General features: G+C 50.1%; 2 protein-coding genes and 2 long non-coding RNA genes across 4 annotated transcripts in view; 1 reads left to right on the forward strand and 3 right to left on the reverse strand.

Moving 5' to 3' along the window:
• Positions 1-4608: 4608 nt before the first annotated feature.
• LOC135284531 (TOG array regulator of axonemal microtubules protein 2-like) lies at positions 4609-15150 on the reverse strand. Its single transcript, XM_064396085.1, has 8 exons — positions 15053-15150; positions 14384-14536; positions 13096-13213; positions 12028-12131; positions 10468-10672; positions 9077-9293; positions 5296-7992; positions 4609-4842 (listed from the first exon to the last, which is right to left on the reverse strand). Exons 1-7 carry the CDS (start codon positions 15148-15150, stop codon positions 7505-7507), a joined length of 1383 nt encoding a protein of 460 aa, XP_064252155.1. The 3' UTR covers positions 4609-4842; positions 5296-7504.
• Positions 15151-23387: 8237 nt separating this feature from the next.
• Positions 23388-25903, reverse strand: LOC135284923 (uncharacterized). The gene is made up of 3 exons (XR_010350004.1): positions 25845-25903; positions 25348-25394; positions 23388-23459 (listed from the first exon to the last, which is right to left on the reverse strand). It is a non-coding gene; the product is annotated as an uncharacterized LOC135284923 (long non-coding RNA).
• A 17-nt stretch (positions 25904-25920) lies between these two features.
• On the reverse strand, positions 25921-31908 carry LOC135284532 (uncharacterized). The gene is made up of 6 exons (XM_064396086.1): positions 31735-31908; positions 30325-30539; positions 29320-29480; positions 27959-28005; positions 27545-27756; positions 25921-25932 (listed from the first exon to the last, which is right to left on the reverse strand). The coding sequence occupies exons 1-6, from the start codon at positions 31772-31774 to the stop codon at positions 25921-25923; spliced, it is 687 nt and encodes a 228-aa protein (XP_064252156.1). The 5' UTR covers positions 31775-31908.
• Positions 31909-63583: 31675 nt separating this feature from the next.
• The window catches only part of LOC135284738 (uncharacterized), an 11620-nt gene continuing 5412 nt past the window's right edge, over positions 63584-69791 (forward strand). Inside the window, exons 1-2 of the long non-coding RNA XR_010349927.1 lie at positions 63584-63730; positions 63843-64020. This is a non-coding gene — a long non-coding RNA (uncharacterized LOC135284738). The remainder of the gene's footprint in view (positions 63731-63842; positions 64021-69791) is intronic.

The raw sequence follows: 69791 nt of genomic DNA on the forward strand, positions 1-69791 counted from the left end.
GAGAACAAAGAAATGAAAGAAAATACTTTCCTTAAGTGTTACTTTGATTATTACGTTAAACTTATTTTCTTACCTATACCTTTCAATCTTTACATATGTCAAAATTATTTTCTTGTATGTACCCCTTTCATGTTTAATCTTTCCATTAAGATTGTTTATTGTCTGAAGTTTAGCTAAAATTATCAGTTCTATAATTGTCATTTACTTGTTAATAGTGTTTCACTGTTCATTATTATGTCCCCGGGAATCCCTTTATGAGTTGTCCTAATGCCTCTAGAAGTTACCCATAAGTATGAAGGAATTTAAGTTGAAGAGTATTCTGGGGCCATAACTTAAAGATTGTTCTCCTGTTTCTAAAAGAAATAAAAAAAGGGGGAGTTGTGTAGTGCCCCCGCCCCAGGTGGCAGGGATTCTACCCAGACAGACAGCATCGGTTGAGGGGTGTGATTTAAAGAAGATTCCACCCCTCCACCCTGTGGGGCATGTCCCTGGAAGTCCGGAAAAAGGCATTCCACTCCATCTTGTCAAAGAAGGAATGGCTCCAGAATGTTCTTCGTTTCCTGTACCCCCATTGGTTTCAATTCTACTGCAATGTCCTCACCTTAGTTTTTTCCATTGGCTGTCCTCCTCGATCCACCCATTTGCAGTCCCCTGCTCCTTCTGCTATTGGACCCTGACCCTAAATGCCACCCCTAGCCTGTCTTATAAAACCCATGACTACCCCCTTGTTTCTTGTCTTGGTCGCTGGCACAATAAAGGATTGAGGCTTTTGCTAAAGCAAGAAGCATCCTGTTGCCTGCCTTTCCCTGTTGGTCATCGGTGCCTGCCTGAGGTCTGAGACTCCAGGGCCCAGGGGAGTTGTTGCACCACAGGCCCCATCCCACTCAATTTGGAATTTTAGGAGGTGGCAGGCCATGGGGGGCCACAGGACCCTGGGCTGGATGCAGATCCCTGGACACGAACGCCAGCCGTTTTTCATGGGAAACAAAACTGAGCAGGCCAGTTTGCTGATGTCCTTTCCAGGAGGTGCTTCCCACTGCCAGGGCAGCCTGAGCTTTAGGTGGTACCAGGTTGCCTCTGGGAGACATCCTGCGCCGTCTGGGATTTCAGGAGGCAGCAGACTAGTTGGGGTCACAGGCCCCTTGGCTGAATGCAGGCCATTTTCCATTGGAAACAAAACTCACCACCCCAGTTTCATGGTGTCACTTTGCAAGAGGCACTTGGCACTGCCAGGGCAGCCCGAGTTGGAGATGCTGGCAGCTTGGGTCTGGGAGACATCCTGTGGCATTTGGGATTTTAGGAGGCAGCAGCCCACTTGGGGTCACAGGCCTCTGGACATGAATGCCAGTGGAGGAAAGATATAATGTTAAAAGCATGGCCCAGGCAATGCTCCTTTGACAAGTTCTGCCCTGAGCTTTCCTCAGGAAGATCTGAAATGTTCAATGTCACCAGCAAAAGCTCCTGCAATGGCTGCTCGCCATCAGAGCAGGGCTGTCAGCTGTGAAACAAGTGCTGCCACAAGCAGCAGCTTATCCAGGGCAGCAAATCAAGAGCTAGGAAGGAGCTGATCTGAAGGCCAAACCTCCTTAGCTCCTTCTAAAAGAGCTGGAACAGTTCCTCATTCCAGTGCGGTGGAATGCTGGGCACCACAGTTCTCGGTGAGAACTGGGCACAAGTTTTCTCTCACTGAGTGCTGTGATGGTTTCTGGAGGAGCTCTGGGCTCCTGTGCGTGCTGGCCACAATGAGGAGAGAAGGAATCAAGTGCACTGACACTCCTTTGCCTTGAGCATAACCCAGCCTGGACCAAACACACTGAAAGGTTTCCCCCTGTCTCAAAATGGCAGGTCCACTGTTTGACAACTCAGGTTGATTTGGTGTCAAGGAATTTCCCTAAGAAATACTCAGTTTGTCTTCCTCTGTGCCTTTCCCTCAGCAGCCTTGGGGATGCTCCTATGTGAAGCCATCTGTCTCACAGAGTTTGAGACAACTTAAAACAGGATACTGTGCAATAAGTCGTCTCCTCTAAACTGTTGCAACAATCCCTTTCCTGCAATAGGAAATTATTACTAATAGATGAAAGTGGAAAAAAACCCCAACATTTTATTAACAAACAGATCCCCCTATGACACGTGTTACAAGGTGGAGCCGGGATCTCTATCAGGAAGAACAGGAGCTGTCATGGAGTAGTTCTAGCAGCTGATGAAAGCTCGGTGGCTTGTCTGGCATAAACTTTCTGCCAGTGGCAGAGCTCCATGGAACAGTCACAGCAGGTGAAGCAGCTGGGCTGGAGCCCCTCAGTGCCTTTTCTCCCTGGCGTGGCTCAGCTCACAGACTCTTGGGCTGGGAGCGGGGCTGCTCTGCTTCTGCCAGCACCATGTCCCTGGGCTTGGACAAACAGTTTTCTGCTAGGAGAGCCCTGCACTCTGTTCCACATCTCTTTCAAAAAGGCCCAAACCAACTCCAAACACTCAGTCTACAGCAGCTTTTCACAATGCGCTGCAGAAATCCAGGACTGTTGCAAGTGTTGGAAGGCTCTTGTCTTGTTCCTGCCAGCAGAATTCTCTGTGATTTTATGCAATTTTACTCAGATGCAACAGGAGAACTGAGGTTTTTTATTAAAATATTCCATAATGAGTAACAAGCCTCGGGAGCATGAGGTGCAGAACTGACATGTGAAAGCATGAGCATATCCTCCAAAGTGGCCAGTTTAATTGTCCATTTTATTACTCTTCTATTTACTCCACACTAATAAGGAGATGCAAGCTTTGCTTGGAGGCAAAGCAGGCATGGGATACACTAGGATCCCTCGCAGGTTCACCAGGGCTGGCAGTGACAAAGCAGACAGACTGCTTCACTGAGAACCACTACAGAGCTACATCCCTATGTGCTTTTAACTAGTATGGTATTATTAAGAGCTCCTTTTCTGCATGAGATGCAAAAAGGAGGTACCAAATGATCTTCATGCAAGCATGCAGTAAAGACCTGATCCTGCTATCCTAATGAGGCTTTTGCTTTGGCAATGACATCCTTCCCATTCATCTTTTGAGGCAGACACTTGCGGTCTTCCCATACACCCTTGCAAGGCTGGCAGTTGCTGCTTCCCATTTCCTGTTCTTCCCTAGAGACAGTACAGTGGCTGCTTTGAAACAAAAAGCCCTGAGATCTGGGTAGCTTGAAGGAGCATGAAATGCTAATTGAGTGTTCATGGTGGTAATACCCAGGTCTGCACTTCCCAGTGCTCTGAAGCAGCAGCAGGAGGACCGTGCATCATTCCTGTTGGTGGATGTTCATGTTTCTGGTGTGCAAGAGCAATGACTTGAGGAGGGACAAAAATGCCCCAATTCAAACAGTGGCTGTGCAAGGAGATGTGAAGTTTCACAGCCTTTTCTAGGACATTTTAGAAAGATCTAAGAGAATATTGTGGCATTGAATAGGTCCCTAATTTTGTCTCCAGAGAAATCCCCAAAGGCCACATTCACTCTGCTGGTGATGGCAACCCCAGCAGCTCACGGGCTAGTTTTCCCTGCAACATGCCACCCTGCCTGGGCTTTACTAGGCCAGGACTAGACCCATAGCTAAGCAAACACATGCAGCCAGGTGACATAGAATTTTTCTTTCAGAAGACCTAATTAACACAATCCCATGCCGTTTCTTCTGTAACATCAGAAGCTGGCAACCATGAGAACTTTGCTGGCAAAAGGTTACATTTTGCACTGGGCCTAGAAGTGTTTTTCCCTAAGGCAAAGCAAAGTGAAATGTGAAGTTCAAAAGCTTCAAATGCCTATAAAAGGAAACTGCGGAATAATTTCTGGAAAGGCAGCATTGTCAATGATCATGCAGCCCACCCACAGCTGGAGCTGCATCCAGAATTGCTTCTTCCAGCTGTGCAGGAATTCATTTCAGTGGCAAGCACTGTTCCATGATGAACAAATTGTCCCCTAGCTCTGGGCTGAATGGCACCCAGGCTGCAGTACAGATTTGAGGAAGCCTTGTCACTTGTTATTGGCCTCCCAGTGCACTCATCCTTCTGCAAACAAGGTGCAAACAACACAGCTGGGCTGCTGTCCTGGGTAAATATACATACAGACGGTTTTTCCAAATCAGTGCATCTTCTCCCAGTGAAAGACACGAATTCTTCTTACCTATGAAATTGTGATTGAAGACACCTGTGAGCCAGATCTGTGTGAGACTGCAAAGGAGCAAAGCTTTGAGGTTTGGGCACACTTCTCTTTGTTTCTTTTCTCCGGCCTTTTCTGAGCACAGAACACACCTATGTAGAAATCTTTTGACTATACAGGATCTTTTGGATCCATTGTCCCCCAAACAAGTCAACAGGTGGCCCTGTCGTAATGCCAAGTAGCAAAGAGCAGCACAAATGACACCAAGAAAACATGGCCAAAGAGGAAGAGGAGAGGCCCAGTGAGGAGGAAAGGATGTGGTGAGACACCGGCTCATTGAGTGAGCTGCACTCCCACCATCTCTAGGCTAGCAGGACCTGGTCTCACATTCTTCTCCTGGTTTATTTAAATTTAATTTATTTATTTACTTTTTTTTCATCATCAGTATAAAATATATACAATTAAAAATATGTAATCAAGATTTAAAGGTACAATCAAAACACATTTATTCAAAACTACATCTAAGGATCAGAACATATGTACATCTACTACAAAACCTAACATATAAATCCTATTCTTCAAACAATATTCATACAGGCAGCAGCTTCTTCCTGAACTTGGAGAAAAGAGAGCTCTTCTGTACAGCAGGCAAGGACTTTGTGGGTAAGGCACCATGGGAATTGTCCAGAGGAACCTTCTCAGTAAGACTGTAACCAGTCAGACCTGCAAAATGGAGACACAAAGTTTAACAGGGGCCACAATGCAAACCTAAAGCAGATAAAACTCCATATCTCATGGGACAGACTTCCTGCAAACTTCTAAAGAGCTGCACAGGGAAACATGCTCCTGCTGGCAGGCACTTGAGGCAGGACAAGGGAAAACCCTGACCCACTTCCACAGGGCTGCCACAGGAGCACCCTGGCCTCTGGGCTGCCCTGGGACAGCAGGGAGCCCAGAGCCCTGTGCTCTCCAGCAATGGCTCAGCTGCACATGCACCCTCCTGCTCCTCTCCCTGCCCCACAGCTGAGCAGCCCTCCAGCTCCACAGGCACTGGCAGCAGCACAGCTCATTGCAGGGGCACATGCAGGCACAGCTGTTCCCTGGCAATGTGCACAGGCTCTCTGGGCTGCCACAAGACCCTTCCTCCCACCAGAGATTGGCCCAGCTCCCCCTCACCTCTGTGTGAGGCTGAGTCATGATCAGCCTTCACCTTGTCCTCAGTCTGGAGTTGCTTCAGGCCCCCCATGCCATGACTAGGAAGGGCGATGGAGAGAGAGGGGGCAGGTGCACACCCTTCCTTAGCATTTGGTCTCTTTTGGCACAGCTAACAAGGCAGATCTGGAGGTGTCCAACTCAGCACATTGTCATCTCTCTGGAGAACATCATGCCTTCACCAGCCCAACATTTTGGAGAGGTTTTCCCGCACATGTGGAGGTTGGCTGGCAGCACATCTCTTCAGCTTGGTGCCCATCACCTTGTAGAGGGCAGAGGCAAGCTTGGTGGCCACAGTGCGGACATTGGCGCTTCGCACCGGCAGCGCCTTGTTCTCCAGGAAGGACCAGAGCACGGGCAGGGCGTCGTGCTGGACCACTTCAGGGCTCCTGGCATAAACCCACTCCACAAGCACTGCCGGGAGAGAGACACAGCTTCTCAACCACCAGCCTAATGCAAACAGGGATCTACCTCTGCATTTGCTAACTGGAAGCCTTCTGGCTAAGATCAGCAAAATAGCACAGAGCCCCATGATCCAGAAACGGGCAAAGCAGCTGATCATCCTGGAAACAGAACCACCAACCCCTCAGGACTAATTTCTCCAACCACAGCCTTGTCCCTGTGGCAGACATTGTCCCTTTACTAAATTATTGCACAATCACTTTCTGCATGAGCAATGAATGAAATGTCCAATTGCTTTTTATTTCCATTAAGAAGTTGTCTAAACCCACACTGAAGATTTGGAAATGCACCATAGAGAAGAAATGGAGGGATTTCTAATAAAAGGGATGATTCCATTTTCATAACTTTGATGTCAAGTGCCACATGTTTAATCTGGCTCTTCCCTTTGCTCAGTGGCACACTGCAAAGGGCAGGATTAGAACACACCTCAAAACTCCTGCCCACCAGAGACGGCTGCTGCTTGACAGTTGGATTGGAAACATCAGTGACTAGCTGGTGTCTTTGGCAGAATGCTTCTGGGGCTTCCAACAAGCAGCTGTTTCAAACCTCAGGGTGCCTTAGAGAATTATCCAGACCCCATTGCTGTGGCATTTGAGCATCTCCACATTTTAATGCCATTTCCCCTCCCAATGTTAATGGCATTTTTTCTTATAATGTCCACTGAAGTAGGGGCATAGAGAGAGCAAAATGCTACACAAGGGACTGAAATTCATCCAAAACACAAGTATTTTCTCATATTGTCTCTGAAAACTGCTCTCTGCTCATTTTCTGAACCAAACTATGTCACAGACAAAAATTTACTAGCAACAGGCTCCTTGCATGGCAGATTTGGCTGAAAGATCAAATCCTGAAAAGCTCTGGAGACCATTCTTATTTTCTGATCAGGCAAAATGTTATCTAGTAGCCATTTATTATTCTGTGGTGGAAGAGACTTCATTTTCTCTATGCTTTTAATCCACTGGCAGTCATCAATATTAAAACAGCTCCTGAAAGTACCCAAACCCCAATTGTGCTAAGCAGGAAAAGGGTTATGATACCCATTTTAACATGGGAATTCATTTGAGTTTAAATGCAATTAAAGACATTGGTGACTATTGAAGGTAAGGAACAGCTGTCTCTTCCTACTGAATCTCAGAGAGAACATCTACTTTTTCTAAAGTAGTCCTAATTTATGTTTCATTCCTTTATTTGAAAAAGAGATCAAAAGATCTGTAAAACTAAATTCCCTGTTGCTGGAGATCTACTTTTTTCAAAGCTCTTTAAAGGGCCTTTGACATTCCCAATTGCTGAACATGCCCTTTTGAGATTCCCAATGAAGACACAAAGTGTATTAAACCTTGCATTCAAAGATGTTGGCCTAATTAGCAGTGGCTTTAGCCCCAGTTAAAGCAAGGCTATCAATAGTCTGTTCTACTATATATTGGGATTATAATTTTCCCATTCCTTGGCTATTGCTGACATAGCAAGCACCTCTGAGGAATCAATTATCAGCTGCATTTGTAACATTTTGGACAGTGCTGACACAGGCAGACACTGTTTGCACACCCTGAAATGCTCAGTCCAGCGCCACTTTGGCAGCACAGGCAGGGAGCCTCAGCACTCTGCTTCTGCCCCTCTGCCCCCAAAGGCTGCCTTGCACTAAATCCCTGCCTCTAATACAACTGTTGAGTTTTGACCTAAGCTATGACCCCAGGCTCTGCACAGTTCAGCCTCAAAGCTTTCCAAGAGAAAAACAAGAGTTCTGTGAGGACAAAACAAACTGGTCCCCTGAAACAGCATTTGCCACCATTTTCCCGAAAAGACGACAGATGTCCCTGAGCTTCCAAGAGAGGGGCCAGCTGGGGTATTTTGAGTCCCTCCCTTTCCTGGAGCTGGGTTCTGAGATGACCCAGTGGGAGCTCAGCCCCGAGGCCGAGCTCTGCCCCCATCTCAGATGCTGCACAGCTCTGCAGCAGCCAGGGAAACCTGCCAAATACACCTGCCTTGGGCACTGGGCAGGAGGGACAAGCTCAGCACCTCCTGGTTTGGAGGAGCTACTCTGCTGTCTGTTCACAGGCATTGCCTGTAAATACTCCCTGGGAAGACCTCTTGGCTTACAAGGGGAGGCCATACCTGTGATACACTCCGTGACATCCAGCAGAGCTTGGCCACTCAGGTGATTCCACTGGTAGCTGAACTCTTTCAGCAGTGATACTTTATCTACAAGTGAAACACATGTTTCTGCTCACTTTTCTGAGACCATAGGAGAAAGGACAGTGCAGAGGGAAAGGGTAGGGGCAACCCCATTCTATAAAATAAAGTACATTTCTGCTGGTTTTTGAATCCTTTTCTTCTTTCCTTCCAGCCTGCTTGGCAGGGATTTAAATTGCAAAAGAAAAGCTCTCCTTTCACATTTGTAAATGCAAAGTTGTCTGCTGTATCAGGAGCTATGTTAAAACATTTCCTATCAGGGACCTCAAGAGTTCAGTCACATGTAAGTAGTGAAATGGTTTTGCATCCCAGAGCAAAAAGGAAGAACCCCATACTTGGGACACAGAAAGGCACCGAGTCAGGCAGTTCCTGAGTTCACAGAGCAGCTGAGGAGGAGAAAGTTGCAGCTCCCCTTGAAGACCTGCCTCTTCAACACTCCTATTTTCAGGCACATTTCCCCAGTGTGGCATTTTCGGAGCTGACATAAATCTGTGTGGCAAAGGAATTTAGAGCAGCCTTTGCCTATGTAGTTAACTGCTGTAGACATCTTGCCCCATGCAAAACAACATGTGGAACAAGGCACCATTGACAGCTGGGTTTATACCTATTTGTTATAAAGAAATGAACTTGGCAAATCCTAAGTTCCCCTTTGAAAATAGAAGACAAAGAAGAAAAGGAGAAAATAGGCAGCTAATGCCTATCATGTAGAGCATTCCCGGTGGCTGCTCTGCAGGAGCTCTGATGGGTCAGTCTCCCTTCATGCCAAGAGCAAAGCTATTCATTTGGGAAGTCAAACGGGGCCCAAGCAAACTCCAAACCCCCTTTGCCTCTGAACTGTAGCAAAGCTGTAGTCTGGGACTTGCTCTTCAGACAGGCAGAATAGAGCCAAGGGCTCCTGGGACTTTTGGGAAATGCTGATCACGTTCAAGCCTGTTGGGGGACTGGTGCATAAGGACTGCACCTGCACAGCTTCTGGGGGATGCCAGCTGGAGCTTTCCACAGACAACAGCAGCTACCAAGGCACTCAGCACTCTCTTGTGTCGGAGAGACAGAGACACAGGTGAGGAGAGTCCATGCCAGGGCTCAGCCTTACCTAAATGAGCAATGGATTCGTCCAGCGCTTTCACAGCTGCGGCACGAACCCTGGAGTCCTTGGAGTTCAGGTTCTTTGTTATTCCTTCCACCAAACCAATGATCACCAGGTTCAAGGCATCTTTCAGGACGCCTGTGATTTCAGCCAGCACATCCAGTGCCTTCTGCTTCACTTTCTTGTGGCTGTCAGATATTCTCAGGACAAAATATTCAAAAATCTGTGAAGAGAACAAAGAACATGAAAGCTGAATTCACATGTCCTTGTTTGAAGAGTGGATGTAGCAGTCAGCAATGTAAAAGATGAGAGTGATCCTTTCTGTCAGGTCAGCACTTGCTTGCACAATTTCACTCTTTTCCTGTGGGCGACTCACTGGAATGGTGGAACAACCTCATGCTGGTTGAAAGATTTTCTTCTGTTTTTAAGAGGTTTGGTTGGGGACAGAATAGTTCCTATGGCATTTCTCTCCATCTAGAAATCATTAAATCCATTCCATTTATTCATGCTAAAGACTACCTTTGCTTTAGAAGTATGGAAGCAGATGTTTACAATGCCCGGTTTTCTATACAGTTGCCTCAAGTACTGAGGGCAATTAGGATTTTGCCAAAACTATGGCTGGAGGAGATCTAAGTTTTCTTTTGTTTGTCTCAGCGGCAGTATCTGGAGAAGTGCAGGGCTCTGATCAACTCTTCCAGGATGCAGACCATTTCTCTAAGCAACAGGTAGACTTCTGGAATTTAATGAGCTGTACAGCCCTCATTAGAGCAGGTTCAGTCCCTTGACAGACACATCATCAGGCACCTTTTCTTGGAGAAAGGGGAATAGCAGCTACTGGGAGGAGATGGCAGATATGAGTCCTTAGCTGTTTTCCTCCTTTTCCAAACAGAAAAAAAGACCCCTCAAGAAGGGTGAGAACTGTCTTTACCAAGAGGAATAGGAACAAGGATGGAAATGAGAGCCAGAGTTGTGCCTGTGCAAGGCTAGATGGAGTATATGGAAGTATTCTTAAAAAAAACCCTGGGTTTAAACCAACCCAGTCTGATCTTCTCTTCCCTAGGTAAACCTATTTTTGGTCGAGAGAATAATTGCCATGCTTTCAGTGGCTGGATTGCCTTCACTTAACCCAGCTGGGAGTAGGAGAGAGCAGCAGTCACACCAGCAGAAAATTCTGTCATCATCTGATGAACAGCATCAATAGGCAGCTGCCAGACGTATACAGCTGGACTGAAATAACTTGTCCTGAAGCCTGGACCTGAATTAAATTTGCCTGGGTAAGAGGGACCAGCATGTCCCAAACAGCCAGGATGGAGTGCCAAGACACACTGAATTAACTTTACTGCTACAGGCTTAGGAAAGGAGCTAAAGGAAAGGAGCAATGAAGATACCCTACATACTTGGACAATGTTAGTGGAGATGAGCTGGGGGCTAGTTTTGCACAGGTCTTGGAGGAGTGACACTCCTTCCATGCACGTCTGAAACCCCTTGGCCTCCAGGAGATTGTAAAGCTTCTGGAGCAGCTCCGTTTCTTCCTCAACCGGAGGTAACGTGACCTGGGCTTGTGCACGGTGTAGGAGGCATCCATCAGAGGTAGATTTCACCCTGGAAAATAAAACCAAATGAGGACCTGTTGGTGATAATACCTTCAGTTAATTGTGAGCAAAACATCTTCAGTAGCTTTTCTAATGATGTGATTTCAAGCTGGAAAGTCATGAGGCTCTGAAAAACAATGTGGACCTAATGACAATCATTTTGGGAGACAATCTGCAAGGAACATTCTTGCCAGTGCTCACTCAGGAAAAGCAAGGATAAGATGCATCTGATCTATCTTCAGATGGCTGCCAAGGCACACAGGTCACATTGCTTTGTGGAGAAAGAGACACACTACTTCCAAGTTTAAATGCCTCCTCATATGGGACGTGTGTGTCTTATAATATGGAAACTCATCACTTTGGAGAAGTGTCTCTACAACCAGGCATGACAATCTGCAAAAATAGCTCAGATGCATCTGAACAGATGAACAGGGCCATATGTGAAGGATTCAGAAAACCAGTAACAGAGATAAAAACAGAAGCCAGACACCCCAGAACTATGCTCACATTTCATTTGCTTCCCTAGAGACTAGATCCACAGCTTAACAACCCCACTGGGAACAATTCTCCTGGATCAACCTGTCTCTTCCATGAGCATGGAAAGATGCTAGCTATGCTACTGAGGCATGTGGTCACTTTCCTGCCACCGTTTAGCGTGACAGAGCTAAATAAATCCCCTCTGTGATCAGAGGAGAACAGGTACAAGTAGCTCTGCAACTGCCATGAAGAGACAGCAAGGACCAAATTCCTGTCTTAATTGCTGATTGCAGCACAGGACGAAATAAACCAAACATGCTGTCTCCATCAAGCAAATCCTATGAAGGACAGGAATATCAAGACAAAAAGTCCACATTGAGACACCTGTTGCCTGAAGTTGATCAGGAATTGCTTTGCTACTTACTACTCAAACTTGATACTGTTTCAGGGTAAGAAAACCATGATTCAGCCAGGCCAAACCACATGCATGAGAACTGCATCTTTGTGGAATGGCATCCTGCTTCTAGACACCCCTGTGGAAAAGACTCCACTCAGATGAAAAAAAAAGCCCTGGTTGAATTTCCTTGTCCCAAGTCAGGCAGCAAAAACTTGGCCCTGTCACAGCCTCCATACCACTGCCCTTGCCACTGCACTGGATCGTCTGAGCTGTAACCAATGGGGTCTTCTTGTCTCCCAATTTTTGTGAAAACCCCTCCAGAGAAGTTGTGTTCAGCCTAATGCAGAAGTAGACTTTTTTTATCATAGAGCATTTGTAGGGAAAGAGAACAATCTGTGTCACTGGCCATCTCTGCCAGAAAGATTTTCCTGAGGAAGAGGCATGTGAAGCTTGTCATGTGCTTTGTCACATCTGAATAAAGTGCTCAGTACTGTTTGCTAGAAGACAATGTGGCCTGGGGCTTCTTGGAGCCATCGTTCCTCTTCTTCACCAGCTCCTTCACAGATGGGCATTCAGTCTTCTGGTTTTCCATCCCCTACAAAGACATAGAGAAACACCATCAATCTTTAGAGAATAAAATAGGAAATTCCCTGCTTAAAACACAAGTTAGAACCAGGATCACTGCTACCAAGGCTTAGGGAAACATTTCCTAACTTACAGATGGAAACAGGCCAGGGATTCAGTGATGCCAACTCTTTGTTTTCAATAGCCCAAGGCAGGCTATGGGTGCTACCAGACTGAGCAGCAGTCTAAAATCCCAAATTCATTAGTCTTGAGCATAAATGGGAATAATGCAAACTGGCAGGCAACGAGTGTTCGTAAACAACAGAAGCAACAGAAAAATCTGGACTCTTTGGGGGTTGGACCATTGTGTTGGAAGGATTTGGTTCAACACTCACTCTCCCTCTGCCTGAACAAAGGCATGCTCCCTTCTGTAATGTCGATAAAAAAAAATAAATCCCTCCTCCAAAAAAAAAAAAACCCAAAGGAGTTTCCACTGGATGCTGCTGAATTCACCAAGTTTCTTCCAGTTCCACAGGGCTTGACAGCAGGGCACTATCCCAAAAGACTGTAATTGTAGTAACTAGGATTGATTTGGCCATCTTTTGTAAATTTGGAAATTTTTAGTACTACTATTTCCAGTATCTTTTGCAAAGACTCTGTTCTTTTCAGAAGCACTATTCTCACTTAATTGCTTTACTGGGGACAGAATAGGGAGAGCATGGTGGGGGCTTACACTTAAATGTAAACCCATTTGCTCTCTTTCCCTTTCTTCTTTGTGAATGATATTGAAAATATTCCAAACCCCACTTTTTCCCTAATAACATCAATTTCTTTGTGGTCTGCAGATGAACAGGCTGAGGATTAACAGCTCATTCCCAGGAGAAAAATTATTCAGTAGAAGAGGAATGAGATCAAGACAGATTGGGGATGTTTGATCTCATATTAGCAGTGGCAATACTTGTACAAAGGAGTCATTTCTCCTGCGAAACACTTACTTTCTTCTTCATTCTTGTCAGAATATCTTCCAGGTCACTGGTGGAAAGAGATCGCTCCAAAAGCATTTTAAATTTTTGATGATTGAGCAACATCTTCACCATCTCCTGTCCATAATGCCTAAGGAAGGAAGGGAGGGAGGGAGGAAAGGAAAGAAAAGAAAAGTGAACAAAGAAAGGAAGAGTGTGAACAGAAGAGGCTTATACCTTAAACTCATCATGTGCAATCCTTGCACAGGAAGGCATTACCTACTCAGCAAAGAGGGAGATTTGCCTCCACTTGACACTGCACCATGCTGTCAGGTGAACACAGGAGGCAAAAGGAGAATGTGGGCAACAGAAAAATACCATTTCACTCTGAAACTGTGGGTGTGCTCCTGTGGGATCAAAGGATCCCAGAGAACAAGCAAAACACATCTGCTTTGTTGTCAGAGCCTATTAGCAGTGTCTTGCTGCCATTGCACAATAATTTGCCTTTCTTTAACTGGCAGGGAAGCCAGGACAAAACACCTCCTGCATCCTATTGATTATTCTATACTATATGTATGCACAGGGGCAGCTAGTTGCTCTGGTGTTGTTGGCAGCTATTAATGGGAATTTCATCATCAGAGTAAGGGAACTTTGGTGGTTTGGGTTGATTTTGCCACTAGGAAGCCACAGTTTTCTTCAAGAAGAAATTTGGAGGTCACTGAGCCACAGATAACAGCATTCTAGAAATCTGCAGACCAAGTTCAGAAAGACTGAATATGTTGGCTAAAGACCCCTGAAATATTTATAGGAATGTATTAAATTAATGAAAAACAAATGTTTGGGATCCTTCAGTAATGAATATTAGCCAACACTTTGGCTTTGTGTTGTGCACCTAAAGACAATGAAAACTGTTGGACTGGCTCATCTGAGCTCTTTTGATCTCAGTAAAGAATCCTTCAAGCCACAGGAAGTTGGCAATGCTCATTTCTGCTGGCCAACCTCAGGTTACCCAGTACAGTCATTTGCCCAGGCAAGCCAGAGCAATGGTCACAGCACCAAGGCTGACAGAGCTCCAGAAGCCTTTGGACAATGCTCTCAAGCACATGCAGTGACTCCTGGGGTCACTGCATATGGCCAGGAGTGTGACTGGATGACCCTGATGGGTCCCTTCCAACTCAGCATATTCCATGCTTCTATGAGCCTTATTCACACAGTGAGGGAACTTCATATTTCCTTTAGTTTCCACTCTTGTGGGGTTTTACCTTTATAGCCAGGCACAAAAGGCTTTTCCTGTTTTAGGAGGTGAAATGAAGATCATTACCTTGTGTCCTTGTGACAGTCCTGAGCAAGCTTCCCTGCCACGTGTGCCAGCCTCTCAGCCCTGGCTGTGCCTGCCAGCTTTGTGACTCCAATTCTCTCCATCAGGGACAGGAGGAGCTCGGCCCCACACTTCCGCACCTGGGCGTGGCGGCTCCTGGGAAGGAGAGAGCAAACCCTGGGGCACAGGGAGAAGCAGCAGCAGCAGCACAGGCCTTGGCCAGAGCCTGCTCCCTGTCCTTACTGGGGGAAGGAGGCCTGGCTTCTCCCTGCAACTTTAGACACCGCTAGAAGGTTCTGAACTCAGGTAAACACAAAGCTAGCATTGTACAGAAGGACTGCCTGCAAGGCAGAGGGAGGAATTCAGTCTCCCTGCACTCTCTGATACCCAGCTCCTTTCACAGTATTTACTCTGAGAAAGATTAAGGAAATAGATTACACATTAATGATTTAGAAATTAAAGACACTTCATGCTGACCCATCAGAGGGCACCCAGTACACAGAGCTGCAGCGGGAGTGAGGCACTTTCCACCCATGATCCCCAAATCTGCAGACCTTTGGAAAAAAACAAATGCAGGGAAAACATGTTGTGGGCCATGAAGTTGCAGAATATCCAGCAATGCAGCCTGTTTCTTCTGTGAGGCTTGGCAATGGATACATCTGAATGTTTTACCCTATTCCAAAGCTGAGGAAAGGAGGGACAGGCACTTTAGCCAGGTTGTCCTGTTCTAGAGAGTGTCTCTTGGGAACTACCAGGCCCAGCACCAACATTTAAGGCAGCATGTGCTTCAACTGTCCCATGGCAGTCAGGCTGTGAAGGTGCCTTTAAAGTGATTCATCATCCCAAGGCTAACATGAAACATGAGTTTGAATAGAAAGTAGAGTTCTATGGCCAGGACAGTCATACAAGACTCCTTTTGGCAGGAGCTGCACCTGCTGTGCAGGCTGTGCCACACCCAGCAGATTGTCCCCCGTGTGCTCCACGCCCCAGCAAGTACCCTCCTCCTTTCTCAAGCTAATGGCATCATGAGGAGACATGGCTTTCCCAGGGCCCCTGTGGTTAGTGCTGTGAAATACCAAACACCACTCACAGCTGCAATTGCAATTGTCCCTCTTGCCACAAAAGCACAAGGCTCTATCCTCAGCCTTTGCAGGCACTTTCACTTCCCCACCAGTCACCACAGCTAGGAAAATCTGACAGCCTGGGAGAACTCCAGGAAGCAGCAGGAAGCTGAGTCAGAGGACCTTTCATTTGGGTATCAGGAAAAAGGTTTTTCACCCTGAGGGTGGTTGGGCACTGGAACAGGCTCCCAGGGCAGTGGTCACAGCACCAAGCCTGACAGAGTTGAAGAAACATTTGGACAACAATCTCAGGCACTTGGTGTGACCCTTGGGCTGTTCTGTGCAAGGCCAGGAGTGGACTCAATGGTCCTGATGGGCCCCTTCCAACTCCCCATATTCTAAAGTTCTGGGATTCTGAGAACTAATAGGCTGCAGGAGGGCAGAAACAGGTGACAAGAAGAGAGAAATGATGTTGATTGGAGAATGAAGTCACTGAGTTCACAGAAGATGCAGCATACAGGACCCTTCCCTCCCACCATTCCCATTCTCTGTCTCATCCCTTCTCCCTCCCACACACTAGAAGGTGAAGAATGTCACTAAAAGAAGAACAACCTACTTGACTCCCATGTCCATGAGAGCAGTCATTGCTCGTGCAGGAGTCACATTCTCCACCATGATCCCCAGGGTCTGACTGGCTGCTTTCTGAACAAATTCTGGGGAGTTGGACACCATCTGCAGAAGGACCCGAGCAACCTCATCCACCTCAGAGTCCATGTTCTTCTTCAAGGTCACAAAGAGCTCTCCCAGAGTGACAATTGCAGAGTAGGACACCTTGGAACGGAGGTTGGCCACCTGGACAAGTAATGAGGGGAAACATAAGAATCACCTTGAAAAGAAAACCAGTTGCCTTCAACAGAAGTCCCAGAAAATGACAACACATCCCACTGTGTCCAGAGAAACATCAAAGTACAGTAAGAGCAGGAGAGCACAAGCACAGAAAGGCTTTTACTCTGGCACCAATTTCTGGTCTCAGACTTGCTTACTACAGGCCTAAAAAAAAAATTTCATTAAAGTGTTCTACTTAACCCTTCTAAAATGTTCATAGCTTTGATTTTAAGCCCTTTGACTAGAAAACTGAAGCAAGGGCTGCTTTCAAATCATAAAAGCACAAATAATAAAGATAGAAGAGTCAGGTGCTCCTGTTCAAAAAACAACACCAGCAGCTGAAGCACTCAGCCAGGGAACAGAAAACACAGGCACACACCCAGAGACCAATTTGCAGTGTTGAATTACAGCTTGGGCAGAGACTGGGACTCTGGCAAATAACCTCATTAGTGTCTCAGTTTCTGCATTTGCACATTGCATTATAAATGCACCACACTCAAAGACAAGTGTCAGATACCCAACTTACCAGTAAATACAGCTACATGTACCCACAGATCCTACAGATAGCTGACAGAAATTAGAAATAGAAGGTCTAAAAGCAGAAATGAAGGCAGACCCTGAGCACACATGGAGATGAACAAGCACATACCTACTCTACACACCATGTATGAAGTATGTGGGACAATTCAGAACAATGTTCTCACCTTGTTGGTAACTGCCAAGCAAATGTCATGAAGTCTACACAGCAGGACCTCTGAATGGGACCCAGCCAGGTGTTTGATGTTGTAGAGTCCCTCCTCCTTCAGCTCCCTGAAAGGCAGAAGATTATTTTTTTCTCTCCACCAAGGCAGCACCTGCTGAGATTATCAGGCTGGCAGCTCAGTCAAACAATGGGAGGTGCTTTTCAAGGAGTACTTAATTTAGTTATGGAAAAGGTTGCCACAGGATGATGTGGCTGTCAAAAGCCTACAGAAATCCAAGAGGTGAATAGAGGGGTTTCAGAGTGGCCATTTAAGCAGACAGCCTTTCTGAAATCTCTGGCACATGATGCCCCCCTGGCACTGCTTCCTAGAAGCTGTAGACCAGACCAAGCTGCTGTTTCTTGTCACCTCCCTGTGCCTGTCCCTGAGACACAGTCCCACCGAGCTGTTATTGGGGCATTTTCCTTTTTTGTCAGCCCCAGCAGGCAGTTCAGCACTGAGAGTCTGCACTGGCACTCTGGAGCTGAGTTTCCCCTCTGCCATCTAGGCCTCTCTGTCACCCGCTCCACTCCACCTCACACATTCCTCAAAAAAGCAGCAGGATGTCCCAGAAGATTCCACCCCTGAGCAAGAACTGTTGAAACTCTGGCTTTTCCCAAAACCCCCTACCTAAAACAACCCCCACAACAGCAACATGTTATTTAAAAGGTGCAAACAACTCTGTCTCTCAGCACTTTGTGCAGGGCCTCAGCTACAGGCAGGAATGTGAGGCATCAGGGCTGCAGCACAGGGCTGGCGACTGATCCCACAGGCACCCCTGAGCATCATCTGGATCCCCCACACCTGCAGAAGCTCTCTGCACCTCACAGGGCACCCATGAGAAATGGGGAAGAGAAAGCAGAAGAGAAAGGACAAAACAAAGGTGACTGCACAAGGAGATGCATTGTGGCAGATTTTTCATGCTCATCCCAGTGTGTATGGAGTCCTTACCCCTGTGTGAATGAAGCATCTACCAGGGAGAGATCAAAAGGACATTAAAAAGGAAACCAATATCACCTAACATTTGTAGGGTTATCACCTCTGGGCCTCCTTCTGCCTGTGTATAATTTTGGGACACATGGTGAGTGTTGACAAAACATCTCAGGCCCATATGAAGCAGTAAGAAGGAAAAAGTTGAATTCCAAAAGTGCAAGATTCCTAGAGGATTTCATTTCTTTTTCCTTCTCTTCTGCCATGAGCCCTTCAGGAGTAATGGCAGGCTGAGGGACTGGACAGCACAAGTCCCTGGAGGAACTCCCTGGAGCTGCTTCTGGGACTCCCATGCAGGAGGTCACAGGGAGACGCTGTCACCTGCCATTGCTGTCAGCAGTGGGGGCAGAGAGGAATCTTACTCAGTCCCACTGGGCCAGTGGCCCAAGGCACCCAAATCTCTACACTCAAAACTTCTGCCATCCCCTCAAGGTTTCCTTTGCAGCTCCATGGAGCAACAGGCAAAGCAAGGAAACAGCACGGAGCTGCTGCAGCTGGAGCAGTGCTGCAGAGCAAGGCCAAGAAAAGGCTGCTCTCAAATCTTTATCCTCTCACTGCTCTGGAGTGCCCTTTGTCCACTCTGGGCTCTCAGGGGCTCAGAGGCACTAGCAAGACACAATTCTAACCTACCTTAATGCCAAGAGGGACACAGAGTGAACAAGGCCTTTCTTACCAGTCATCGCTGCCGAGCAAGGAGAGTGCCTCCAGCAAGGAGTGCTGTGGGTCTGGAGAGGCTCTGTCCTTCTGCCCATGCCCACGGAGTGGCTCCTCTCGGCGCTGGGCACCAGTGGCCGTCTGCGAGGTCACTGCAAGGAGAGGGTCGGCCATGGGCGCTGCGGCCCGGGCAAGGCACCCCGCCATGGAGCGGCCTGCAGCCCCATCTCCCAGCCAGGGTTCCCTGTGGTGCCAGCTGGCACTGGCTCAGAGACTTCCCTGCTCTCTGGCTCCTGGGGCTCCTTGCTTTCTCCCAGCCCCCCAGCTGGGCACAGCTCCAGGCTAAACCTGACAATTGCCCCGCAGCCCCAGCTCCCCAGGGCCACAGGTGCCACGGCCAGCGGCAGGTTCCTGCGGCCGCAGAGCTCCCGCTCCCTGCCAGACAGCGCTGAGCAGCAGCACTCGCTGCCCAGGAGGGAACCCCTCAGTGCCCCTCTTGTCTCAGCACCCTGATTTCCCCAGCCCTGAGGACAGGGGCCCTCTGCAGCTCCCTGAGGAGAGACCTGCAGCTGCCTGGAGACAGCACCAAGCCAAGCCTGAACAGGCCAGCCCTGCTGGGCCCGGCTCAATCCCCACGGAGCAGCTACCAGGGAACAGCCATACCTGACCCTTCCCACCTGACAGCGCCTCTGTTCCCACGGACTGCAAATATTCTAGACAGCAGGCAGCTGAGTGCACATACATTTTAGTATCCCTACTATTGGGAAGGGAGTACTTTATGGATGTTGTTCTTTCCAAACATCATCAATCTGTACTCTTTCAGAGGTGCACACTGCCTGTATTTCAAAGATGCTGAGGTGAAATTGGTCATCTAATGGGTGTGTTTGCAAACTCAGTAGGTTCTAAGCTTTCTCTGGTGGAAAAATGTAATTTCCAGACTAGACAGTTGATTAAAAAGGTTTCCAAATGCACTCTGAGGATAAAAATATGCAAATGCAGATCCACGTTGTTGGCAGACACACTCTCTTGTTGATCAGTTGACCTGGGTTTGCCTTAATTAAATTTTATGGTAAGGAAAAAAACTTACAGGGTATGAAGAAAATCAGATGATAAATGCATTTCTTATGAAACCCATTTGTCATCAAAAGCACTGTCAATCAAAAATTTCATGTTGTGCACTAAAAAGCTCATTTTCTAATGTGTAGATGAAAACATTTCAGCTGTCTACAATGATGGATTATAAATATTGCACAGAATCTTGATGAACTGCCCTAGACTTTAGAGGGTTTTTGTGCTACCTTGCATATTCTCACCAAGTATGGAGGAACCATAACAAGAAAAATATTCAGACAGGAGCTAATCTGGATGTCACTGAGGTACCCCAGCCACTGACACCAGTGATGTCACTGGAGAAGTATGTAGGCATACACATCTGGATTCAGTATGAATGGAGAGCCACCTCGGCCTAGCTCTGGTCAATTCTGAACATGGAAGTAGTATCACTAGAAAAGAGCATTGAAGTATCACTCCTAGCTGCCATCTTCTTATCTCACCCTGCTTGGGATCACAGCACAGGCAGGCTGCCCACAAAGGAGAGACAAGAGCCACTAGGGACTGTCTGCTGTGTATTTCCTGCAGGCAGCAAACAGCCTGGGAGCAGCAGGCAGCCCCTCCTGGTGTCATCGGCTGCACATGGCTGCTGTATTTGCTGGGTGACACAGGAGGCACTGCTTGTTCCCTCTTGGCACTGCAGGCTGTGGGATGGCAGCAGCGAGGAGCCTTCGGGCACTTCTGGGAGCAGCAGCAGCACGACTGCACCAAACTGCTGACTGCCCTGCAGAGACAGCCCTTGCTGGGATAGCAGAAAAGCTGGCTGCAGAACTGGACAGCAGCACAGGCAGAGGGCCAGATGGTGAGTGAGCAACTGATGGTGGTGGTTCTCGCAGGTGCACGGTGAGCACACCCTGGCAGACTGCCCTGCAGCTCACCCTGCAGCCACCAGTGCTGTCTCCTGGCACCAGTGCTGTAGTTTGGACTATCAGGATGGGCAAAAGCCAGAGCTCAGGCCTTTACACTACTTGATTCAGCTCAACTTTCCAACAGAGCTCTAAGAACCACTGCTCCAGCACTCCCAAGCTGGAGTAACTCAAAAGTAGATTTGCTGTTCATTCTCAGGACAGACTACGGACCCAAGATCCCAGCTGTGCTGGCTGAGGCAGGAGGCAGTTTGTACTCCTTGTGCAAGGGAAACCCTGTGTGGAGAAAGCTGCCATGGAGCAGGCTTACCTGAGGAGCTGCGTGGGAAGCTGCCATCCCCATGGATGATGGGCCTATTGGGCAGTAGGGACACATTGTCCTGCTTCCTCAAGACCTTCTTCTTCAAGGCACTACCAGGCTGTTTTCTCTGCACTCTAGAAGCTGTGCCATCAACAGGTGGTAGGCTAAAGCCTGCAGGGACCAAAGAGGAGCTTCTAAGTGCAAGGCACTAGACAGGGTGATGATGGAAAGGGCGAGAAAACTTGCCAGAGCTGGGTAACATCTCTTTGTTATCCCAAAGAACTTCACATATAACAATGGCACACTAATATGGGAAAAAGAATCACAGATTCCTAGAAGAGTTTGGGTTGGAAGGCACCTTTAGGCACCATCTAGTCCAACCCCTGTGAGCAGGGACATCTTCATCCTGATCCGGTTCCCCAGGGCCCCATGTAAGCTGGCCTTGAACACCTTCAAGGATGGACCAACAACAGCTTCTCTGGGCAAACCCTTCCAGCTTTTAATCCCCTTCCTTTAAAAAAAATATCTCTAATATCTACTTTAAATCTACTCTCTTCTAGCTTCAAACCAAATTGCAGCAATGCTTCCCCTAAGAAACAAGGAAACCCAGTACTGCTTTGTTTTTGTTTTCCTGTTCCAGAGGCTGGCAGGGGAAGTTACCAGAGAAAGTGCAGATAACCTTGCGTGCTGCCCTGGGGCTGAGTGCTGCCTCCTGAGGGCCCTGCTGCCGCCCTCGGGCAGCGCTCACAGCCCTGCAGGCAGAGCCCCTCGGCCAGGATTCAGTCGGGAACGCTGCTTGCTCCCAGGGCTACAGCAGAAGCACTGCCTGGGGGCTTCAGCACAGCTCTACAGCACCAGCTCCTCAGCAGGGAGTGGCAGGAGAAGGATCTCTGGTGCCTTCATGAGAAGGAGTTGCATTTTGTTTTTTCCCGGTTGCACACTGGTTGAAAAGCATTCTTTTGGACTCACCTTGCCTGGAGGCTGCTCTCCAGGAGAGAGTCTGAAGCTCTAGTGTGCTTTGCAAGACAGAATTTTCTACTCTGAAAGACTTCAGAGGTGAAGGGGGGAAACTAATATTCTGTTACTGACTCACTGAGGCCATAAGCAAGACACTTCATGCCCCTGTATTTTTCTTTCAGAAACAGAATTAAATCCCAAGCAAGCTTCCACTCAAATGCAAGTGGAACGGTCCCCCAGTCTGATTGCAACACTGTGCAAAGGGCAAGCAAGTGGTCAAAAAGGACCACCACAAGTGTAGCCACCACTTACTTGCTTCAGCTTCATCCCCGGGCTCAACTGTCTCCAGAATGGGCTGCAAGGATGTTTTCCTTTGCCTCCTTTTCTTCATCTCTCTCTCCAAAAGCTCTGCGTCCTTCCGCTCTAAGTTCTTTTGAGCCAACATGCACAATGCAGCACGGATCTAGGTGCAATGGAAATGCATCATAGACTGTAAGGAGAGATACATCAACCAGACACAACATCTCCTCAGGAGCACAGAGTCCACAGAGTGCCATAGGTTTCAATGCAGCTCCATATCCATTCCAAAAGTTTCAGAGGAATGTCTCCCGTCCTCACCTTGGCAATTACACACAGCCAGGTGGAACACTTCCGTGCCACAACCTTACACTGCTCCAACTGCAGCCTATGTCAGGAAGCCCTGCTTGAAGCATGAAGGTCATAGGAGTGCTCCAAGACAGAGGAAGAGCTGACACGGCCGGTGAGCAGGCAGTTCAGTTCCTACAGGCCATGGCAGGAGAATGAAAACCATGTGCAATATCCAGCAAGGAGGGGTAATTAGCTGTTGCTTAACACTCATGGCCAGGAATTGCAGCTGTTTCTCACTTCCTGGCTTCTGAAGGACTCAGCTCTGAAGGACTCTGAAGGACTTGGTCTCTGACATCAGTAGACCAAAACGAGGAATCATATGAAAACAAGCTGCAGAAACACTGATATTAATGAGCAGAAAACTTGAGAATGAGAGGGCTGTGACATACAGCCAGAACGGTAACCAGGAAAAATCAAACTCTCCCATTTTCTTTTGCAGACTTGCTTACACACAACATTAGAATCTTTGCTTCTCTGCTTCCGAGGATGCACTTTGCTCACTTTCACTGATGTGTAGCTTGTTCTGTCATTCAGAACTTCTCTAAAACAGCCTTTGCACATAAAGAATGCTTCTGGCATGACCTTAGCACCATCTGCAAACGAAGCACCTTGGCACCACTGGAAATAGCCAAGCAATTGCTCTCTAGTTGTCAAATATATTCCCAAGAGAATCCACATTGCCCAGGAGAGGATGATTATGATTTTCAGTGACATTTTGGGCCAAGCACTAAACAGCCACTGGAAAGGAAATCTGCTCATCTCTGTCCTTCTCTCTTACCTTTCCAAAACCTTCCCTCAGGTCTGTGTCACTCGTAAGACCAGGATTGGTGTGATGATCCATCTCCTTGGCCTGGCTCAGTGGGAGGCCTGGAAATGAAAGCAAAGGTTTGTGTAAATCTCTGGCAGATGTCAAGCCCCCAAAACCACAATGCTGGGCAACAGGCAAGACAGGTTCCAGATTGCAGAGCCCTCAGAAGACACAGAGACTGTGACTGAGAGCAGCAAGGTACAATGCCTAGAGCCTCTCCCAAGGGATGGGCTACTGGCAGCAGACATGACATTACTCTGCTGGCCAGCAGACTGAAACCTGCTGCATGATGAAGGCCCCAGCCCCTGGATGCTGGAGAGCCTCTGTGTCTGACAGAGAGGGGCAGAGATGGAGATTGCTCTTGACAGCAATTCTTATCTGCTCTTATTCATGCTGATATTAGTAAGCATCTTCTTTTGGTTCCTAAAAGTCCCAGGTTCTAATACCTGGATGCATTTAGATCAACATTTTCTTCTCTTTGTTGGAATATTTTAGAGGACATTCAAAGAAAACTTGGCATTGTAGGAGTGTTACCCAAACATGAACTGTGTTCTTGACACCAGATAATTAATTTTCCCCAAGGGTTTCCTTCTGAACTGTATGAGACTGGGCCAGTTTTGGGCCAGCCTGACTAAAGGCTGGTTTTCTAATTGCAAGAAGAACAATGGAGCTCATTCTGAAATACTCTCCAACAGAGCTGTTGGAGCTAAGAGAACTAATTCTTTACATGGTTTCACAGAGGGTAAATTCATACAGCAGCCAAGCAGTTTGAGAGGAATCCCTGTCCTAAAATGGGATTCCTTCACCCTGTAGAATGCTTCAGTCAGTAATAAAAGTGAGACAGCTAAGGATTAATGTCATAAGTCATTTCTAGGCCAGAATGAGTCCAGAAAAAAAGTCACCTTCCTTACTGAGCAATACTTCCCCCTAGCTGCATTAAGCATTCCAGCTGCACATCAGCAATTAAGGAGTCACTCCAAAAGGGCTGTACCCAGGATTTGCCAGAACTAACCCTGAGCAAAGGGACCAGGTCATCTGACCCCTTTTTCTGCATCAGCAGAATTATTTCTTCAAGTCTTATCTGTCCCATCATGACACAGCCAGAGATGGCAGAGGAACAACAACAGTGTCATTGGGGCTTTCAACTTGAAAGCATTGGCTGAGCCAGATGCACCAGAGACCGCATTTTGTCTGGCACAATTCCACTTGTCAGGGATCAGGCAAGGCAGGGAGGGAGGACAAGGCAGAAGGCATCTCCTCCCCCAGCCTCAGCCTGCAACACTGACACAGGCAGAGAGAGCCAGGGAAGAGATTTGTCATGATGAACCTGCCATAGGTGGCTTTGGGCTTGTGCTGTCACAGGATGACAAACTCAGACCCTGCATAGCATGCATCCATTTGGAAGGCTCCTTCTCCCTGACAGGAAAATTTATAGGGACATTCTGTCAGAGGAGGTTTCTCTATTTCTGCCAATACAAAATCAGGCAATGTCCATTAATGTCCATCACGTCTCAAAGGGTTCAGCTCAGAAAGTGCCCCAAGGAAAGGTTTTCTGCTACAAAAGCAGGAGGAAGAAGTGGGAAAATTTCTCATTTTGTGCTAAATGCCTTGTTTTCCTTACTAATTGTGACATTAGGAAGGCTGCAGGGAGATAAAAGGCATGTGCAGAATGGAGAGGAATATTTCCTTTTCCTGCACTGCATTTCCAGGGCCACAAGGTACCACTCCAGCTCCTGCCACTCAACACTTCAGACTGCAGGAATTTTCACTGCACTGCCAGAGAACATTCCCAGTGACTGGACTCTGAGAGAGTCCACTGAGCCCGTCAAGCAATTGAATGCATTTAAAGAAATTTAAAAAAGAATGAGTTTTAATCAAGCTTTCCAAATGTCACCTCTGAGTCAAGACCACAATGGTCATTTTAGGACAGATATGCCCTGTACCTACCTGCATGTTCAGAGTTCTCCTCCTTGCTTCTGCTGCTGGATCTTGGCCTGCAGAAAATGGAGGACAATGAACATGTGAGGAAGTAGAAAGAGAAAGGAGGGAATGGCTGTACCATGAAAGAAGGAAAACCGCCATAAGATGGGCACTCTGATGAAGGAGGAAATGCAGCACAGAAACACACCAGGATGCAAAAATGATTAATTGTCCTTAAGCTTTCCATTGCGGGAATCACAGAGAGCTGGCCAAGCTCTGTGTGAAACAATAGCCAAGTGCAGCAGAGGACTCATCTTGAGGTGCTTTGAAGCCCTGCCTCCTCTTCCCCACCACCACCTCTGCTCTTGGCACATTGGTGCTGGCTTTGACATTGTGCTGGATCATCACAGATGAGCAAAATGCCTAAATACATGGGACACCTGGCTGTGCAAAATAACCACACTTTGGGATGGGAACACACAGGTGAACAGCACACTGCAGCAGCAGCAGACACCTTGGCTTACCTCATCTCCTGGGACTCCTGGGATTGCAGCTGCGGAGAGCTTTGCAGACATCCCGCAGCACTGCCAAGAGAGGGACTTACTGCCTTGCCTATGGGGGGGATCAGAGGTGGTCCCAATGACCCCTTCATATCCCCTCCACTGGAATACAGCAAGGAAGCTTGCAAAGAGTAGAACACAGTGCTCAGATCAAGCATGCAGCCTTGTCCCCATTCATGCCTCAAGACATTTAGGAATGCATTTAACTGGGACCTGGCAGGAAAAGTCAAGGAAAACTGATGGAGCAGCTTGGCCCAGGATGGGGAATGTTGACCTAGGAAAGGGAAGTGGTGAGGGAGATCCCAGGGCACACATTTTGCACCTCTCCCCTTGCGCTCAGTTTTCTACATTCCCAGCTGGCATTCACATATTTGACATCAAAATGTTCTGAGGTGCCACTGCCTCCACCTGGAGTATAGGGTGTCATGGGAATGGGTTTAGATCACTATTCTCTCCCTGCCCCTAAGGTACCTCACAGCCAGTGCTGATCTCCATTCATGTCCCCACAAAGCTATTCTGCAGGAGGCCAAAACCTGCTCTTCTCAAGCCCCTCATTTCTTCTGCTGCTGCCCTTCCCTCCTACACTTCCCCAGCAGCCTTTGAGCCCAGATGCTGCTGCTGAGCTCGCAGGATGCTCACTGTTCTCCAACCCCAACACATCCACCATCTCAGCCTCACTGGCTTTCAGGATGTTCAGCAGAGCTCCCTGCCCTGCTGCTCTCTGCAAGGTCTCTGCCTGCCCAAGTTCCTCCAGGGCCCCCATGCCATGGCCAGGAATGGGAATGGAGGCAGCAGGGGCAGATGCACACTCTTTGTTTGTATCCCATCATTTTTGGGCCAGCTAAAGAACCAAATCAAGACCTGTTCAGCTTCAGTGAGAGGGACAGTTCCTGTCAGGGAGACACTGGACCTTTCTCAGCAAGGCTGAAATCAAGTATCCAAGCCTTTGATTGGACATTTTGTCTACCAAAACTCCTGTTCATCTGCCTCCTCCTGCACCCCATGGCAAACCCAAAACAACTGCAGCTCCTGGTCCTGCTGCCAAGGCAATTGTGTGCCTGGGCTCTGGGCTGCTCTCCCCATGGCCACCTCCCATCCCTTCCCTCTGGACAAAGCCATGCCACAGCACACAGCTGCCCAGAAGCTGATGAAGTCTAGAAATAGCAGCAGAGACAACTGTGCAGAGGGCATGGCTGTACAAGTCAAAAGCTGAGACAACCTGGAACTGACTTTGCAGGACTGCCTGCTCCAGCAAAGACCTTGTTCCATCCCAACCAGACACAGCTGACAAAAAACACCACCAAGACATAGACATGGCTCACAGATACCCATAGGTTACTAAATCTAGAAGGACAGCTTCTCCAGATTGGACAACTTTAGCTGCTCTGACTGCTTGTTGGTGTTTTCTCAGCCATGAGACAGAGGAGGAACCACAACAGAGCCCAGAAACCATTCAAAGACCTCTCCTGTTATTACACATGCTGAGGATATGAAGTCTGCACTCCACAGCCACTGCAGAGACAGCCTGAAGCACAGTGTCCAGCTGAGCTCTTCTTTGGCTCAGCTGCTTCCCTGAGGTCACACCACAGGAAAAGATCTCCAATCTCTGCCTCCATCACATAAACTGAAAATCTACTGCACAGGACATAGTTTGGTCTCCTTACCTTATAACATTTTTCTTCTGAACTCTGCTCCTGGTGTTTTCTACTGTCATTATCATAGCCAGTGCCACTTTGCTTGTTCTCTTTCTCCATGCTGTACATTTTATTGTTGTTAGAAGCAGGAGAGCTGATCCTGATGGGAGGCAATGGCTTTGAGGGAAGGAGCGAAGAGGGACATGGCCGGAAAGACTTGGAGAAAATGAACCTAGTCACGCCTGCAAAGTGGAGGAATTTTCACTGCACCACCAGAGAACACTCCCAGTGACTGGGCTCTGGGATAGTCCACTGAGCCCATCAAAAAACTGAAATGCATTTAAAGAAATTTTTAAAAGAATGGGTTTTAATAAAGTGTTCCAAATGTCACCTCTGAGTCAAGACCACAATGGTCATTTTAGGACAGACATGCCCTGTACCTACCTGCATGTTCAGAGTTCTCCTCCTTGCTTCTGCTGCTGGATCTTGGCCTGCAGAAAATGGAGGACAATGAACACGTGAGGAGGTAGAAAGAGAAAGGAGGGAATGCCTGTACCATGAAAGGATGTAAACATTCTTAGCGTGGGCACTCTGATGAATGAGGAAATGCAGCACAGAAACACACCAGGATGCAAAGCTGATTAATTTTCCTTAAGCTTTCCATTGCGGGAGTCACAGAGAGCTGGCCAAGCTCTCTGTGAAACAATAGCCAAGTCCAGCAGAAGACTCATCTTGAGGTGCTTTGAAGCCCTGCCTCCTCTTCCTCACCACCATCAGTCATTCCTCAACTTGCATCCTAACTCCCCAATTCTGCTGTCTCTCCTTTTGGAGCCAAGTGGCTCCTACAGCCACACTGAAGCAGCAAGAGCTGCTCAGCTGAGACATGAGACTGTATGGAGGGCAGCTACTTTTGTACAGGTGCCAAAGCTTGACTTTGCCTGCTCGTGCCTAAACCTGGTGACAGTCTCATGCTACATGTGGTCAGAGCACTGCTGTCTCCCGAGAATGCTATGACACCTCCTGGCTCTTTCAAGAACAGAAAGGCTTTTTCCAACTCAGCTGCTAGGGGAGGATATTCAGATTGCACTTTAAAAGCCCTCCCAAAGATTTCCAATTCAAATGATACTTCTGTGTCTCCTTCTTTATTGTTATCACTCGGATAAGCTTGACAGCTACCTTTTCTCTCACATATCCAAGCCAATATCTTTCCATCAGGTACGGTCCTATAACTCTTGTCTACCACCTTGCCCTCTTTGATCTTAAGCCCAGATCAAAATATTAAACATTGATCAGATTATACATCTATACCCCAAAACTTCTCTGGCATCTCATTTCACAGTGGAGGCCCAGGCACAGAGAAATTATTCCTGATGTTTACAGAAGCAGCACCTGAATTTGCAGACCCCTCTCCAGTAGCCAGTATTGGCCCATACATAATCTCATGGGTGCAGAAGTTAACAGTCAAGAATGACAGCATTCAAATATCTGCAGGACCCAGACCCATGCAATTCACTTCCCAAAAAAGAGCACAACCATTACAAAGGGAATCAATAGCCAAGTCCAGCAGAGGACCCATCTTGAGGTGCTTTGAAGCCCTGCCTCCTCTTCCCCACCACCACCTCTGCTCTTGGCACATTGGTGCTGGCTTTGACATTGTGCTGGGTCATCATAGATGGGCAAAATGGGGAATACACAGAGGTTTGCCTAAATACATGGGACATCTGGCTGTGCAAAATAACCACACTTTGGGATGGGAACACAGAGATGAACAGCACACTGCAGCAGCAGCAGACACCTTGGCTTACCTCATCTCCTGGGACTCCTGGGATTCCAGCAGTGGAGAGCTTTGCAGAGAGTCCGCAGCACTGCCAAGAGAGGGACTTACTGCCTTGCCTATGGGGGGGATCAGAGGTGGTCCCAATGACCCCTTCTTCATATCCCCTCCACTGGAATACAGCAAGAAAGCCTGCAAAGAGTAGAACACAGTGCTCAGATCAAGCATGCAGCCTTGTCCCCATTCATGCCTCAAGACATTTAGATGTGCATTTAACTGTGTCCTGGCAGGAAAAGTCAAGGCAAACTGATGGAGCAGCTTGGCCCAGGATGGGGAATGGAAAGGGAGATGATGAGGGAGAGACCATGGCACACATTTGCCACCTCTCTCCTTGTGCTCACTCTTCTCGAAGAGTGGCTACATTCCCAGCTGGTATTCACATATTTGACATCAAGGTGTTCTGAGGTGTCACTGCCTCCACGGGCATTTTGGATGTCATGGGAGAGGCTTTATAACTCCCTGCCTCTAAGGTACCTCACAGCCAGTGCTGATCTCCAGTCATGTCCCCACAAAGCCATTCTGCAGGAGGCCAAAACCTGCTCTTCCCAAGTCCCTCATTTCTTCTGCTGCTGCCCTTCCCTCCTACACTTCCCCAGCAGCCTTTGAGACCAGATGCTGCTGCTGAGCTCTCAGGATGCTCGCTGCTCTCCAGCCCCCACACATCCACCATCTCAGCCTCACTGGCTTTTAGGATGTTCAGCAGAGCTCCCTGCCCTGCTGCTCTCTGCAAGGTCTCTGCCTGCCCAAGTTCCTCCAGGGCCCCCATGCCATGGCTAGGAATGGGAATGGAGGCAGCAGGGGCAGATGCACACTCTTTGTTTGTATCCCATCATTTCTGGGCCAGCTAAAGAACCAAATCAGGACCTGTTCAGCTTCAGTGAAAGGAACAGTTCCAGCCAGGGAAAAGGTCTGAGAGCTCTGCTGACAGCACAGAAACTGGAAATTGACCACACTGCACTTAGCTTGGTCTCCTTACCTTATGTCCTTGTCCCTCTGAACTCAGCTCCTCTTCTTTTCTCCTGCCCTCAGCATAGCCAATGCCATCTTTCCCATTCTCCTGCTCTCCGCTGCATATCAGGCTTGGCTTGGTAGAACGAGAGCTCTTCTGGATGGGAGGCAATGGCTTGGAGGGAAGGAGCATAGAGGGACTTGCCAGGAAAAACCTCTTGGCAAGAGGGTAGCCAGACAGGCCTGCAAAGTGGAGACACAAAATATAAGTGAAACCAAAATGCAAACCCAAAGCATCTGAAGCTCCATATCTCATGGGATACATTCCCTGCAAACTTCTAAACAGCTGCACAGGGAAACATTCCCTTGCTGGCCGACACTGGAGGCAGGACAAGGGAAAACCCTGACCCACTTCCACAGAGCCACCACAGGAACACCCTGGCCTCTGGGCTGCCCTGGGACAGCAGGGAGCCCAGAGCCCTGTGCTCTCCAGCAATGGCTCAGCTGCACATGCACCCTCCTGCTCCTCTCCCTGCCCCACAGCTGAGCAGCCCTCCAGCTCCACAGGCACTGGCAGCAGCACAGCTCATTGCAGGGCCACATGCAGGGCACAGCTGTTCCCTGGCAATGTGCACAGGCTCTCTGGGCTGCCACAAGACCCTCCCTCCCAACAGAGATTGGCCCAGCTCCTCCTCACCTCTGTGTGAGGCTGAGCCATGCTCATAAGGGAAGAAGTGAGTTAGGTCAATTCCCACCTTTATCATTAACACATCTAATGGGTGTGGCACTCAAGGGGAAGAATTTTTAATTGTAGAGAAAATTTATTTGGGTTCATTTTTCATGGAACTAGCCTGCATTTAATTCCTATGAACAGTATGGAGCTGGCAAGTCTGAAGGGAAAAGGCGAAGGTTCCAATGATAAGAGGAGAAAATATTCCTTCTTCAGTCTGGCCTGTGAATCCACAGGAAAAACCCACACAGCTGTTACTGCTATTTCTGTAAACCACCAAGTCCTGTCAGCAACAGGCAGGCCTTATTGGTGTTTCTGTAGCACTGTAATACCATCCTCAGGGTTGGACCTGACCAGCAAGCAGAGGAAGAATGGGAAATTTATCTGTAGTGAGACCTGACATGGATGGCAAGGAAAGCAACAGGACTTGCGTCTCATGACCATGTCCAGTCTGTGCTCAGCTGTGGCCACAGTCCCTGTCCTGGATGACAGTATGAGTGATTTGGCTGCTGTCAAAAAGGAGAAAGCAGAGTAAACTAATGACAGAATGTTGTGATGCCATGGGCGTCCTTGCAGGATGATCTGTATCTGTCAGCCACCTACTCTGACCCAGAGCCAGCACTGACCAGCATGGAGCAGTTTTTCCTGAAATATGGTGGGATTGTTTTTCCATTTGGCTTCAGCCTTTCAGCTCCTTCCTATGCTCACCTTTTCCTTCAGAGGTTTTTCCTTTTCCAGTAAACTCCATCTTTGAACCCGTGCTTCTGCCTGGCAGAAGGATCTGGGTTTGAATTTGGGAGCACTCTCAGTGTAGCCAGCGACAGGAGCTTGGTGCCCAGCCTCAGAACAAGGCCGGGTGACTCCGATCGCCAGTGCTCGGCACAGAGAGGCAGAGCCAGACGCGTCTGCTGCCGCTGCGGCTGTGCCAGCCACAACCTTCACAGCCTTCACAGCCCCAGCGTGGGGCTGCCCCTTTGTGACACAACAGCCCATGGGGCTGCCCCTTTGTGATGCAATAGCCCGTGGTTCTCTCATTTCCATGGCTGCAAAACCCCACCCCAACTCCATCCCTTTCCCTTCCCTTCCCAAGGGCAGCCAGCCTTAAGCCCAGCCTGGCCACGCCTGAGGGTTTCACACTGTCTAGGAAGTAAACCCTCTCCAAAGCTACTTTTCAAGTCCTTTATTTCTGGAATTCCCACTCAGTTCTGGGTTGCAGCTGGTTGGTGTGGGAATTGGTTAATTTCTCTTCACATCAAACAAAGTGCTGGGACACAAACAATGGCACCATGCTGTGGAAGTTAAAGCAGCTCTGCACTCCCCAGTAGATGAGCCCACAATTCAGCTGGCCGATAGCTTTAGGGAACAAATTGACCATCCAAACATTCCACTTTTGCTCTGCTTCATTGTTCCAGTGGTTTATTTCCTGCTTTCTTGATTGCAGAGAAACCCAAACCCAACATAAACATCATCTTCCTCAAAACATTTCTGACCCTGGCAGCTCCTGACAATTCAAAATTTTCTTCATAGAAATAGCACTTGGCAGGTCATTCTAAAATACTCTCCAACAGAGCAGATAAAACTAATCATCCTTGATTTGGCAGAACTAAGCCTAACCCACGGGACACGTGGGTCTGATCCCTTCTTCAGCGTCTGCAAAATTATTCTTCAAGTCTCATCTCTCTTATCTATTCAAAGATCTCTGCATTAGATGCCCCCAGTGTTCAGTGGGCTGACATGATCAGTGTATCTGTAGGGTGTAATTGGCCATGCAAAACTCTCCATTGTTGTGCAAGGGGTTTATTCCTGCTTTCTTTCCTGCAGACACACCCAAATCCAACATTACAACACCTGCCTCAAAACAATTCTCATTTGGACTGTCCCTGAAAATTCAAACCTATACTCAGAGTGTTTCCCTGTCCCCAGGGACAGGCTCCAAGGCTGGGCTCTCTCCTGCATGGAATGAAGAAGAGCTGCTGCCCTTGCCAGTGGCTCCGGGGTCTGGTGATTAGGGCTTTGAATGCAGCTTTTGTACACACACTGCCTCTCTGGGCCAAGCAGCATTCCTGGACATTGGCACCACCTCTGCAGGCCAACATCCTCCAGGCACAGCTGCAGGAACGAGATTGCAGCAAGTGCTGGCTGAAGGAGTCTCCAGGCTGCAGCAGCCCTTCACCTGCAGCAGAATCATCTTGTGCTGCCGTGGGAGAAAGCAAAGGGGGTGACGGGCTCTTTGCAGATGAGGGTCTCCTCCATGTGCTGCTGCTCGCTGGGCTGATACAGCTACTGGTGCCCTCCCCTGCAGATGTACCAGGAGCCTGTCTGGAAAAATAACACTGCCAGTGCCAGTGCCAGCCACCCATCCCTGCCATGGCCCTGCCCGCAGGGCGTCCTGCCTACCAAACTGCTCCAGTCAGGTGATGTTAGACACCATCAAAATACATTCAAACTATGCATTTTACACATTCTTTCCAAATCGTGGCCATGCAGTCCACATGCTGGAGGCAGACTGCTCTTGGCAGAATGGGGGAAGCCCCAGCAGCTGCTCTCCCCATGGCTGGATGGCCATGGCAGCAGAGCCAAGTCTCTCACCGTGCCCACTGCTGTTGGGACCCAGTGCTTTGGACATGTTCTCACTGAACTCAGGCTTCTGCTACAGTAGTATTGTGCCTTCACACATTTGATAACTAAGAGTTGGAATGGTAAGGACTCGTTACAAGAGCTACCAAATAAAAGGGGAGGGAGGGGGTGAGTGAGTTAGAATAGTTTGCTCCTTTTTAATACAAGCATACCTGGATTGAAGCAGGGACACTGGGCTAATCGTACTGGGGACTGGTTTGTAAGCCTTGTCTCTAGCAATTCCCACCAGTCTGCAAGCATTTTTTAGTAGAAAGCAGTATATAAGATTTTACAGCACATCCATGAGCAAGTCGAAGCCAGAACTCCAAGTACAAAACAAATACTCTCAAATTGGCCACCCATGGGGAAAGGAAGAAGAAAAGCAGATGAAACAAGTTCCACTGCAACTGAATTGCTTGCGTTCATCCCATGGTCCAACTTTTGTGGACAAAAGCTCTTCAATTCAAACACACAGCTTAAGACCAAGGAATTCAATGTTTTGAGAGCATTTAAAGCCTAATTCCTATTACTTTCAAGGAAAGGTAGATGCTAAATTCCTTAAAAACTCAAATATGGGTCTAATTGGGACTGTATCCTCCAAATCAGGAATGGAGGTTTAGAATTGCAGAACTGTTTCCATTGGAAAAGGCCTTTAAGATCATAGAGTCCTCCCAATAACCTGACATCACTAACACTGCCAAGGCAACCACAAAAGCATATCCCAGGAAATGTTGGGAGATGGAATATCGTTCTTCTCTCCTTTGTCTCCCCAGGAGCCCCTTGGCAGGAGAAATGCCCACATGGGCTTTATCTGACTCCTTTCCAACCAACCCTTCCCTCACTCCCAGGTCTCATTTGCTCTGCAGGCTTCACTAGCTCGCTCAACTCAGAGGAGCTCTCAGAGGAGAAAATGCTGCCTGGCGTGGGGCTGTCTGATCCCTGTCCCATCTTGATTCCATCTGCCCCATTCCCTCGCCCATCAAAGAGACCGAAGGATCCCTCACAACCCCATGGTACTGCAGCAGATCCCGGGCACGTTCCCTCCTCCGCTCCTTGGTGGCCCTGGGGAGGCTCCAGAGCCCTCCCTGTGTGCGGGACAGCTGCTGCAGCACCGCTGCGCCTGCAGGCCAGCAGCGCCCAAGGAGCAGCTGCGCAAGTTCAGAGTCTGAAACAGAATCCTCAGCGCACACAAATGACAACTGGCATTTCAGGGGCTGGCAGGAGAAGCTAAATCCATCAGCTCGCTGCCCCTGCTAGCCATGGCCACGGTGATGCAACTGGAAGAATTGCCCCTGCCCAGGAAGCTCTCAGGTAGAAGAGAGGAGCAAAAGCCACGTGTTTCTGAGCTGCTAGCTCCCAGTGCCTCAGGTTTTCCTTCCAATTTCTAAAGGGTTTGGACTATTTTTACTGTTTCAACCCTTGTTGTGCGCCCCTGTGAGCAAGTAAGCACTACAAACCCTCTCCCTCAAAGCCTTGAGGGACTGCCAGAGCAGAACTTGTTCATGCTCTTTTCTCCTGGTGATTTTATAATCCCATACAGACTCTGACAGCAAACCCGTGCTAGAGGAAAGATTGACCTTGGAATCATAGGGCACTTTCTGGGTGGGTGTTTTAATCTGCTTTTCCAGGGCCTTGGGCTGAGCAGGGTGAGGATCTGGGGGATTTCACAGAAGAACTGGCACAGGGCATTGCCATGACACTGGGGCAATTAAAATGTATTGGCCGTTTGCAGCAGAGAATAGAGAAAGGCACTGGCCCAGGCAGCTGCTGCCATGTGGGCACAAGCTCTGCTGCCCAGGAGGGTCCCGTAGTGCAGGGGTTTGCAGATGGACACGTAGCAGTCGTAGCACATGATGGTCAGGAGGAAATACTCTGCTCCCATGAAGAAGAGAAGCAGGAATACCTGAGCAACACCTCCTGCACAGATGTTCCTTGTGTGCCAGAGGGAATTGTGCATGGCTTTGGGCACAGTGGTGCAGATGGAGCCCAGGTCGCTGAGGGCCAGGTTGAGCAGGAAGAAGAACATGGGCGTGTGCAGGTGGTGGCTGCAGGCCACGGCACTGATGATAAGGCCGTTGCCCAGGAGGGCAGCCAGGGAGATGCCCAGCAAGAGGCAGAAGTGCAGGAGCTGCAGCTGCCGCATGTCTGCCAATGCCAGCAGGAGGAAGTGGCTGATGGAGCTGCTGTTGGACATTTGCTGGGGCTGCACATGGGGACCTGTTTGTGGCAAAAAGCACAGTGAAGGTTTAGAGGAGATACCTGGAACCAAAATCAAAGCCATTTCCCATACACCCCACTCTGGAACACACAGAGACGCCCTTTTGTGTGCAAGAGTTCCAGGCATTTCTTCATAAGCTCCCCTATATCTCTGCTGGCTTTCTTGGATATCAGAAACTCTCAGCATTTCTGTGCCCCCAGGGAGAACAGAACAAGTTCTGTGAGGCCAAGTGATGAGTGGAGAGTGAGGGGAGATGGTCTGTTGTTCATATGTGGTCAGAGTTTCTCTGCTCTTTAACCTTTCTCAGGTGGAGGGTGATCACCTTCCCACGTTTCCCCTAAAATGTGACCAGGTAGTGCTGAGAGCAGATGGATCCACCACAGCCCAGCTCCATTTCTGTAGCCAAGGACTCACATTGCTCATTCCACCAACCCAACAGCATTTTCAGTGCCTGCTGTAGTTCGTTTTTGGGGGGGGGGCACCCCAGGGTGTCCCCGGAGGGGCCCCTAGGATGTGAGTTCACTGGCAGCAGCAGGCAAGCAAGAAGACCCAACACAGCTTTTGAGGGTGCTAATTAGAAGAGGGTTTATTAGGGGTCCCATCCCTGGGAGCATGGTGGTTACTGAGGGGGAAGGGGAAAGGGGGGGGGAGAGGGAGAGGGCAAGGGAGAGCCTAGGGAAGGGCCAAGAAGGGAGAAAAAAGGGGCTAAGAGAGGAGGAGAGGCTAAGAGACCAACTGGTCTCACTTGCACGGTTTAAGAGGGAGATTGAAAGTGGGCGAGGAATCAGACTTGGGCCAGTGGGATTAGAGATACAGGATGGTTCAGGGCAGGACCACAGGCTTGCAATATACTATACATTTTTGAAGGGTGAGACAGAGCATACCATTTAAATAAAATGCAATACTACAAGTGCCAGAACACCTCTGCCTTTCTCCATGGATCTTATCACTCAGAGATGCCCCAGGACAGGTTTGCACCCTGGATTGAAGCTCCCAGCTTGCACTGCAATCTCAGAGGGACTTCCAAGTGTCCATATGCTGGCATTGGATGAAGGGAGATGCAGCTCCTTGCCTGGCTGCACTGACATCATTGCCCAGAGCCAGGCACTGGGCACAGCGTCACCCTGAGCCAGCTGTGCCCCCTCCCAGAGCCCCCAGGGCCGGGCAGCTGCTCCCAGCCCTGTGCTCTGCAAAGGGAACTGGGCCCGGGGCTGCAGAGCTGCCCCACGGCTCTGCTGCAGCTCTGCCTGCACAGGAGGGGCTTCACGCCTTGGAGCCCCGGCCCTGAGGGCAGAGGCTTGGCTGGGAGACAGGAGGGAGGGGGCTTGTTCAGAGGGAGGGGCTGCACTGGAGGGGATCCTGTGGACATCTCTAAACTCTCCCTGCCACAGCATTGCTGGGTTTTGTTTTCTCTCATTCCCTGATCCTCTCTCTGCTTCCTGCAGATTTTCCTCCTGCATGTGTTTCCGTGTGTCTGATCTCTCCATACCAGCACTCACAGATCCCAAATCTCTGTGCAGTCTCCTTGATTTACAGAACCCTGCCTGTTTGCAGGGAACTGGCTGGGGGCAGGTTCTCTTTGCAGCTTGGAGAAAGGACAGCTCAGACTGAGCCTGATGAGTCCAGCAAATGGGATGCTGGTGCTGTCCATGGGCAGAGGGGCTGAAGGCACGATAGGTATCTCCTGTGAGCCTACTGGTCACTAAAATAACAGTTCAGATGTCTCAGTCACGTATCAAAATTCACAACTAATAATTCATAATCATCCATTAATATTTATCCTTCCTCACTGCCACTCTCCAATAGTAGGGATTCATCCCCCCTCCGTTCCACTCTCCAGTAGTAGGAATCTGAACACAAAGTCTTAGGAAATTTCCTCATTTTTATCAAAATTCTTGTCTGGGAAATATTCTATGACTGATCAGAACCCCTCAGCATGTCAGAGATTCATGAGCATTTCACCTCCTCTGCAGCAGAAATACTCAGAGTTGTACTCACAGAGTCTGCAGGCATTGGGATGTTCCAGCTTTAGGAGATCACTCCAGGAGCTGCAGCTGCATTGTCCTACAGCCAGAGGTTCCTGTGCCAAGGGCTGGCAGTGATTCTGCCCCAAGCACTTCTCAGCACCTTCCCAGCCCTGACTGATTGAAGCTCTCTGTGCCTCTGGGCTGTGCCTGGGGAGGCTGCAGGCAGTGCCCCAGCCCTGCTGGGCTGGCAGAAGAGCTGCTCATCAAGAGAAATGTGCTTTTGAAGCTCTTCTTGCTTACCAGGAGCTGCCTCTGTGCCAGGAGCCCGGCCCAGCTCAGCAGCACAGACACAGCACAAGGACTTTAATGAGCCTCTGGGGCTTTGTGCTCAGGCCCTGAACATCAGTCCCTCAGAGGCAGCTGAAGAAACCTCTCCAGAACTCCAAGTCACAATCCAACTCCAAAGTTGCTTTGACTTTTAATGGGTCCCACTGAGGGACACGACTGAGAAAGTGTCCCCAGGCCCCAGGCAGAGCAGAGAACTGGAGGCAGTGATGCCAGGCGGAGACAAAGAGAAGCCAGGTCTTGGTGCCCTGGGGCACAGCAGCAGGGTCTGTGCCACCAAGGGCTGGGAGGACACACCTTGTCCTGAGGCCCTGGGGCCTCCTGGCAAAGCTCCAGCCAGGCTGGGCACTGTCAGCCCCTTGTCCTGCCCTCAGCATCCCCCCCTAGCCCACATCCCAGTGGCCTCAAGGATCTGCTGGAAGGAGTCCCTGGGGAGCCTTGCTCAGGAATGGCCCTGGGGGCTCCTGAATGCTTCCAGGGACTGCAGGTTTTTCCAAGGAGTTTGGGTTTGGCTTTTGCCTTGAAGTCTTGGAGAGCTTTGTGCAATCATGGCCGCCAATAATCTGCTTTAAGGAGTCCCTGGAGAGCTTTGTACTGACATTCAGTGGGACTCATTAATGCTTTGAGACACTCAACGTGTTTAATGTCCTTTGGATTCTCCTTTCCACACTGAGTCTCTGAGAGGCTTTTGTGCTATGCTGGCCACCAATTCTCTCCTCCAACTAGTCCATGAGGAGCCTGTGTTGGAGAGGGACCTCAGTGGGACCCATTAATGCCTTGAGACACTTTGGGTGTTTCCTCTGACTTGGACTCCTAGAAAGGTTTGTGCAATCTCCTCCAAGGCCTTGAGGATCCAGGGCTCAGCTCCAAATTCACAGTGAGACTCATTAGGATCAAGCAAGTCCTGCCAAACCATGGCTCTGCCTTGATTTCCCTCCGCTCTAGTGCAGTTCATTAGGAGGGTTTCCTTTTTCAGTTATGGAGAAATATTTCAAAGAGCTTCTAGGAAGTATGTATTCCTATTATAAAGGGTATCTTTTATTGCTGTTCTTATTACACAAGAGGTGATTGCAGTATTCAGTGACTGATATTGATCCAGCAGGGACTCTCCTAAGGAGCTCTGGCCTGCTCAGAGAAGCTGTGCCTTGAGCTCTGACCCAGTGTGGACAACCTTGCTCCACATTCCCCAAGCCCATTTTGTCTCTCCTCACTCACCTGGCACCTGCTTTGCTCAGAGAACTGGCTGTACACAGCCAAAGAGGGGTCATCGTCTTTTATATTTTGAAGCAATCTAAAACTCCTGAGTTTCCCCATTGAAAACAGACATCCTCCTCAAGTGTGTGCCAAGCCCAAGCTGCCACCAAGGAGGTTCCCTTTCCCTAAGGCAGAACCCTGCAAGGAATATTTTAGACACACAGGAAGTTCTGCAATAAACACAAATCCAGAGTTTGCTCAGGGCGGAATTAGACCAACTCCTGATGGACAGACCAGCTTTGAACTCCTTGCAGCTGAAAGCTCTGAGTTGGGAGGTGTGGGAGAGACCCAAGAGTGAGGGAAGGGAAATGCAGAGCACCCAGCCAGTGCTTCTGTGCAGACAGGCTGTGGGGAAGGGCACTGCAGAGCTGCCCTGGGCCAGCTGGGAGGGTGGATCATCATCCCAGTCTGCACTGGGCCATTACAAGACACTGTTGGATGGACACTGCACCGACCCCAGTGCGCCAGCCCATTGCTCAGGGCTGCTGTCACTGCCCAGAGCCAGAGGGGATCCCTTGCTGGGGGCTTGTGCCATGGCCACCTGCCCTGTGCCGCGCTGGCCGCTCAGGCACCAGGAACCAGCAGCAAAGGGCACTGCCAGGGCCAAAGGCCAGCTCAGCCAGACAGAAAGGGCCAGTGCTGGCACTGTTTCCATGGCAGCCCTCACTGGGGGTGACACCTGGGTCACCTGTCCTGGCAGCTGCCATGGAAAGCCCTGGCAGGGACTGAGGGCACAGACACTGGCACTGAGACACTGCTGGGCCGGGTGCTGAGCACAGGGCTGAGCACGCAGAGATGGTTTTGTTCTTGCTGAGCTGCAACAGAGCCAAGGCCTGTCCTGCCCCTCCTCCAGCCACGCTGGGCAGGGGCTGGGGCTGTGGGGGAGCTTGGCAGGGGACACAGCCAGGACAGGTGACCCCAACTGACCCCGGGGATACCCCAGACCACAGGACATCATGCTCAGTGTATGAAGTGCGGGGAACAAGGAGGAAGGGGGGAATTTTGGAGTGAGGGTTTTTGCCTTCCCAGGTAAATTTTAGGCAAGAGGGGGCCCTGTTTCACCACTGGGCAGGGTCAGTACCAAAGACACAGACACCAACTTAAGGAATCCTGTAATTTATATAATGCACAGCTGCAAAGAATTACAAAAGGATAATCTCAGCAAAGCACATGATCATTAGCAAAGAATTACAAAAGAAGCTCAGCAATCCATCCAGTCATTACTACCAAAGATTGCCTGCAGTGATTAAAGAAAGATCCATCACCAGCTACCCTCAGACGTTACCATCACCCAGATCCACACATCAGCTGGGGAAGACAAGGACTGCAGAGCCACTCCCAGACACTGGGAATTCCTGCAGGTGCCTCCACCTTTGCAGGCAAGGAGCCTCCAAGCCTGCTGTGAGAGGACACAGCTTTTACACTGTCAAACAAACAAGCTGACATCACTGCTAGGGTGGGAACACCTGGTTTCATTCTCCTGTTTGGTTTCTCCCAAAGCCTGGCCAGGGCTCAAGGAGGAATCAAGGGAGGTGACTTTGATCCTTCACCCCCAAACAAGGCCAGATGGGGCCTTGTCTGGTTTCTAAATACAGAAAGAGAAATCCATGTTTTATCAAGGAACACATTCACTGATCATGTTGTTAAGAATGCTTTGTTAGTGAGTGGATACAAATATAACATTTATTTGGAAGGTCCATCTAGAGATGAACTTTGCCTCTGGGCCTGTTCAGGCCTTGATCCCAGCCTGTTCAGGCCTTGCTACTTGGATGGGTCCGGAGAGCTACAATGAACTACTAGCTTCATAACAATTATTTCAATAGCACAGTTTAGATTTAGATATTAGGCATAAAGGCATCTCCCCTTGTGCTTCAATTAAGTGCTGTTAAATTTCATTACTCAGAGCTATTCACGTTCCTTTTCAAACATGCCTAAAGAGTTGCTGTTATTCTGTTATTTATCAAATGCTCTCTTTTCTTGAGACTGTCTCTTTTAAGACAAGTCTCAATATTCCACCTCCCAGCACAAAGTGTCACAACAACTGGAACATGGAATGTCAGAGTGCACACCAAGTGCACACACTGCAATGATGACAGACACTGCCACAAATGCATTTCACAGCAGCCTCCAATTTGGCAGCCATGAAGCCAATCCCACCAAGAAGAATTTTCTTCTTTCTGCCACTCTTCTCCTGCTCCTTCTGTCAAGGTGATTGCTGACTGTTGGCCTTCAAACCCATCCCTGACAGCAGTGCAACATTCCTGTCCCATGACAGCCCAGGCTCCTCCTTGGCCAGCAAGCAGATAATCCAAGGCCATGCGGTTCTGTGCAGTCCCCATTTGTGTTTGTTGGAGCCCATAGAATGTGCTACTGGACATTTTAACAGCATCATTTGCTACTTCTTCTAATATCCATCCAGTCAACTCCACAGGACGGGACAGCACACATGGGGCACAGGATGAACCAGAATCTTTTGCTTTCTGAAACCCAAGGCACTCCTTGGGAGGAAAATGTTCTCTGGACCCCAACTCTTCCTTGTGGTTGTTGCTGAAGGACCCTAAATGGTGGCCCTGCAGCCAGGAGTGGGGTAACGCTGACACCGACCAGCTCCAGCAGCCCAAGCTCTACTGACATTGGCAGTGATGGTAAAGCACAGAAATCCTCTCACACTGTGGCCTCTGTAACTAGAACAGGCTTCAGTTTCTCCTGAAGGGAAATCTTAGTGAATCCTGTCAAATGGATCATTGTATTCCTGTGTTTTCTTGAACTGTCCCTTCACTGACAGTTACGAGTCAGAGCCCATGGACTGAGTTCTGGCCACCCCACAGGGTGGGCCCTCCAAGGGAACCCCATTCCTCCCAACTTCGGCTGAGAACAAACCCAGCAATTAGTGACATGGAGTACTTTGGCTACCCTGATCTTGAAATTTTCAGAACTAGTCATTAAATTTTGATGACTAATCCCTTGGTGAAACACTGGAGGTGTTTGTGGCAAACAAAGATTCTGGCACACTATCAAGGTACAACCTCCAGACATCAATAGTACTTTAGTGACACTGGTCTTTGTTCTTTTCGCTCAATCTCATTTGAGTAAGGAACAAAAATTGTGTTGTCCATGGAGATGGAGCCTTTTTAATTCCAGAACAATGTCCCTGAGGTCCTTTGCTGTTCAGCTTTAGCACAGTGTCTATGGCTAACAAGGCTTGGTGGGGCCCTTTCCCCTTTGGCTGGAAGGGGGCTGAGTCCCAGTCCCTGAGGGCAACCAGGCTCCTGGATGGAATTTGTGTGCAAGTCCCTCAGTGCCACAGCAGCCTTCACAGGGAGCCCTGTGGATCAGAGCATTTTCCAAAGGGGCCATTGGGGCAAACAGGGAGATTTGGTCTGGCAGGATGTGTAAAACAGTATTCTGTAATATCTACTTGTTCTCACACAGAATACTTGGCTGCAGGGACATATTCCCATTGTTCCTGCCCAGGTTTCAGGATTCTGTCTTTCCTAGGAGCTGCTCCTTCAGCTGCCTCAGGAGGGCCTTTTGGCCTCCGGGCCCACACTCTGGCTCCATTGTTAGGACTGCTGGATCCAAACCCTTTATCTCCACAAATGGTAATGACTGGAGGTGCATCTCCATTTTTCACAATTGTGCTTAAAATTGCAATATCAATACTTGTGCTACCCTGTCATGGGGTTGAATAATCCAATCTTATTGACAATTGTTTAACAGAATTACTGTAATTTCTCCTTTATATTCAGCACCAATTCCTCCTTTCCTCCTGCCATGACATGAACATTTTGCAAGACCAAGCTCCAAGCGAGCAGTTACCAAACCAAAGTGTCCTGGAGGAATCAGAATTCCTGTCTCACTATTGATAGCTTTCATTTGCTTTGGATTTATGCTAATTAATTCCAAGGCATGAAGGTCCAGCCCTGCAGCCTCTGGGCTGGCCCTGCCAGGGGCCATCACACCCACAACAATTTCCCAGGCAGTCCAAGCCTCACTGCCCATGGTTGTAGTTGCAAATTGGGTGCAGCTGTGCACAGCCAAGGATTTCCATTTCCCCAGTGGGCCATTGTTAAGGGTATGGAGCACATCTGGGAGATGGGTTCTCCATGGGGACAGGTTCCCATCTTCTCCTTTTTTCAACTGCTCTTTTAACAACCCCTTCACCCGTTCAACAAATCCTGCAGCTTGAGGATAGTCTGGTTCATGAAAAACCCAGCAGTCTTAATCACGGTATTTTTCACAGTAACAGACAAAGCACTCTGAATCACAGTATCAGCAAACCCTGTAAAAATAGACAATTTTAGCCCCTCCTCCTTTTTTCATTGTATACAATCTCACAAAGTTTACCTCTGACATTAGGGTCCTGGCCAATCCTTTTCTGTAGAGTGTTTAATGTTACATCCCTGAGCAGCCAAAGCTGCCAAATTAGTATTGCCAGCACTATTTCACATTATTACTATTTTATACGTAGATATAGATATTGATATAGAAATGTAGATATAGCTAGATAGGTATAGACATACATATAAAATAGATATACGTCAATATATATATTAAGGTCTTATTATAATATAAGTGTGTACACAGTTATTTATGATATTAATATTTCACTTGCACAAATGCATGGGAGCTCAAGATTAAAACCTTCTTCTGTTGCTCCATGTGGGAGCATTCCAACAAGAATTGTTCCTTCTGAAGGTGCTGTTTTCAATGTACTGTTAACAAATTCATCTTTGTCTGTCCAAGCCCACAAGTTCTTTTCCTTTTCCGTATGCAATTTTTGGATACATTTTAAGACATCCAGGGGTTCAGCTTCTTTTAACCAACTGCCCCACTGCTCACACAGTGCTGCGACCTCAGCCCGCTCCAGAGCCAGCCAACTCCAGGGAAGGGCTTCCCATCTGGGAATTTCTGATGCCACTGATTCCTCACATTTACATTTAACAAGTGACATTTTGCTGTGATCTGGCCAGACTCTGCCAGTTTTGTTTTACCAGTGGGCAGGGTCATCACCAAAGACACAGACTCCAACTGAAGGAATCAGTATCATTTACTGCAGCTCAAAGCAGCAAAGAATCATAAAAGGAGCAGCTCAGCAATGCAGCCAATCGTCAGCACCAAAGATTGCAGCAGTGATTAAGAAAGATCCAGCACCTGTTACCCTCAGCCTTTACCATCCCCCAAATCCACACAGCAGCTGGGGAAGCTGTCCCAGCCAAGGGCTGCAGAGCCACTCCTGGACACTGGGAATTCCTGCAGGTGCCTCCAGCCAGAGATGAGGCTCCAACCTCGCTGTGAGAGGGCCCAGCTCTGACAGTGCTGAATGAACAAACTGACAGCACTTCTAGTGTGGGAACATCTGGTTTCATTCTCCTCTTGTGTTCCTCCCAAAGCCTGGCCAGGGCTCAAGGAGGAACCAAGGGAGGTGACTTTGACCATTCATTCCCAAACAAGGACAGATGTCAGATTTCATGGCCTTGTCTGGCGTCTAAATACAAAAAGACCAATACATGTGTCACTAATGAGTGGCTACATCTATCACAGTGCTAATGACCATGCATATTTCATCAGTGAGCAGATACAAAAATAACCTTTGGTTGGAAGGTTCATCCAGAAGTCACCTTTAGCTCAGGGCCTGGTGTTCAGGCCTTGGCACTTCAGGGACGTGGTTTAGTGCTGGGCTTGGCACTGCTGGGTGAACAGCTGGACTGGATGAGCTCAGTGGTCTTTTCCCACAGAAAGGATGCTGTGATTCCATTATTATATCCGCTGCATTCAGCTAGGTCTATTTGAGCAGCATTACTTTGCTCCAAAAGTTCCCTCTTGTTCAGCTCCTGTGGCCTATGGCTGCAGCTCCTTCAGCTCCTGGTGCTAAGCTGCTCATGCTGAATGAGACGACTCAAAGAGATGAATACAGTCCATGCAATTCCTTCTGGGACACAGAGAGGGGAGGGTGTGGAAACAGGAGCATTTTTCAGTGTGGCCTCCTCTCTGCCTTCCACACCTTTCAGCACTTTGAACCAGCCAAAAGCTTTCTCCAAGAGTGCAGTGAAGCAGCTGTTCCTGGTGCTGGCTCTGGCTCTCTCCAGTCTCTGACCTCGCCTGGTTTTGTCCCTCTTGCTGTGCCCTCTCTTCCCCCAGGGCTCAGTGGCTGCTGCCCAGGACTGTGGGACTGGCATAGATCCAGTGGTCGAGACCCTCCTTTCTCTGCCCTTGGAGCTGCCTGGCCACAGCAGCCTTTTCCATCTGGAAGCTCCCCATGGACAGGGAGTTCTCTGTTAAAAACACTGGACAAAAAAGAAAAGAAAAAATATGAAAGATAAAACCAAAAAACAAATGTGTACTGAAAATCTTCAGTAAGTTTGGATTCAGAGGCAACTGATCTTTTTAAGAAGAGAAATCAGTTACTCTGTAAATGTTCTGATGGCATGGATTCATCTTACTGACCTCAGCATCCCTTTTTAAAAACATTCAGGGTTTTGTTTGCAATATTATGTTATTCTAAATTGTGATGGAATCAATAGGAAATTGAAAGATCTATTATGCATTTATGCATTACTGTGTCTTGAGTGTAAAAATATTGCAGTTTGAAATTTGGATTTAAAGTGTTGCAAATGAAAGTTATAAATCCCAATAGATTGTCTGACAGCAGCTTTTCCTAGAGGATGTGCTGCATCACAAAGACTTCATCAGTGGGGTTTGGAGTGCTTGGATCTTTGTCCTGTGCCACTCTGGGATGGAATGGAATGGAACTTCACCTGCCACCAAAGCTCCTTGGACCTTGTGTCCCCCAGGCAGGCACAAAGTGTTTGTGCCTCTCCCCCTTTTGCACAAACCCACAGAGAGATGGGATTTTTCCAAGTCTCATGTCTGCATTGGGCCATATTCCTAGAGAAGCAGCAGCCCATCCCAATGAATATGGCAAGTTATATGGATGGTTGTGAGCTCCACTTCTGGCGTAGAAATCCTGAAACCGCTTCTGAATGCTGCTCCTTCAGCTCTGGGACACCTTCTCACACAGAGCTGGGGAAAAAATCCCCTGGTCTCTGGCTAAAGGGTGAGTTATGCCAAAGTTAGACCTCTGTGCGAAGTCTCTATCCATTCCTATCCTATTAATATACCAATATGTGGGGGTGTGCATGGATTTGTCTTGTGTACAAAGGAAGGAGTGTGCAAGCAATGTGACTGACACTTTCACTGTCCATGTTCATCCCATACCCATGGGTACAGAGACATTATGGAAACCCTGGCACAGACAGAGCCTTCTGTCCATGGATGCACAGACATCCAAGAGCCCCTGGCACACACAGACCCTTCTGTCCATGGATACAGAGACATCCAAGAGCCCCTGGCACACACAGAGCCTTCTGTCCATGGATACAGAGATATCCAGGAGCCCCTGGCACACACAGAGCCTTCTGTCCATGGATACAGAGACATCCAAGAGCCCCTGGCACACACAGACCCTTCTGTCCATGGATGCACAGACATCCAAGAGCCCCTGGCACACACAGACCCTTCTGTCCCTGGATACAGAGACATCCAAGAGCCCCTGGCACACACAGACCCTTCTGTCCATGGATACAGAGACATCCAAGAGCCCCTGGCACACACAGACCCTTCTGTCCCTGGAGGATGGAGCGTGGTGGGTGGGGGTGGTTGGTGGTCATCGAGTCCCGGACAGCAGGACAGACCCGGCTCCAGCCCTGCCAGGCCCTGCCAAGGCTCAGTGCCAGCTCCTCTGGAATGGGAAAGCCCTTCAGCATTGTCCCTGCCCAGAGGGGCAGTGCTGGCCTGGCAGCACAGGTTGTTTTCCCCTCAGGCTGCAGGAGATGAGAACACAACACTTGCCAGCACTGAGTGCGAGGCACAGCTGCGGGTGCTCCCCATGAACCTCAGCTCTGGGAGCACTGTCTGCCCCAAGCTCCAGGGGCTGCAGTGGGAGCCCGGCTGGGCTCTGCCCCGGGGCCATCCTGCAGGGACAGCTGGAAACAGGGAGCATTCAGCTGCCACAAACAGCCAAGCCAGGGCTGCAGGGCAGCTGCTCCAGCCCGGACTGCACTGCTGTGTGCTGTGCTCTGGGGCTGGGGCTCCCCACACAGGGGACTGGACTGGTGTGCCAGAGAAGACAGAGAAGCTTCAGCTTCAGCCTCACTGAGGTGGCTGCGTGGGCTGGGAAGAGTGGGGAGGCTCAAGGGGATTCACAGAGCTCATCCTGCTGCAAGGATGAAGAAAAGGGAGTGGGAACTCAGCAGTGAGGAGAGCTGAGGGCTGGAAAGTGGCTCTGAATGACACTAAAATCCCACTGGACCTCTGAGACATTGCTGCTCCTCAGCCAGTGACAGCATGAGTCCCTAAACCTGGGGCTCGGCCTTCCTTGTGGTCAGGGGCAACACGGAAGGCCAGCAAGTAAAGGAGACTGCGATGGGCTGGGAATTCACTGGGGGAAAAAAGGGAGCAGTTGAGAAGTAAAAGGCAGGTGGGGGAGAGAACTGTTCAGAGAAGGGCTGAGCTACATCTTGAGCAAGCTGAAAAATGTCATTTGGAGTCATCCCAGATTGATTTGATTTCAGAAGGTATTGAACAATTTTAATTTTTGGGAGGTGTCATGTTTTCCATTGGAGGTGTCCACGCTGCAAACTTGAGCTGCATTGTCAAAATGCTCAAGCAAGTCTGTGCTGCAGGTGACACCATTTCTTCTTTGGCTGATTCCAGCCCGGTGCTGAGCTCCAGCAGAGCCCTGCCAGAGCCCAGAGCAGCCTCAGCATCTGCAGAGCCCGGCTGCAAGGAGAGAAAGCAGAAACTGCCCGTCAGCTGATGGCTCCTGTCCCCTTGTCCCAGCTGCCCACAGTGCCCAGGCCGTGCTGGCCGGGCTCAGAGCTGTGCCCAGAGCTGCCCATCAGTGCTGCCTTGGGGAGCAGGGCAGGAGGGCAGGACATGTGCCCAGCCTGCAGCCAGCCATGGCACATCCACCTGCTCAGCAGCTGCCCAGAGCGGGATGCTCCTGTGCTCGCTGCCATCTCCAAAAAGCTCTGATCCCACCCTGCCAAGCAGACCCACCTCACGCCATCCACGGCTGGAAGAAAAGCTGGTCCCAAACGATGTCCTCAGCCTGCTCCAAGGGCACGGCCCATCCACGCTGCAGCTGGTCCCAAGCACTTCCCAATCCAGACTGGACCACCTAGAATGCTTCCTCTAGAAAAAAACAAACAAATTGTTGAAAAGAGGTTAGAGACAAAAAGGGAAAAGAAGAAGAAAGGTCAAAACTCTTAGCTCTGTCTGGGCCTTGAAGAAGGCCCAACCCCTACACGCTAGGGAAAAATCCAGCCATGGGTGAGGGAGGTCCACACTTTCTCTCTTTCCCTCTGCACTGGCCCCCAAAATAACCATGATCCCAAAGCAAACAAGGGCAGTGGAGCAGCCCAAGCCCTTCCTTGCCTGCACAGCAAAGCAGCCCCTGCACAGGTTCTGGAGTCCCACCTCTGCTCCCACCACGGGGGTTTGTGTCGGGCTGGGCACGGGGCACGGTGGGTGCTGGGGGCTGTTGGCAGGGCCAGGGGCCCACTCCCATTTCGTACCCACTCCAGCCCATCCCACCAGCCCTGCCAAAAAAGCAGCTGGGCAGCTGACTGAAGATTTAGTTCCATCTGCCCCAGCAAAGGGGCAACCTTTGCTTCCCAGCCAGGCTGGGCAATACCCAAATCTGGGAGCATTTCCCCACGTGTGGACTCATCTGCAAACTCCCTGTGGAGTTTGGCTTTGAAGAAGGTGCCACAATCATAGTGCATCACCTTCAACTGCTGGTGGCCAGGTTGAGGAAGAGGTTGTCATCCTTCATGTCATCCTCGCTGTCTTCTGCAGCAGCAGCCCCACCTGGTACAGCTTCTCCAGGGGCTCCTTCTCCTTCCCTGGGGTGAGACCAGGCTGTCAGGGCTCTGCCCAGGGCCCCAGCTGTCAGGGAACCAGGACAAGCAAAACCTGCTTGGATGACAGCCACCAGGGCTGGGCAGAGCAGCTCAGCTCCAGCACAAGGGCTGCGTGTTCCCATCCCATGACCCTGGTGCAGTGACACAGGCTGGGTTCCTTTGCTTCTCATTGCCAAGGCATGTGTGCAGCTGTAACTTACCAGGGCCCTGGATCAACGTGTGCCTGTGGCTCTCTCCCTTCTTCTAGGGCAGAGGAATATCCTGCATCCAAGGATGACTGAACAGCTCTTCTAATGAGGGTCTGGCCAAGGGGTGCATGGATAAACACCACCCGATCAGATTTTGGCACTCTGGGGAGAGAAACCAGAAACTGCCCGTCAGCTGGAGAAGGCTCCTGTTGGCTTTGCCCCACTATTCCCATTCCCAGGCCATGCTGGATGCGCTCAAAGCTGGGCCTGAACTTTCCCATCAATTCTTGGTTTTGGGGGAGAGCAGGACATGTGCCACCTCCTCAGCAGCTGCCAGAGCGGGACGCTCCCGAGCCCGCTGCTGTCTCCCAGCACTGGTATTGCACCCATGCCCAGAGAAGAGGATCCACCTGGAGAGAGCCGTTGTGGCAGTGAGAGCTGGCCCCAGCTGAAGTTCCAGCCCCTCCTGAAAGGCATCTTCCCACAGACCATCTCGTGCAGCAGGATGCCCAGGGACCAGATGGTAGCTGGCTCGCCATGGTACCAGCCAAAGCGGGTCCATTCCGGGGGGCTGTATGATGGTGTTCCTGTGGAATACAGATGGAGTTCATCAGGGGGATGCTGCTGCTCCCAGAGCCTGGCCCCAGCATCCCTGGGCGGGCGAGGGCTGCATCAGTGGCACACAGTGTGACCACTGTCCTCTCACCAGCACCTGGGACTGGTGTACAAACTTGGGATTGCAAAAGAAGCCACTGGTGTGGGAAGGGGACAGTGGAAGCCCTGGCTAAGCCTGACCATGACATGCAAAGGAAATACCCACTGCGTGCTGGGGAAAAACCATGCCCTCATTCTCCCTGCCTGCATTGCCCCAAACATATTATAAAGCCAAGACAAACAGGGCAAGTGGAGCAGTCCAAGCCCTTCCTCTTGCCTGCACACAAACCGGCTGGGACACAGGTTCCGACCTCCCTCTCTGCTACCCCCACCCACAGCTGTTTTTGCCAGGCTGGCTGCCCCAGCCCAGCCCCAGTCCTGGGCACAGTGGTGGGCAAAGGCTGCCAGCAGGGCTGGAAGATGGCTCCCCACCCACCCCTGCTCTAAAGCAACTCAGCTGCAGATTCAGTCCCCTGAGTGGCAGCAAAAGGGAGAATCCCCGCTGCCACAGCCAGCTTGGGCTGAGAGATGTTGGGCCATGAGATGCCAGGAGCGGGAGCACAGCCCTGTGTAGGCTCACCTGCAAAGTGAGTGTAGGCTGTGTCTTGCAGGTAGGTGCCACAGCCAAAGTCAATCAGCTTTGCCTGCCCGGTGGCCAGGTCAACCAGGATGTTCGCTGGTTTGATGTCGCGGTGCAGGACCCCGCAGCTGGTGCAGTGCCGCACAGCCTCCAGCACCTGGCGGAACAGCGGCCGCGCCACCTCCTCGCGCAGGAACCCCCGTGCCCGAATGAAATGCAGGAGGTCCTGAGACTGCTCTGGCCGCTCCAGCACCATGACAATGTCGCTGGGGAGCTCAAGCCACTCCAGCAGCTGTACGACACCGGGGAAGCCAGTGGACACCTTGTCCTGCAGCACAACCTCCAGGGGAGCGCTGGTGCCGTCGGGCTGCGGGAGGAGCACGATGCCGTCAGTGGGGCCGATGCCGGGCCAGGGCTGGGCAACCCCTCAGCCAGCCCGGGATGCTCTGCGCCCTGCGCTGGCCCCACGCCCGCTCCCCCTCGAGACGTCCTGGCGGCTTCCACCATGCCGGGGCTCGGCTCATCCCCGCTCGGCACGGCCCAGCTTCTCCCGCTGTCCCGGCTCACTCACCAGCTCGCTCCAGTGCCGGATGCGGTTCCGTGGCACCCTTTTGATGGCGACCTGCAAGCCAAGGGGAGCAGCGGGCTCAGCTCAACGCCCGCCCGGCCCAGCCCCATCCTCCTCCTCCTCCGCCCGCCGCCGGCCCCGCCGCTCACCAGGGCGCCGTCCGAGAGCCGCGTCGCCGAGCAGACGCTGCCGAATCCGCCGCGCCCCAGCAGGGAACCCAGGCGGTAGCGCTCCTGCAGGGCCTCCTGCGCCTTCCCTGCGGGCGGGACGCGGCTGTCAGCGCTCGGCCCGGGGCCAGCAACGGCCCCCGAGCGCCCCTCACCCGCCCCGGCCCGGCCATCCCCCGGCGTTCGGTTTTTGGAACGCGGCACGGGAGGCTCGGGGCCGGCGGCTGCGGTGCCGAGCGGCGGAGCTCGGGCCGGGCAAGCCGCAGCGGAGGCGGCGGGAGAGGCAACGCCGCCTGCGTCATCCACGGGCCCCGGGAGGAGCCGGGGCCGGGGCCGGGGCCGGGGCCGGGCTCGGGCTCGGGCTCGGGCTCGGGGCCGGGGCCGGGGCCGGGGCCGGGGCCGGGGCCGGGGCCGGGCTCGGGCCAGGCGGAGCCAAAAGCCGGCGATGCCGCCCCAGCCCCAGGCATTGACGCCCGCCCAGCAGCGCCAGCGCCAGCACGGCCAGAGCCGGGCTGAGGCCAGGCGGCGGCGGGACGGCCGGGGGCGGGCACGGGGCAGCCCCGCCCGGGGCCGGGGGCGGGCCGGGGGCATGGCCCAGCCCGGCACGGGGAGAGGGAGGCGGGGAGAGGAGAGGGACGGCGGGAAAGGGAGAGCGGGAGAGGTACGGGGCAGCGGGAGAGGGAGAGGAGAAGAGACTCTAAAGTTTCTTCTGTCGCTGCTGCTGCTGCTGCTGCTGCTGCCGCTGCTGCTGCCGCTGCCGCTGCTGCAACTGAAGCTCCGGGGCCGTTTGTCCCCGTGTCCGTTTGTCCGTTGCCTGCTCGCCCCCGCCCCGAGCCCCACGTTCCCCGAGGGCAGCCCCTGAGCCTGTCCAAACACGGGAACTTTGCCGAGTTCAGCCAAGAGCCAGAGTCTGGACTCCTGCACAGTGGCTCAGGAATCCACTCAGTCCCTGCTGTGCATTGTCCCTGCTGAGGGTCAAACACTCTCAGAGCGCATTCCCTGAATGCAGAATTTGTACCTGACCCAAGCACTGCACTTACCTCTCCAGCATTGATTTCCAAGAAAAACAGGGGAAGCCAAAGTGTGTCTAGGTCATGGTATCTTAAAATGTCTTAAACTTGCCAACTCATGGATCTTAGAAGTGATCTTAGAAGTGAGATCTATTTGGAATTAATGGGATAGACAACTAGTGCAAGATGGAAAAGGGGAGCATAAAAACAAATCGAGAAAAACGTCTTGAATTGTTTCAATTTTCATTTAATTTCTTAAAAGCTCTTTCAGTTTTTCCAGAATCTTCTCCTCAGTACTGTTTGCTTTTTCCAAGAACCTTTCCCGGAGAACGAGGTGCAGCTTGTGTCACAAGGTGTGCCACCAACTGCAGCTTTCCACACTGTGGGTGCAGCACAACACTTGCAGCAAAGCAGAAGAAATATGTGAAGAATTTGACAGCTTGTTCTTTTATTTTCCTTGTGGGCTGGGCAGTTGTGCCATTGGAAAGGTTTTCATTGTTACTGTTCTACCCTAAGAAAACATGAGAGGCTACCAAGAACTCTTAGGGAATGCAAGCCTGACTGAATGCAGAGAAAGAAACACTAGAGCCTGCAGCCAGAAGTGGAGAGGTGTGTGATAATCATTCCAACACCCCCAAGGACATCTTGAAAATGATCTAGAAGATGAAAATGGGCTGACAGGGAGTTTATTTCTGTCTTCAGTCCAGATTCTTCTACATCTGAAAACAATTCCACAGTCTCCATCTAAATCAAGAGTACAATCAGTTCATAAAAAGCACCAGAACAAACTGTAGCTCTCAGGAGATGACTGAAAGAATCTGAAAAGGGAAAATGCAGGAGAAATGTATTTCTCAGCACTGCAGTACTTGCCTACCTGAAACCCTCCTCCATTTCCTCTTCATGCCTGGATCTGTTGGTGTCAGTTCTGTATTCGCTGGTGCCTCCAGCCCTGAATCCCCTCATCTACAGCCTGAGGAACCAGGAGCTCAAGGCTGCAGTGAGGAGACTGATCACTGGACATCTTAGGAAGCATTAAACTGATTGCCAGTTTTGGCCAATCACTTGTAATAAAAGTCATCTTTTCTAGCTCTTTTGGTTTGGTTCTTTGATTTCCCTGTCGTTTTCCTTTTTAAATATTCTTCCTAAAGCTAGACGATTGTTTCTGCCATCTCTGACTTTGTTTCTCTCCACCTTCCCTGTGGCCACAGACTGTGCCAATGAGGGGCTGCAGTCTCAAAGGTTTTAAAGGAACTAAAGGATCTCCCAGCAAAGTTTTCTGCAGAGATCCCTCTATTCTTGCCTTCTCTGGAGCTGCAGCAGCAATGTCGGTGTGCAGAGCTGGGGCAGATGAGTGCTGGCACAGCAGCTGTGCCCAGCAGCAGCAGCAGCACTTGGTGTTGCCAGTGCTGCTGCCGTGGCCCTGCCCCGCTGCCCTGGTGGCCCTGGTGTTGCTGCAGGGCCTGAGTGCTCTCGGGGCCGGGCACAGTCCTGGGGGTGGCAGTGCCGGGGCTGCAGCAGGGACAGGCCATGGGCACTGCTGGGGCAGCGCTGACGCCTCAGGCCAGGCCCTGGGGGCTCCAGGCTCCTTGCCCAGGCTCTCTCAAGAACACGGCCAGGCCAATGCTCAGCACAGAAAAGCCCCATGGTGAGCAGCCCCAGGCTGGCCGTGGGCAGGCTGGGGGCAAACAGCATGGCTGGGGCTCTGCAAGGGCCCTGGGGGAGACGGGAAGGAGCAGCAGAGCAGGGGCTGATCCATCCCCAGGGTGCTGCACTGCCCAGGGCAGCATCCCAGAGCATCCTCATGGAGCTGCCAACAACATCCCCCCTCTGCAGCCCTGGCCTCTCCCCCAGCTCACAGAGGTGCCGCAGCCTTGCAGGCACAGCCACGGCAGCACTGGCTCAGGAGCCCCTGTTTGCATTGCACAGAGCAGGCAGGAGCACACCCATGCTGCTGCTGTGGGGACATGAACCTGAGGGAGCACAAATGCCATCAGCCCCTGGGGCCAGGAAGAGCTGGGGGACAGCAGGGAAACCACTCAGCTTTGTCCTGGCCTCTGCAGTCAGCCAGAAACTTTGTTCCCATTAGCTGGGAGTTTCCTGTGCCACTGCAGACGCTATTGCTCAGAGCCAGGGCTGCCTGACAGCCACCCCCAAACTGCCCTGAGTATTTCCTTGGCTTCACCTTTGCTTTTTTCCCCCTTTTTTTTGGTACAAATTTCTTCCTGTTGCCCACCCCTGTTCCCTCCCCTGCAAAAAGCCCATCCCTGTTTGCCCTTTCCTCTCTGGCCCCACTCCCCATTGCAGTTCCTGACTTGGCACCATGGGAACGTCCCTTGGGCAGCAGGATCATCCTCCAAGTGCTGCAGGAATTGTCTGCAGGCTCCTGCAGTGCCTGGTGCTGCTCCCTTGCCAGAGGCACCACAGGCCAGGGGGGCACATCTGGGCTGCTGTGTCTGCCTGTGGGGCTCCCTGTTCTGGGCAATGAGGAGGAGCTGCAGAGGCTCTGAGGACTGACAGGATGGGCTTTGGGCCTGGGAGGAGAAGCTGAGGCACCTGGGCTGCTGGAGCTTCTGAAGAGGAGGCCCAGGGCTCATCGTGCAACTGCTGCAAGGGTGGTTTCAGAGAATCCCAGAATCAGCAAGGTTGGAAAAGACCTTGGAGATCATCAAGTCCAACCTGTGCCCTGACACCACCTTGTCTCCCCCGGGCCTCTTCTTTTCCAGGATAAACAACCCCAGCTCCCTCAGCCTCTCTTCACAGGATTTTTGCTCCAGACCCTTCACCAGCCTTGTTGCCCTTCTCTGGACACACTCCAACCCCTCCACGTTCTTGCTAAATTTGGGGTCCCAGAACTGGACACAGCACCCAAAGTGCTGCCCAACCAGTGCCCAGCACAGGGGAAGAATTGCTGTCCTGGTCCTGCTGGTGACATCATTCCTGGTCCATAGGAGTGCCAGGGGTTGGATGAGGGAAATGGTCGGGAGGGGGCAGGAGACACAGTCTGATTGACTCTCAGCCATGAAGGGTCTTGATTTTCATAGCTATTCAGTCTGCATTAGAAGGTGCTGGGGGTCAATATCAACTGGACATTGCTGATATCGATCTATAAACAGGAAAAAAAAAATAAACAGAACAAACTGTTCTCTCTGCATTGTTTTCAAGACAGTATATACACTTTGAATACACTTCAGATATCTGTCTAATTAATTAGAGAAACTTGAAAACTTCTGTTATTCCATATGGCTTTTCTTCTTTGGGCATGTTGAACAAATGTTTATGAGCTTTTCTCACTGAATTCCTGAACTGGAGAGCTCAAGAAAGAAGAGGCCTTGGGAGTAGGAAAATTCATCATCAACCTCCAAGTGGCTGAGGATCCATCCCCATCAGAGCAGCAATGAACAGCAATGGGCACAGCTTTGTGGCTGCCCCAGCTTTGGGATGGGCCCTGGGCCTGGAGCAGGAGCACCTCTTGAGGGCCCCAAGGCCGGGGCTTTTGTGCTGCCCTGGGCACATGGGATGGCAGCAGGGGCTGCAGAGCTCTCAGCACCTGAGCCAGAGGGGAGCAGGGCAGCCAGGGAGCCTCCTTTGGCCTTGTCCCAGCACCTTCCGCCATGGCTGGGGCAGAGTCCTGTGTGAGCTGCAGCTGCTGCTGTGCCCTTGGCAGGGGCTGAGGCCGTGGGGCCAGTGGCCAGAGCCGCCTGGCCTGAGCAGAGCTGTGGGGCCAGAGCCGGCTGGGCTGGCTGGGGAGAGGCCCTTGGTGCTGCCCAGAGCTCAGGGCAGCTGGCAGAGCTTGCAGGGAGCTGGGCTGGGCTCAGAGAGGCTGCCCCAGAAACCATCAGTGTCCATCTCAGCCTGGCTGAGCGTGCAGGGGCAGGACTCAGGCCAGGCCTTGTGGGGCATGGCCAGCGCCTGTGCAAGGCATTGCAAACAGGCAAGCGTCCCAGAGAGGAGGCTGCTCTGTGCCCTTGGGGGCATGGACAGAGCAGGGAGGGAGCCCAGGACATTTGTCACCGCCAGCCTCTGTCCCCAGCCCCTGGCAGCCCTGGCTGCTGAGCCCAGCTTTGCCCTGGGCTGAGTTTGGCTGTGGCCCAGCTCCATCCTCCTGCGGGGCTCAGGGCCTGTTCCCGGCCATGGCCAGCCCTGGCCGGCCTCTCTGCTGGCCCAGAGGCCGGCAGAGCCCGGGGCAGGGCTGTCTGAGCAGGCCCACAGGTGCCAGGGGCTGTGCAGGAGCTGGCAGAGGCTGCCCAGCAGGGAGGCCATGGGGCACAGAGCCCCAAGGCTGCTGTGGGCACCACGGCACAGGGGCCGTTCCCAGCCGCAATGCTCCTGGCCTGGGCTGGGCCTGCACAGGGGCTGGGCCGCCATGGCTGGGCCAGCACAGGGCCACCAAGGGGCCACGCAGCCGCTGCCGGGGCTGACAGCAAGGCCAGGTACACACAAGCAATTGCTGAGCATGGCCTGCGCTGGCCAGGGCTGACTGTGCCACAGGCAGAGCTCAGCTGCCCTTGGGGGCTGCAGGAACAGTCAGGAGCCCAAAGAGCCTCCATGGCTGTGCTGGAGACCAAGGCTGGAGGAGGGAAATGCAGGGCTGCTGCGGCATGGGGAGAGCATGGAATTCCAGCACACACCTCAGCTCTCTGATGATCCCAGCACCATGCTGGGCCCTGTTTCAGACTGGAGCAGAGCAGATGTTAATGGGACAGGAGCCCTGCAGGGCTCTCAGGGACCTGCAGCTTGCAAGGTGCTCTGCTCTCCCTCAGGTGCTCTCAGAGAGATCCAATCCCAGCTGAGCACCTCAGGGTACAAGTGGCACTGCCTGTTTATGGGCACACAGCTGATGTCTGCCTGGAAAGGGGCACAGGTTTTAACACTTGTTACTTTCATAATAAACAAGTGAATCTTTATTATCTGGGTCACTTGAGTGCTTTGAAGAAATGGCAAAGTATTCCCACCATGAGCAGGAATTTCCTGGATCTACTGGATTCTTCAACTGATGGCAGGAGAAGAAATTCTGATCTTCCCTTCTACATGAGCCACCAATATTCACTCTAATATTTCATGACCCTGTCCTTCAGGTGTTTGCAGCTCTCCTGTTAAAATGGCCATGTCTAAGGACATCTCTTCATTAGGGCAGCTGGATCTATGCCCTTCCCCTTGCTCCCACATTTCCTCCTGCAGCTGTTCTCAGGTCATTCCAATGTGCATCCCAGGCTTCATGCTTCGAGCTTCAGGGACTTGCCCAATTTCTCTGAAGTTTAAATACCTCTCTAGTCAGCATCTTAGTTGTAGTTTTATCTTTTCTATCACCTCTTCTTAAGTCTCTGTCTAAAATCCTTCCTGTATGGCAATCCCTTGTGGATGGTGGACATGTCAGATGTTGCTGGGATATCACAAGGTAGTTAGGGAAGGGGTTTGATATTTCTTAAATTTTATCATGTTCACATTTTTTATATTGGCCATGAAGAGAAACCCTTCTGTGCCTCTGAGTCTCACCAATTCCTGGTCCCTCAAAGGGCACAAACCTGATGAGTTGTGGTTCCCACTCCAGTGGCTGCACTTGGACCTCCCTCCATAGCCAAAGCAGAGCTCCCTTGTCCCAGAAAGTGCCTGACAATGCAGGGATGAAGGAAACAGGACAGGGATGAAGGAAACAGGACAGGCTGCGGGAATCAGGGGCAGGGCAGAGCCAGGGAGAAGAATGACTTTTGCATTTGATGGAGCTGTGCCTTCTCTTGGCTTTGTTGGCTGACAATAAATGAACATCCCTCTGTGTCTCAGGCAGATCCTTCTCCAAGGAAAGCAGGTGGGAGTTGGAGCCAAGGAGCTGAAAGCTGCAGGTGCAGCCTGGCCTGGAGGGAGCTCAGATTTGCACAAGGCTGCTCTGAGTGCCAGGGCATGGATGGGGGAAATGGTGGGGAGGGGGTAGGGACAGAGTCTGATTGATTGTCAGCCATGAAGGGTGTTTGCTATATCTATTCATATCTATTCAAACTGCATGAGGAGGTACTTGGATTCAGTGCCAATTGGAGATTGCACATATCAATTTATGATCAGGAAAAAAAAATAGGACCTAAAAAATGTAAATATTCTTTTTAATATTGTAAATATTCTCTCTTTGTAAATATTCATTCAATTATACATTCACTTTGAATACACTTATGAAATGTGTTGAATTAACCACACAAGATTTGAAAGCTAAAATCAAATTATTCCCAAAGGCTTGGCTTGTTAAGGTGTTCTGAATGTTAATGAGCCCTGGGACACTGAATTCCTGCACTGAAGAGCTGCAGGCTGAACAAGCCTCTGGAGCAGTGAAATCCAGCAGCAGCCTCCAAGTTGCTGAGGATGTCAGCAGCCCCGACTGAGGCCATCCCTGCCCAGAGACCATGGGGGAATGGGCAGACAAGGAGAGCGTCCCTGGGGCTGGGCCAGCAGAACTCAGAGGCACCAGCGGCTCCAGCTGGGAAATGGAGTGTGGAATGTGGCTGGGAAAGCCCTGCCTGGGCTGTGCCAAGCAGGACAGACAAGCCCTGACTCCCATCCCCCAAACAACTGTCTCAAGGAGACATTTAAAAGGAATTACAATTGTTTGTGTCCTCTGAGTTGGAGGCACTGGAGAAATACCAGTACAAGAGATTTTGAGGAGCTCAAAGCAGCTTTTATTGGCAACTCTAGAAAATCAGAGAAACTATGGCAAAAGGTTTAATATGACATTCAATCAACAAAAAAACATTTCTGAAGCATTAACTTGGCCATTCCACTTGACAAACTCTAAGCCTGATAAACTTTAAGTTCATCAAAATTCGACAGAGGAGAGAAATAGAAGTCGACATAGAAAGAGAGAAAAATAAGATTTAAGAAGCACACACAGAGATACCAACTCCTGGATTCCAGCAGCGTTCAGACAGAAATTCCAAGAGGCTGCAGAGTCAAGATGTGTGCTTGCCTTGTGGTCAGCCTTCAATACCCCTTGGTCTTGCTGGGCCCTTCCCCCAGGTGGGACTTGGGCTCATTTGGTCACTCAGGAGCTGGGCTGGGGCTCCAGAGGTGGCTGTGGAGCATTGCCTGTGCTGTGCCAGGGACTGGCAGCCACAGCTGGGCTGGGATAGAGGCACTGGGGGGATTGGGGTTCCAGGGCAGGGCAGTGCTGGGGTTCTGGGGCAGGGCAAGGCAGGACCTGCTTCTTCCTCCCCCACACACAAGATGTTTCCAGCCAACAATCTCCTCCAGCCTGTCACAACAGGGAATGTTGGAGGTGAAACTTCAATTTTGGCAATGATCACCTGGCCAAGAGGGACAGTTCTTTTCCACAGGATTGAAAACCACCTTTTCCATAGGATTTGTTACTCATTTCTGGTTTGATTGCCTGGGTTTGGTTTGGTATGGTATGGTTTTGTTGTTGGATTGTTTTCTCGGTGTGCCTGAAGTGTCCAGTCAGGAGCAGAGTGACTCTTGCCGAGGAATTTTTGTGGTGCTGTCACTTAATATCAAATATGTTTTTTGCTGATATCTTTCCTGGGATTTTTTCAGTGCTCTCAAGCCCTCGTTTGTAACAGGATGAAGGAGCCCTGCCCAGGCTCTGGCCCTGGGGGATACAGGGACGCTGCCGGGGGTCCCTGTCCCCCTGTCCCACCCCCCAGGGCCTCGGCCCCCCGTCCCCATGTCAGGCTCTGAGGTCGATCTCGTGGAACATCCTCTGGGGGAGGACGCGGCGCTGGGGGTGGGGAGACAGGGGTCTATTGAGAGTCTCTTGTATCATGTGGTGGAAACCCAGAAAAATAACGATCAGGAGAAGCAGGGTTTATTGAGAACATTCCTGCATAGCAGACAAGATATAGCCTTGTGCAAATGACTCCATGCAGCATTCACATATTTATTTCCTTCTTTTCCTCTTCCAGGGGAAGCAGAGTTGCTTTATTTACTCCAAGCAATATTTTCTCCCTCCTCCCTGGCAAAGAACAAGCTCCCATCCTGACAAGTGCTCACAGGTTTACTTAAGGCTCATCACACCCATGCTCAAGAGAGTGGAGCAGCTTAATTTATCACTTGTTCCAATGATTAACTTGCCCAGCTGCCAGGTTCAAGAGCCCCAGAGTGCTGCCTCAGGTTGTACAGGATCACAGAAGGAAAAGCTCCATGGAATTAAGCTGCTGCCACACTGGCCCTCTTTGCCTGTCAAACCCATTCAGCTGCTCTTGCTCTGCCCTGTCAAAATCCTCCATAAAATACAAGTGAAAATCCCTCCTCACCTGCGAGAAAAAACAGTTGGGTTCTGCTCAGGGCATTTCAAATTAGTTGGGGTAGTTGTGACCTCCCCTTGCAAAGGCAGCATTTCAGGAAAACCAAAAGTTTCTTTTCAGGGACTCACCAGGCTCAGGACACCTTCCGCAAACAAGGTTGCTCCAAGCCCCATCCAACCTGGCCCTGAACACTTCCAAAGGTGACACAACCACAGCTTCTCTGGAACCTGTTTTGCTCCTCCCAGCTCTAAAATCGCACTCAACTTAGCAGCCTCAGAGATAGATTTCTATTCAAGAGCTGCATTTTTCTAGGAAGGAAATATGGCAAACCTTGTTTGCATCTGACTTGGCAAAATCAACACAAGCTCTGAAGAAAGGGCTGCGGCCCACTTTTCTTCCTTTTCCCCATTTGGTGGAAGATTTTCATTCTGTTGTTGTTTGGAGCAGTATTTTAATCGATCTGGCTGAGGCTGCTGAAAATAGTACAGCAAGTTACTTGTGTGAGGGGTGGAAAACTGAGCTCTTGCACATCCAGTGTTTCTGTTGTTGGAAGTCTTCAATCCCACCTCTCGCTGGGATGAAATAGGTGCTACTCATCCAATTTCTAAAGTATCACGCATCGAGCTGACACTATTTGAAGACTTAAAAATAAGCGCAAATTTAAACAAACCTCTGATCCCTTCCATTTCCTCTGTTCCACAGTTGATGACAGAAGACAGGAGAGAAAGATTGTTTGGGAACAATGTTTTCAGGACTCTAAAAAGAATATCAAACCTGCTCTGCCACACTCTCAGCTGTTACAGCCCCAAAAAGCACCGGTTGTCTTTGCTCACAGAGTCACAACTGTGATGGGATTTCTACCACACCACAGGACAGCCAGTTTTTGTGGTTTTTTTTTTTTTTTTCCTGGGAATAACTACAGCACTTCTGGGTAGCAAGGCAGACATGTGCCTCTTCTAATGGCCCTTGAAAGTGGATGTGTGAAATGAGGTAGACAAAGCCAAAGGCCAGCTGAACCTGGGATCTCTGAATGGGTCTTGACATTCTTCCCAGGAAGATGAGTGGCAATCACTGTTCTGCCAGGCAAACGGCATCTGCTGGCAATGTGGTCTAGAAAATGTGCTTTCTGCTCCTCTCAGAGCCAAAATTCCTACCCATTTCTCCAAAGTCCTTCTTAGATAGGGACCATGTTCAACTGAGTGACAGTGAAGCAAAATGGCAAGCCAGGAATACATTGCCCTGCACACAACATCCTCCATTCCCATGGATGGTTTCTCACTGGCACACAGGAGGAAGGGAGGAACCCAAATGCATCGTTGTACACCAAGTCAGACGTGTTGAGGGATGAACAGATCTCACAGGGATATGGAAACCTGCCCTGAAAAGCAGTTCAGAGAAATCCTGAGCTGTTTTGTGCTGCTAGGCATGAAGATGCTCAGGATCTTCCACAGGTGCTCAGCAGGCAGCAGGATTGTGCCTGGATGTCACTCTGCAAATGCCAGTGGCTCAGCTGAGAGCTCTGGCAGTGACTGACACTGCACTGAGAGGGGCCACAGTCCTGCAAGGGTCTTTCATCAGGAGCAAAGAGCAGCCTGGAGGGTGGGCAATGCTGGATCTGTACCACTGCGTGCTCATCCTTCACCTGAATGTGGAGCTGCCCCCAAAGTTGCCATGGATCACTTTTTCTTTTTCTCCTCTTGGATATATTTTGGAGCAGCTGTTCTATGTGGCTTTTGATGATGATCCTGTGGGAAGCAGCCATTTGCCTGCTGTGCTATCCTCACAACTAGTACTAACTCTTCATTTCCTTTGGTTTTATTTGGGGTTTTTATATCTGTTTGTTTGATTGGTTTGCTGCATGGGTTTGTTTGTTTGTTTGTTTGTTTGTGTTTATGTCTGATTTGGCTTGAGTTTTTTGTTTGCTTTTTCATAAATGACTGGTGAAGTTGGCAAAGCCAAACTCAAAATAATGTAAACCAGGATCAGCTTTTCAGAAATTCCTTTTGGCTGGGTTTAGCTGCATCCCCTAGGCTCAGGATCACTAGTATATTTTCAGGTTTTGCTCTGCGTATCAGCCTGCCCAGACTCCGCGTGTTGTTTCACAAATGGAGAAGACAATGGACATTGTGCCAAGCTTCCTTTCAAACAGAAAAACCTGGGTCAGCATGACAGAAAAGAAGAAAAATAAATCACCAGTTAGAACAGAACCAGTGTCCCACCATCTTCCCATCCACTGTTATTAATTTTGTACATTTAGAGACAAAGCTGGGTCTAAAGCTTGCATCTCTCAGTTCCTGATGCTATTTGCTACCCTTCAGCCTTGACTGGCCCTGATGTGACTGACTGCTGGGCAAGTGGGGCTGGGGATGCTCAGCCTGGAGAGAGGAGACACTGGGAGGCCTCCCTGTGGCTCTGCAGGACTGGAAGGCTCCCACAGGAAAGAAGGGGACAGAGTGTTCAGCAGGGCCTGTGCTGACAGGACAAGGGGGATGGCTTTCAGCTGCAGCAGGTTGATTGAAGCTGCATCTAAGGAAGCTGCTCTTTTCCACTGGGGGTGGTGGGGCACTGGCCCAGGCTGTGCACAGAGGCTGTGCATGCCCCATCCTTGGCAACAGGGCTCTGAGCAGCCTGCTCTGGGGGAAGATTGCTCAGCTTGGAACAAGATGTTTCTTCAGGCTCCCTTCCAAGCCCAACCATTCAGGGACTCCATCATTCCATGGTCTCCACTGTCCACTTCAGATGGAGCCTGGGAACTGTGATGTCACAGCCCACGCTCCAGCTGGAACGTCCAGCGCCCAGCAAAGGGCACAACACAACGCTTGGCCGCTGTGTTGACACGCTCTGCACCTTGCTCCTGCCCTCGCCTTTTACTCCTCTTATCCCCCCGATACCCCGATCATTCCTGACAGCTCCTGAGTGCCTGGATTTCATCATCCAGCCCTGCAGGATGCTCCCATTTGTCCTGAGGGAGGTATGGTGCCATTCCATGGAGGTGGACGCCCCCCACCTGCCCAGGTGGGCTGGAGCTCTGTGGGGATGGAGTGGGACAGGGAGCCCACTCTGAGGTTTTGCTGCCTCTGCAGGCTGTCCCAGATGGAGAGGAGGAGATGGAGGTGGATACAAAGATTGATATGGATGAGGAGATGGAAATTGACGGAGAAGACACTGGAGAGGAAGAGATGGACTTGGATGTGGATGAGGAAGAGGAGATGGAAGTGGATATGGAAGAGTCCATTGAGGACATGGACATTGATTGAAAAGGTGAGGAAGAGGCCGTGATCTTGGGCTGAAGAGCAATGCCAGCAGCAGGACAGGCAGAGTGGGTCTCCTGCTGCCAGGCTGGGGCTGGGCTGGGTGCTCCCTGCTCAGGGACATTGTACCCAGGGCACTGCATTCTGGTGGCCATCCACAGCCTGTCCTGTGCCTGCTTTACTCCACACAAGCTCCATCCCAGACCCAGCCAGGCTCAGTTCTGGTAGCAGAGTCCTGCTGCTGTGCCAGTGTCTGCCAGCCTGGGGGCACATGGAAGAACCCTCTGTGCCTGACTGCAGTGACCGTGGCACTTGCTTTTCTTCCAGGACCAGTGGACATCATGGAGAGAGATGCCACCCTTTTGTTCATATATTTTAGACTTTGTTGTTGTCTTTAGGATATAGGTTTTAGGGCTTTTTGTCTTCTGTAAATATGTTTTCTTTTTTTTTGGTTTTTTTTTTTTTTTAGATAGGTTCTTCTGTATATATGTTCTATCGACTGTTGTTGTTGTTACACATATTCTTACAATGTAAATATGTTCTGTATTTTTGCTACTGTTCTTCTGTAATAAACAAATTTTACTTTTCACACCCCAGTTCTCTTTGCATTTGCTTCAGGCACAGGCAGCATTTTGCAAAGTTGTGCTTTCCACTTGCTCCAGGTTGCCAGGGCTGGAGGTCCCTGGCACAGCCTCCCCAGGAGTGGGGGTCCCTGTGCACAGAGGGGTCCCACTGACAGAGGTGAGCCTCTGCTTGCAGTTTCTCTGGACACACTTGGGAGCTGTAGGGGCAAAGCCCAGCGTGCCCTGGCCCATGGATCCCATGTTGGAGCAGGGCTGAGCCTGTGTGCTCCTGCAGAGCCTCAGCCATGGCTCTTCCCTGGGCAGCCCCAGGGCTAAGGAGGGAGCACTGGGCTGTGGGCACCCTGAGGGGCTGGAGCCAGCCTGGAGGGAGCCTCAGCCCCACACGGACTAAGATTTCCTTTGGAAACCCTCTCTGTCCCCAGACTCTGCTGAGCACAAGAAGAATTGATCCTCCTAGTTCAAGGTGTGAAGTTCATTGGCACAAATTTGTCCCTTGGACTTTCTAGCACAGCAAATGCCAGTGCTTGTAATCCCTGTTCTGCACTCTCTGCTCAGGCAGCAAAACATCTGAACCCGAAGGAACATCTGGCATTAGCACCAACCTGCAGAGCGCTGCAGGGGGAGAACCTACCCCCAAGCACCCTGAGAAATCCTTGACACTGATAGTCTGGTGCAGAGCTGAAACGAAAGTATTTTCATGCCAAGAGAGAGGATTATTTTACTGCTGAATTCATTCTCCAAGAAGAAGAATGGAAGCATTTGGTCTCCTCATCTGCCACACATGTGTATTGCCAAAGTTTGCCTCTGGGTTATGACTGATTTTGATGAATCTGTTCAGAACTCTGATGCTGTTCCTGGCTAAGGTGCAGAGATGATCTTTCAGAGCCAGATGAGCTCAGCACATCTTGTGTAATGCAGAATGTCCAGAGCCAGACATTCAGGCCATGCAAACTGATACTTTTTCATCTCTGTGCAAAGATCAGTAGTAGGACATCAATGATGTAGCACACACTTCTCAGATGCTCCTCTGACCAGCTTCTCCATGGCATTGTTCCTGGCACATTGTTAAAGCCAGGCAGGTCACACATATTCTCTTCCTCTGACTCCTGCTGGGATGACAACATCAAAGGATAGAAAAAAGATATCATGATCAGGGATTTTCATTGTGTGAGCTCAGGATTCCCCAAGCTCTTGCAAAGGGGGAATGTTCATCGGGCAAAGGACACGAGAAGGAGCCTCAAATTGTCCAAAATCTCATTAAAAATATTATTTCCTATGGAACCCTTCACTATAGCTGGTCACATTTCAGGCCCTTTCTGCACCCATTTCCTGATGTGCCTCTCGCAGTGGGGTGTTCCCACTGCTCCAGGGACCCAGCACAAACCTTATAGCCCCACACCAACACACCCCCAGGAGCTGCAGCCTTCCCTCCAAACCTGGGCACTTGCAACAGCCACCTCTGTGCTGAGCTGAGCCTGTTTCTCCCCAAAACCAGGTGCTCAGTTTATCCTTGAAAAGACTGACAACAGCATTCTTGTCTTCTCCAAAAGAGCCATCATTTCACAGCTGTCATCTCCACACTGAGACTTTATTCCCTTCAAGTGTCGAAGGACACAGGCAGCAGCAAGGAAGGCGCTGAAGTGAGTCAAGTTGAACCCCAAAGAGCTCTCAGCTCCCCGAGAAAGCTCAGACAAGGGCTAGAGAAAGAATTCATGCTCCCATAACTGGCACCTAACAGCCACAGGGCAAGTGAGAAGTTGGTTTTGGAGAATGAAGAAAAAGCACCGAGTAATAAAGGGTGAGAAAAATCCATCATTCCAACAGGTAAATGAAGGTAAACCACATGAAGAAACAGAAGAAGATGGAGGGGAAAGAACCCACCATTAATAGTGTCCATGACACCCAGAGCCAAAAGAAGCCCAGGGGATCAGCAAAGAGGTAAGCACGTGCTCCAACCAGCAGCAGAAATGAAGGGAGAGCTCTGGAGAGAACAAAAAAAGGGAACGCCTGAAGAAAGGAAATATTGCCTCCCTACAGGGTGTTTTGTTTTTTTCAGGTGAGAGTCTCTTGTATCGTGTGGTGGAAACCAAGAAAAATAATGATCAGGAGAAGCCTGGTTTATTGAGAACATTCCTGCCTAGCAGACGAGATATAGCCTTGTGCAAATGACTCCATGCAGCATTCACATGTTTAATTCCTTCTTTTCCTCTTCCAGGGGAAGCAGAGTTGCTTTATTTACTCCAAACAATATTTTCTCCCTCCTCCCTGGCAAAGAACAAGCTCCCATCCTGACAAGTGCTCACAGGTTTACTTAAGGCTCATCACACCCATGCTCAAGAGAGTGGAGCAGCTTAATTTATCACTTGTTCATATGATTAACTTGCCTAGCTGCCAGGTTCAAGAGCCCCAGAGTGCTGCCTCAGGTTGTACAGGATCACAGAAGGAAAAGCTCCATGGAATTAAGCTGCTGCCACACTGGCCCTCTTTGCCTGTCAAACCCATTCAGCTGCTCTTGCTCTGCCCTGTCAAAATCCCCCATAAAATACAAGTGAAAATCCCTCCTCACCTGTGAGAAAAAACAGTTGGGTTCTGCTCAGGGCATTTCAAATTAGTTGGGGTAGTTGTGACCTCCCCTTGCAAAGGCAGCATTTCAGGAAAACCAAAAGTTTCTTTTCAGGGACTCACCAGACTCAGGACACCTTCCGCTAATAAGGTTGCTCCAAGCCCCATCCAACCTGGCCCTGAACACTTCCAAAGGTGACACAACCACAGCTTCTCTGGAACCTGTTTTGCTCCTCCCAGCTCTAAAATCGCACTCAACTTAGCAGCCTCAGAGATAGATTTCTATTCAAGAGCTGCATTTTTCTAGGAAAGAAAGATGGCAAACCTTGTTTGCATCTGACTTGGCAAAATCAACACAAGCTCTGAAGAAAGGGCTGCGGCCCACTTTTCTTCCTTTTCCCCATTTGGTGGAAGATTTTCATTCTGTTGTTGTTTGGAGCAGTATTTTAATCGATCTGGCTGAGGCTGCTGAAAATAGTACAGCAAGTTACTTGTGTGAGGGGTGGAAAACTGAGCTCTTGCACATCCAGTGTTTCTGTTGTTGGAAGTCTTCAATCCCACCTCTCGCTGGGATGAAATAGGTGCTACTCATCCAATTTCTAAAGTATCACGCATCGAGCTGACACTATTTGAAGACTTAAAAATAAGCGCAAATTTAAACAAACCTCTGATCCCTTCCATTTCCTCTGTTCCACAGTTGATGACAGAAGACAGGAGAGAAAGATTGTTTGGGAACAATGTTTTCAGGACTCTAAAAAGAATATCAAACCTGCTCTGCCACACTCTCAGCTGTTACAGCCCCAAAAAGCACCGGTTGTCTTTGCTCACAGAGTCACAACTGTGATGGGATTTCTACCACACCACAGGACAGCCAGTTTTTGTGGTTTTTTTTTTTTTTTTCCTGGGAATAACTACAGCACTTCTGGGTAGCAAGGCAGACATGTGCCTCTTCTAATGGCCCTTGAAAGTGGATGTGTGAAATGAGGTAGACAAAGCCAAAGGCCAGCTGAACCTGGGATCTCTGAATGGGTCTTGACATTCTTCCCAGGAAGATGAGTGGCAATCACTGTTCTGCCAGGCAAACGGCATCTGCTGGCAATGTGGTCTAGAAAATGTGCTTTCTGCTCCTCTCAGAGCCAAAATTCCTACCCATTTCTCCAAAGTCCTTCTTAGATAGGGACCATGTTCAACTGAGTGACAGTGAAGCAAAATGGCAAGCCAGGAATACATTGCCCTGCACACAACATCCTCCATTCCCATGGATGGTTTCTCACTGGCACACAGGAGGAAGGGAGGAACCCAAATGCATCGTTGTACACCAAGTCAGACGTGTTGAGGGATGAACAGATCTCACAGGGATATGGAAACCTGCCCTGAAAAGCAGTTCAGAGAAATCCTGAGCTGTTTTGTGCTGCTAGGCATGAAGATGCTCAGGATCTTCCACAGGTGCTCAGCAGGCAGCAGGATTGTGCCTGGATGTCACTCTGCAAATGCCAGTGGCTCAGCTGAGAGCTCTGGCAGTGACTGACACTGCACTGAGAGGGGCCACAGTCCTGCAAGGGTCTTTCATCAGGAGCAAAGAGCAGCCTGGAGGGTGGGCAATGCTGGATCTGTACCACTGCGTGCTCATCCTTCACCTGAATGTGGAGCTGCCCCCAAAGTTGCCATGGATCACTTTTTCTTTTTCTCCTCTTGGATATATTTTGGAGCAGCTGTTCTATGTGGCTTTTGATGATGATCCTGTGGGAAGCAGCCATTTGCCTGCTGTGCTATCCTCACAACTAGTACTAACTCTTCATTTCCTTTGGTTTTATTTGGGGTTTTTATATCTGTTTGTTTGATTGGTTTGCTGCATGGGTTTGTTTGTTTGTTTGTTTGTTTGTGTTTATGTCTGATTTGGCTTGAGTTTTTTGTTTGCTTTTTCATAAATGACTGGTGAAGTTGGCAAAGCCAAACTCAAAATAATGTAAACCAGGATCAGCTTTTCAGAAATTCCTTTTGGCTGGGTTTAGCTGCATCCCCTAGGCTCAGGATCACTAGTATATTTTCAGGTTTTGCTCTGCGTATCAGCCTGCCCAGACTCCGCGTGTTGTTTCACAAATGGAGAAGACAATGGACATTGTGCCAAGCTTCCTTTCAAACAGAAAAACCTGGGTCAGCATGACAGAAAAGAAGAAAAATAAATCACCAGTTAGAACAGAACCAGTGTCCCACCATCTTCCCATCCACTGTTATTAATTTTGTACATTTAGAGACAAAGCTGGGTCTAAAGCTTGCATCTCTCAGTTCCTGATGCTATTTGCTACCCTTCAGCCTTGACTGGCCCTGATGTGACTGACTGCTGGGCAAGTGGGGCTGGGGATGCTCAGCCTGGAGAGAGGAGACACTGGGAGGCCTCCCTGTGGCTCTGCAGGACTGGAAGGCTCCCACAGGAAAGAAGGGGACAGAGTGTTCAGCAGGGCCTGTGCTGACAGGACAAGGGGGATGGCTTTCAGCTGCAGCAGGTTGATTGAAGCTGCATCTAAGGAAGCTGCTCTTTTCCACTGGGGGTGGTGGGGCACTGGCCCAGGCTGTGCACAGAGGCTGTGCATGCCCCATCCTTGGCAACGGGGCTCTGAGCAGCCTGCTCTGGGGG

Source organism: Passer domesticus, chromosome 21 (assembly GCF_036417665.1).
Source record: "Passer domesticus isolate bPasDom1 chromosome 21, bPasDom1.hap1, whole genome shotgun sequence".
Taxonomy (NCBI): domain Eukaryota; kingdom Metazoa; phylum Chordata; class Aves; order Passeriformes; family Passeridae; genus Passer; species Passer domesticus.

What these genes read in the sequence shown, in the direction of transcription:
- LOC135284531 (XM_064396085.1), bottom strand. Translation starts at nt 15,150, where the DNA reads ATGTTGGTGCTGGGCCTGGTAGTTCCCAAGAGACACTCTCTAGAACAG. An exon ending in GACTGTCACAAGGACACAAG is followed by an intron (nt 13,214 to 14,383) that starts GTAATGATCTTC and finishes TTCCTTCCTTAG; the next exon opens with GCATTATGGACAGGAGATGG. An exon ending in TCTCCACTAACATTGTCCAA is followed by an intron (nt 9,294 to 10,467) that starts GTATGTAGGGTA and finishes TTCTCTTCACAG; the next exon opens with ATTTTTGAATATTTTGTCCT.
- LOC135284532 (XM_064396086.1), bottom strand. Translation starts at nt 31,774, where the DNA reads ATGGAGTTTACTGGAAAAGGAAAAACCTCTGAAGGAAAAG. An exon ending in AAAAACCTCTGAAGGAAAAG is followed by an intron (nt 30,540 to 31,734) that starts GTGAGCATAGGA and finishes TCCACTTTGCAG; the next exon opens with GCCTGTCTGGCTACCCTCTT. An exon ending in GGAGAACTCTGAACATGCAG is followed by an intron (nt 27,757 to 27,958) that starts GTAGGTACAGGG and finishes TCCACTTTGCAG; the next exon opens with GCGTGACTAGGTTCATTTTC.